Raw genomic sequence first — 61,778 nt, 5'->3', positions numbered from 1 at the left:
ATCGATCTATATACTATACAGAATCCGCAAATCTACGGGTTTAGCATATAGTCTACAATCAATTTAGAGAATGTATTATTAAGGCTTCACCAGTAAGGGTTAAAGATAAGCCTGAAGTATGATGCGAGTGGATACTGCTAAACAGGCTCGTAACCAGGAAGGGGCTATGGAGGCAGACCCGAAGATTTCGCCCCCGTCGACCAGAATACATTACTATGTGCTATACAAATAATAATAATAATAAATAAATAAATAAAATAAAATAAAATAGATATTTATAAAAGATAGTTTAAAGTTCATTTTAATCTCTTCAAGAAAATACGAGATGAAGAAATGTAAACAGCAAGAAGCAAATAATAGATGAGATAGAGATTGTAACCTACTTTACATAAATTCGTGAGAAAATATGCGTGAAAGACTATGCAATCGGAGTCTCCAAGATCCCCCACACTTTTTGCGATTTTAATATTTAAGTGAGGAAATTTGAATATAGAAATTACCTTTAAATAAAGTTAAATCGTAAAACTTTACTGACTTGACATAGTGTTGTACTAATGAAATAAGCAAAATTTGGACAAAAAACAAAATTATGTTCAAGAACTTATGACACAAAAATTCAATATTTATACAAGTCCGAAACAAGTATCTATTTAAATACATGAACGAGACGATTTTGTGTGTATTTCATAAAGAAATATTTCATTAACTATCTGGAAAATGACGTGAGCCATTTCCATTGAAATATTCCAAAAGAGTTAGTTTATTCTTAGGGGTGAGATTTTTTTTTTTTTTTTTTTTTTTGAGCCATATTCTCAAACTTATCTAACGAGCGATATTCTCAAACGTATCTGATTTTGTACCCGTATTTCGTTAATACCACTGAAAAAATTCGAAGAGAGTTAGTTTATTTTCGGGAATGAAATACTTTCGAACGATATTCTCAGAAACTTATCTGATTTTGTATCCATATTTCGTTAAAAATGCTGTAACGTGGCTTTAACTATTTCTTCGTAAAAAAAAAAAAAAAAAAAAAAAAAAAAAAAAAAAAAAAAAAAAAAATTATTCAGGTGATTTTTCTCAAAAACTGCTCAGTCAGTTTTGTTCATATTTGAGAAACAAAAATTAACAACCCTGTAGTATTGTTCTGATGCTACGTATTTCTTCGGAAAAAACAAGGGGTTGTGTACACTTGAAATGAAGTTCTAAAAGACAGTTCTATCAAGAACTGCTTAAGCAATTTTGTTCAAATTTCATAAATAAATATTTCACAATCAATCCTATAATGTGACGTAAGCAATTCCTCCAAAAGATAACACAATGAATAGTATGTTTCTGGGAATAAGTTTCTCACATAACTCCCGTCTGGAATCGAATCCGGACCTCCCGCACCAAAGGCATCCTAGTCTCCCTAGATACCTTTGACGTGGGAGACTCGATTTTGATTCCAGGCAGAATCTCATGTGGTTCGGATCGAACATTAATCTGTAGGCTTACGTGTCATATAGCGTCGCTACTGAAAGACATGCTAAACTCAAAAATCTAAATCTTGCTTTCGGACGATTTTCTCACTCCTTAGCCGATTTTGTTCATATATCATAAACAAATCTATAAGGTGGTATGAATCATTTCTTCTGGAAATATCTACAAGGTGTAGTTTTTCTTGAAGTGAGTTTTTCAGACAGTTTTCTAAAAAGAAATTTAAAAAAAAAAATTTGCTCATCTAGACTATATATATATATATAAATGAAAGTCACTATCTGTTTTAATAACTAACTCTTGAACCACAAGATAGATCTCGATCTAACTCAGGCTCGAGGTTCAGGCCCATTCTTTGCACAGAGATGGTTTTTATCATTTCATTTGACGGTGCAACTTAAGGGAGGGAGGGAGATATTTAAAAATGTTCAAAAATGACCGATATTAGTGTCAAATCCATAGTTTTCGGGATCGCTGAGACGAACAGTGACACTTTCGATGCCATCTAAATCCAAGTTCATCCCTTTATGTCGAAAATGAAACATATTCTCCCTGTGCAAAGAATGGGTATTCTGCTAGTATTTTATAAACAAACAGTAACAACCCTACAATATGGAATACATATGCCATTTCAAGTGAAAAATCAGCAAGTAGTAGTTTAATTTTGGGGGTAGTTTTCTGAAATATTCTAATTTTGTTAATATTTCGTAAATCGCAGTATAATTTAATTTAATAAATTGAAAGGAGTACAATGATTCGTATCTTTTGTTTCATCTCTCTTTAAATGTGAGTGGGCTGTGATGGCTCAGTGGTAGAATGTTCACCTCTGGTGCATGGGGTCCCTGGTTTGATCCCAGCTCGCGCCAGGTGAACTTTGTGGTGGACAAACACCATTTCATTTATTTCTCATCATCACCGTCTCTTCTTGAGCCTCTTCCTTAGCCTATTGTCGCAGCTCCAGTACGCGAGCGGAACGTACTTCATAATTTCAACTGTAGGACAGTATGCGAGCGGTCACACGTGAATAAACAACAAACATATTAAGTCTCTCTCAATCTTTAGCTGCAGACAGATCCATAAGAGGTAGCAAGTACTTCAAATAATCGAGACGAATTATCTTGCCCAGTTTATTTGTAGAAAGTAAAGTTACGGTTGAAGTCCGTCGGTGAATTTAGATTTACAAATGCCGAAAAAGAGATTTACCGACGGACTCCCAAGGTTTATAGTATGACGTGCGTCTACGAAGTTACATCAGTTTTTGCATACATATCACATTTATAGTAAATGCAAAAAACGTGACAAGTTTCTGCAGCTTAAGTCAGATCTTATGACTATTTTGTACTTTGGTCACCAATGTTAACTTTCCATATACATCTTTTTGTGCACCCAGCACTTCAGCTGCGTGCGCACATAGACTTAAGTATTTTCCCTTTTCGTACATATTTTTTGTTATATTAAAAAATGACACATTGATATTTAGTGCTTACGTCCTCCTCATGTGTAAGGCCAGGTGATCATTTTCTAACAAACATATCCAAAAATCTCTCTCATATCCTGTTGTAAATTACCCACCCTTGAAGTCTCTCCTACGACATCCAATGTTAATAGGAATTTTCCATTGAGAATATTCTATCATTGGGATTTAAGAACACACAAAACACACACATTAAACAGAAGAAATAAACGAAAAAGACACCCACCCACACACAAAAACACACACACACACACACACACACACATATATATATATATATATATATATATAGGGTGTTTAAAAAAGGCGCCCACGGATAAGCAATTGGTAACTTCCCAATTAAGAGGAGGAGGTCGGCCGTACTTTTAAGCATCCCATAGCATAATTAAATCTGATTAACCAACAACAAGAATCACATAATATTCAATTAAAGAAAAGAAAAAAGGAAAACACAACAATAGGAAGTACGGCTGTTACACTACCGTGGGACGTAAAACTTAAAGATTTCATTCATTTCTCTTTAAATGTGTATTTTAAATAGGTTTCTCGGATAACATTAAATATTAGAGAGTATTACCTTACTTAATCTAATCTAACTCCAGTTTAAGTCACTGAATTAGTAAGAGTACTATTAAGAGCCCTCCTTCCCTAGAGCCTCGCCAAGATTAAGAATATAACAGTTTATATGACAGTTTGATATTTGAATTATTTACAACAAACTTTTTAAAAAAATGAATCTAATTATAGGAAGTTTCTCAGTAATTACTCTTCACAGGAATTTTAGTTCTTCTGCTTGTTAATAAAGGTTTCTGAATTATTATTATTTACAAATTGAAACATTATGATCTCTCCATTGTATTTATTACTTGGTTAGTATCATACTTGTCACAAAGAAAATTTGTGGTTAGGTATAAGGGTAATCTTTCAGACGTATATAATATATATTCCGGTGTTCCGCAAGGATTAAATCTCGGACCACTTCTGTTCCTTAATGTTTATTAATGATATAACTGAAAATTTGGATTGTAAATGTTTGATGTAGTAGATGACCTCAAACTCTACAAAACTATTGTAAATTTGCATGATTGATTGGTGCTCCAAAATAATATTAATGAAATACTTCTTTGGTCTCAAAACAGTATACTACCTTTAAATTGTAACAAAATCTTTACAATGAATATTACGAATAAAACAAAACTATTTTTTTCACTTATAACATAAATGATACTCCAATTAGAATTGTAGATACTATTAAAGATTTAGGTATTTTTTTGACAGCAAATTGCTTTTCAAACAGCATCTTGAGAATATAACTTCCAAAGCAAGAAGGAATCTTGGAATTCTTAAATGGATGTCTAAAGATTTTAAGTCTGTTAAAACTTGCATTATTCTTTATTATTCCAATGTTAGAAGTCATCTTGAATATTGTTCAATCATATGGAATAGAAATATAGGCGATATATCTACTGCTCTGGAGACAATTCAAAATATTTTTCTCGCTTGCCTACGCTGGAAGTTTAAGTGTTATGAAGGTATGTCGTTGAATGAAGTTAGGAAGTCCTTAGGTATGTTAAGGTTGTCTGAAAGAAGGATTATTTTTCATCTTAAAATGCTACATTCAATTCTTCACGATAATTTGAATCTGTTATCAATAATAACTCTGTATACAACCAGTTATCATATAAGAAATCCGAAAATATTTAAACCCATTCAGTTTCTCAATGATGTTCCTTTGTATAAAATTTTATCAGTAGCCAATGATTTTGCTATTGTTATTGAAATTTTTGATCATAATTTTAATAATATACAAAGACAGTTATACAATCATTTCATTATCAGCTGAGAGTATTATTTTCTTTTATATAACAACATGTTTCTTTTATGCATGATTTTTTCCCCTTTTTCTGTGCATGTATAATTTGTGTTTTATGATGTATTATGTTTATTTTTATTATTTGCGTGTTATTTGTATGGAAATTGTAAGTGGGCAGTTCTGTCTGTAATTTCTAGAATGCAATAAAAATTATTATTATTATTATTATTATTATTATTATTATTATTATTATTATTATTATTATTATTATTATTATTATTATTATTATTAAGTATTCTCCTTTTTCGCAGGTCCGGGGACTAATGATATGTACCTTTGTTCTAATTTTAAGTTTGGGCCTAGAAATATTTTTTCCTCGTATCTCGATCTTCAGCTTTCTCTTTTAAATCCCAACATTTTCTTCTGTTGCTCAAATCATTGATCAGTTGTTTTTCTTCTTCCTACTTCTCGTTTTCCTCCTACCTTTCCTTCTATGGAGGTATAAAAAAGAATATTTCTCCCCAAGATATGTCCAATCCAGTTGGCCTTCCTGCAAAGAACCTATTTATTTATTTATTTATTTATTATTTTTCTATATATTACAAGTTTGAAGAGGAACACATTGATATTTTTTTCTAATTTTTGTACATTCTTTCTATTCTAGATACGTGATAAGACTGAACTTGAACTGAAACACGTAAAAATTTTACAATCCTTGGTGCAGCTACAGAATAGAGAGAACAATGATGAAGGGACTGTTTTAGATATTTTAGATAACAATAACCAGAATAATGAAAATAAATCAAAACCAAAGATAGGTAATAAGGAACTCCAGTACATAGTGAAGTTACTAGAAAACATTGAAGGTAAGATTAATTTGTGTGTGAACATTTATTTTTACTGTATTTGAAAAGCTCATGACATCTTACGTTGCGTGGAAAAGAAAATCTAATCTAATTGATGTAGGTACGATATGATTTCATATTGTGATATTGCTCTTAAAAAATTGAAAAAAGGAAGTTGGAGTCAAATTGTCGTTCATTGATTCCTTAGGATAAGTAAAGGAACATTTCTTTCTGTTTATTTGTGTATTTATTGACTGATATGATGTAATCAGCTTAGCGTCTTAGTACATGATACTGTATAAGACCTTTCTATTGTAAACTTGTACGCGACGATATATGTGTGTGGTCAACCTCGACACTTCAGTTGCATTCGTTGTTACTTCAGTCACAGTGAAATGAAATTATTTTTTTATTTAATGTCCCACGATTATGCCATTTATATTAAAGCAGATGGATGATTAATGAAAGTGAATGATGTGAAATTGAATTATTCTGCTGTCCCACTGGGAATCGAATCCAGGACCACCTTTAAAAATCTGTAAGTTTTACGTCTCACGGTTATGCCAGCTGGACTATGAATGAATATGGTGGAATAAAGAAAGTGGGAGAAAACGGGAGAACATCGAGAAAATCCACGCACACGATGTTTGTCCACTACAAAGCTCACTTGGCGTGAGCTGGGATCCAACCAAGGACCCCATATACCAGAGGTGAACGCTCTACCACTGAACCGCCGCAGCCCCAGGACCAACCCTTAGTTACGTAATATAGGTATATTTGTTGTTAGCTTTCAGAGCTGGTATGTTTAAAAACACCAAATGCCATCACTGAGGCTCGGATTTCAATGACATATTTTTATCCTGGTATCTTTTTGCATGTCTAATTATAAGAATGTTTTTGTCTCTTGAACATGAAAAGACTTCCTTTATTGGTCATATAAATGTATATTTGAATCATTTAAGTGTATATTTGGGCCTATTAGCTTTAGGCCATATTTAGGGTCGAAGTAATATAAAAGTATAAAAGTATATTTTACTTGTATTGTAGACGAATTTCATTTATTGCTCAGAAATATGTCAGTTTTGGCAGCGAGAAGAGGTCATTCAGCTTTTCACTTACAGTGGTTAGCAATGTAATGTTATCCATGCTTCAGAGCTTAAAGATACATATTACGAACATAATAATTGTGTAAACAAAAGAAATTGCTAGTTTCAAAAATTTATTAACGTTTACTATCCACGCCCCAATCATTGATACATGTACGTTTCGCGTATAGCTAATATGCAAACCTCAAAACATTTAACAGTTACGACTTGCATAAGCATCTAGGCAAAGTGTCTATATACTCTTAATCCAGTTACACATGCAAGCATTCGTTCATCAATGTACGTTTCACATGATCCTCTTTAATGTCTTTAGCAGAGTTTAATTAGGACCGTATTCGAAATGTGTAAACTTGAACTACCTTGAAGTAATAGCTTTTTTAAATAAAGCAATTTAAGAAATGATTAAGATGATTCTCCAAAACATAGGGACACTCCGATGAGTCCATGTTATTGATAGGAATGAGTCCTTTTTCTCTGTATACTCAGAGTAAATGGAAGTTGTACGAGTAATGATTAACCCTTTCTCTAATACTGCTTGTAGACGATCAAAGAAAACTTGAACAAGACTCTTGTTCAAGACCATTCAAGACTATTTGATGAAAAAGACGTCAGCACTGACGTCATTTTTGTCTTGAATTCAATAGTTTCGTTCAAGAGATTTCGTTTCGGTCTGTTCTAAACAATCCAATTCAAGAACATTCAATAGCCAATCAGCGTTCTAGTTGAGTGCATCAAAATACAAAACAACTATGATGGCGTAGTGAGAGAGCGGCAGTTGTTGAATAAATATCTTTTTTGGGGTTTAGAATGTTACCACTAATTATCTGATATTCAAAGTATTCGTGCTGGAACATATTGTTAGTATTTTTTGATAATATACACGATTTATGTAGTTACAGTGCTTGTGTGCCCGTAACTATTGCTAAACGTATATTATTGAAGACGTTGTTGTTGAAAATGTTAAACCTATTTGCATTCGATTAAGAAAGGATGCAAATAGAATTCCAGAACTAGGGAAACAGTCATTAATAGATACAGTGTGATCGGGCTACGTCACCAAAACAGAAGACCAGAGGGAAAGAGCAGTGGCACAAGCAAACTTTCGTGAGTGACCAACTGCAATTATAGCGTTTGATGCAAAACAAATAACTATCAATATTAACATCATTCATTTTTTTAACTAATAACTACTTACGTTCTTCCTTCTTTGGCAAACCCTTTAGCTTACTAAGGGGACACTGTCCCCTCGCGCCCTCCTCATTTCCGCCTCTGAAGGCAAGTGACCTTTAACTGGAATTAAAGAATTTAGTATAATCAAACCATTAAAATCCCAGTTCATTTTAAAGACAAGTGAAATACACAGTCGTAAAGAAAATACACCCATTTGATTTTTTTTCCAAGACTGGTCTTTAATTGGTATTTAAATATTTATTACGTTTTTATTATTACCAACTTATTCATTTAGAGCTTTGTACATAATCAAGGAACGAAATATTATTATTTCACACATTTGTATAGTAGGTCAAGACCTACTACGATGCCAAGTTTGATTCAGGTCGGATGAGTTCGGTAGATTTTTTTTTCCCGAAAATATGACCCAAAAGTTGACCTCCCATAATTCGGGAATCGAAAGACTGCACAACATAATTATTTCATACTCTTATATAGCAGGTCAAGTTCTACCACTATGCCAAATTTGATCCCGATCAGATGAGTTCAGTGTATGACTTCTGTTTTCGAAAGTATCTTTCAAAATTTGAGCGCCTGTAACTTAAAAACTAAAAGCCTGTACAATAAAGTATTTCGCACATTACATAGTAGGTCAAGGTCTATCCTCATGCCAAGTTTGATTTCCATCGGATAAGTTCGGTTGAGTCACATGATATATAATGTCATTTGTTTTTCAGGGAGTAATCAAATTAAGGTCGAAAAGAACAGAATACTTCCCCATGTAAAAGAATTTGACAAAGAAATAAATAAAAAATTAAAAAAATTAAAAAAAAATTAGATACTTAGCACTCTTAAGCAAATGAAAGTTTGTTTTGCTCCGAATCTTTATTGAACTGGTTTTATTGAAGTCAGTGATAATTTTAGCAGTGGCCTATGGGGAAAGTTATCTCTTAGAGCTGCGAAATTCATCCGCTCCAGTACATATCTCCAACCCTGCTCAACGTAGGTTATACCAGTACTTTAGCACTACTATATTCACTCCTCTTGTGTTGAAAATCCCGTCAGAAGGTGGATCTCAAATTACCACTGATTGATGTCTACTACTCTTAACTTCTAATATTCCCCAATACTCTAAAACAAATAATATTTACATTTTTCCAGCTGTGCAAAGAATCTATTATTCAATCTTGTATCTTAGTTCAATAGAGCGGGTTTATTGAAATTTACGCATATTTCATTTTCACATTTTAGGGGACAAGGAGCGATTAGCAGCAGCAAAGAAAATCTTTTCAACGCTTGGTGAATTAGACATGAACGAAAATCTTCAAACGGATGATGAAGGAAGTTCTGATGGTGACAAAGATTTAACGATTCAAAATGCCAAAGTCAAAGAATTACAACAAGAGGTGCAGGAACAGCGACTGAAGATTGAAGACTTGCAAGTACAGGTAAATATGTAGCATAAGCGTCATTTGAGGAAGGCACATGCGTTTTAAATAAATTTTTACTACGGAAACAATGTAGAATTCTCATGTCGATGACATCCCTCCCCCGGTCTTTTTTCAGCATTACAGCTCGATTTTAGATATAATCACAAAGTAGGTACGATCAGAGATGCTACTTTAAACTCAATTCACTCATGTTCACGCTATCAACTCGACAGCACGGTAACTCGACTGTACATTCACATTATCAACTTAGCATAACGCTTATATCAATTGGACTCATATTCACTCAACTTCACAGTCACAGTCAGTCATTTCACACACAACTTCATTTCGACATCACACACACACATCACCAGTCTGACATTATACTACTCAGCGTCACCTCTTTATAAAATCATTGGGACATGGTTCTTACTCGACCTTATTCACAACTCTATTTGGAACTCGCGTACACTCAACTTCACGCTCACTTTCTGAAATTAGTTCAGTCAGCGTGAGATCTGGGCTCGTAAGTTCTGACCTAATGAGTTCGGACACCAATGAATACGACACCCATCGATAGCCGCATACCTGCCGTTATCAAGGGTTTAAATAAGTTCACGAGTCACAGGGGTAAGGGCCCTTGGTGCCATTCCATGACGATAGTAACTCATCTGAATATGAATATGTGAAAGAGACTTTTCTTTCTTGCAAAGAAGATTCGTTTGGCGGAAGTATGTTGCTCTTGTTTTCTTGTTCCATTATTATTCTCTGTACTGAACGGGTGACAACTCTTGTTAACAAATAACAAGGAAGACTTCATTATTTACATATTCTTCTATTACATGAATTTTTGATTTTCTTTTGTCCCCAATGTTATGCTCTCATAACCGTCCTTAACATGCTCCTACCCTAAATATTGGTATTACAGTGCTTTTCTTTTTTTCTGGTGGTACGTAATACCGGCATATTTCTAATGAAGTTCTTAAAAAATCAAAATTTCTTTAACAATTTTAATCATTTTTGTCATAGAAATGTGAAAAAAAGTGTCTGGTTGAAGGGCGCGATTTGCTTCTACATACTAAGATTTTAGATTGCACGTATTGATCAGACAATCCTGGGCTGACTTTGATGAAACTGAAATTAGAAATTAATACGCAAATACCACTTAAGGTTGGTTGAAAGGGACAAGTTTTGCCGATAGATGGTACTACAGTTTTCGTATCTCTCCCATGTATTTTTTAACATTCACAAAAATAATCACGATTTCTCTTACAAATTTCCACAGACTTTAAATTTTTAGAGAAGGAACTTCATAACCTATTAAAGGGAACAATCCGTGCCGATTTTTTATGTAGAATATTCTTCATTATTGAAATGGCTTGATTGTTAAAATTGATATCCAGACCTTTAACAATGGAACTGTTTCAACAATGAAGAAAATTCTAAATAAAAAATCGGCATGGTTTGTTCCCTTTAATAGGTTATGAAGTTCCTTCTCTAAAAATTTAAAGTCTCTAGGTGGAAATTTGTAAGAGAAATTGTAAATTTTCGTGAAAGGTAAAAAATACATGGAAGAGATACGAAGACTGTAGTGCCATCTATCGGCAAAACTTGTCCCTTTACATTAACCTTAAGTGGAAGAGAATCAGTTCGTGATTTCCTTGGGTATCTTAAAGAAAATAAAGTGCTGGACACACTGCATTCTCTAAATAGCACTTCGGGTTCAATAGCTGTATCCTCCAGCGAAGTAAAAGAGGAATCACTCAGATGAATGTTACAGTAACTTCACCTAGAACATCTCCGCTTCATGGACAAGCTCTGCACCATTGTTAATCAGGATACTAGAACCGCACTCCGAGCAAATATTGTCATTCTGCAGTTGATACTAAAAAAGAAATGGTTAGAGACAATGAGGACATATCAGAGGATACGTTAAAGTGTAGAAATTGCTGTAATACAAATTCATGCTGATAACCGGCGCTTTTTCTGCAGAAAATAAGCACTGATACTACATAGAATAAAAGACGTCAAACAGAGATTTTGACTTCACGTTATCAGCAAGAGTTATAGAACATAGCTTGAGAAGTTCACAGGTTTTAAGCGAAGAACGCCTAGTTGAGTTTACGTACACGACGCAGATTAAGTAAAAGTGTAACATGTCTTTTACTCTTAGAATGATATAGGGTCTTACTGGGTAAGAAGCTTCTAGTAATTTGAACAAATCATTTATTGTTCATTTTGACCTTAATCTTTAGCATTTAGATTGTTCCTAGCAGATCGAGAGAAAGAAAACTTGAGACATAATTTAGCCTCTCTGATTATCATTTAGACTGGTGGCTTAACACCTGAGACCATCATTTAGGTTTTTCTCCCTCACCACTTAGTGTCCCTAAGATTTAGATTGGTTCGTTGATCATATACAACTTATCAACACCAGACCCTAAGATCATATTGAGGGTTATGTGAGACAAATAGAACGTTTTTTTTCTGCTTCCTGGTGCTATTCCTTGTCCTTTTGAGCCCGCTGGTTTCATTGGTTGGTGTGATAATGTTATCTTTGGAGGTTATACGAAGCTACATTTCTGTTCTCTGTTGCTTGTTTTGGTAAGGTCTTTGAGGGCAGTAGCTGCTGCCAGTCCTGTGTCCTCTAGTCTTGCAGATGACTCAAAAATTGCATCTTCAAAGTTTGTCACAAGCTTTAGTGTGTGCTTCTCCACAACTACAGCAAATCTACATCTCTATTGTGTGAGAATATTTTCAACATCGTATGCAGAGCGAGGGACGTGGGCCCTTCTGGATTTCTGGATATGACATTTTTTCTTTTAAGTATGCCCTCATGTTGAGTAGGCTGTCAAAATCTAGAAAACTGTCTGTGAAGACTCTGACTGGTCTAGTTGGACTATGGTCAAGCTATTTAGATTCTTTTAGGTTGGTGAAGTGCACGCATTGTCTTAGCAGCTGTCTTCACTTCCTGCGTTGAGAGGTTTTGCGGCACTTTTGTTACAATACAGGTGAATGTGGCTAATACTTGTGATTTGGGATCATGTGGCTCATCGTTTGCATATAAGTATGCAATCGAACCGAAGTCCGTGTGGTAGCACTTGTGTGGGAACATCTCCACATCTTCTTGGGTATGAAAATGGGTCTTTAACTGGTGTTTGTAGGGTGATATACTTGGGTTAGATAACTTGTGTGATATGGAGAAGTGACGACAGATTATCATTTTCCCTTAGGTATGGACTATATAGTTCATTACAGGGTTGTTTTGTTTAAAACAATGTTTAAAACGAATGATTAAAACTTGTTTTAAACAATTGATTTTGTTTAAAACAAATTTTGTATACGTTTTAAACATTTTGTTTTAAACACGTGTATTTTTTAAGGTTTGTTTTAAACATGATTATTTTTTTTTTTTTAATCTGCCAGGGGAAGAAAATTGTCAAAAATGCTCCCCATTCAGATGACTATTTTCTTCCAATGTGAATATTTTGATTCGTCGTGGTTACAGCAAGTTAATGTGGTGATCTACAATTTATTTTGTCTGTTTTTTTCCCCCCTTCTTTTAAACGTATATTGTATTATTTAATTGCTTCTCAGTTAACTTGCGAGAAAGTATCGTAGTCGAAGATTGGACTACCTGTAGAACTGATATTAAAAAATAAATAAAATAATTATCATGGAAACAAATTTTTGTGTTGTGTTCAGAAAACAAACAATGTTATTTGCTAAATTGCGGCTCTGAAATTAAAATATCGCAGGCATTCGTTAATATAGCACAGGTTGGTTCTCAGTCTACGTACCACGTGGAATGGTTTAACATGAGTTTTACGGGAAGAAGAAAGTACATCATTTGGAGCAAATTTATTAAAGTAACTCAAACTCCATCAGATAAGAAAACGACCATACGAGCTCGTTGCAAAACGTGTAAGAGAGAAATGGTTGGTTTAGTTCAAAGAATGAAGAATCATTATGAAAAATACAATGCGTGAAAAAACTGGAAACCCAAACAAATTGTAAAAGTGTTGATCCGAAAATTGTTTCTGATGATTCTAACGTCAGTGATGTGGTTGAAATACAACTGCGAACTTTAGGTAAGAATTAATTTTGTATCTTTTTCATTATATTATAAAAATTTTATTTCGCCCCCGTTCCTCACCTCAGTTCTACATTTTCTTAAAAACTTTACGCCTTGCATATCTTGTATGAAGGAACCAGGCGAGAAAGCGCAAAGTATGGCAGTCGCCCGCGTAACATCAGTGCCGAACGTCAATGTCTGGAACAATTTGATCTCAATTTATTCGTCTGTCTGTATGTATGCACCACGCTACAGGGCGAAATTTTCAGTCTTTTAACATTAAATTTTGAGGGATCACGAGAGGCACGAGAAGTCGGAATTTTCTGTTTAGATTTTGACTGCGATTCGACGTAAAATTTAAAAATTAATGGTTCGGATCTCACTTTAAAGAGAAAGCCTGTCTCATATAGCCTTGCTACTTATGTAAGACTGTAATCAATCAAACTAAAACTAATTTTATGCGTTTCGAACAAACTTAGGTTACAGGATAAATTTGACTCCAACTCAGTTTTATAAAATATATTTAGATATGGGGCGTTCCGAGTACAAGGGTTCCAAGTCCATTTTCAGCAAGGTTCACTTTTGCTCAGCAAACGCAGTGTCTTCGTAGCCAAGAGTACGAAATAAATGGAACAAAAACCACATGAAAGGGTGTGGACTAGAGTTTCATAGGATAGCTGCTAGACAAGGGCGTTGATGGAATGGGGGAGAGGGCTAATTTCCCTCTCCTTGCTCATAAATTTAAGATATCAACATTATATTGTGTACGCTGCAGCGTGGGAATGATTAGCAAGTCAAGCTCAGAATGCCATAGTCCATGATATATAATTACGTTAAATAAATGCAGGGTGTGTACAAAAGAATACACCAACGGAAAACGTCATATCTTCACAACCACGAATACGAGATGAAAGAAGGGGGCGCGGTGGCTCAGTAGTAGAGCGTTCAAATCCGGTGCTTGGGGTCCCTGGTTCGATCCCAGCTCGCGCCGTGTGGACTTTGTGGTGGACAAACACCGTGCTAGTGGGTTTTCTCGGGGTTCTCCCGTTTCTTCCCACTTTCTTCATTCCACCATTTTTTCACTCATCTCTCATCAACACTGTCTCCTTTAGCCTAACCGGCATAACCGCTAGTATTTTATATGATTGCCGCTAGAAAGGGGCGTTCGTTTAGAGGTCATCCGCACCCTACCCTGAATTTCAGATTTTGGGGGCAGTAATGCAGATTTGGAAACCCTTTGCTGAGCAAAGTCCAACATAAAAAGTTTGAAGACCTTACACCGAATAAATACGGATTTTGATCAGTTATAATACATTTCCATTGACCGTAAGGAGCTTAGGCCTATATTGTTCTCTTGTATATTTTTTGGCCCAAGGATTCCAAAGGTGGCTCTACTTTCGAGTTTTGAGCGTGCTTAAAATTCAGGAAATTGCACCTAAGCAATTTTCCAGTTTTAATCATTTGTATGTTATCCGTATTTATTCGGTGTAAGGACCTCAAGCTTGTTCTGTTGGACTTCGCTTATCAAAAGATTTCTAAAACTACCTTACTGCTCCCAAAATCTGAAATTCAGGGTAGGGATGGGGGCGGTTGCCCTCCTGTCCCACTGACACCTCTGTCTAGCGGTTACCATATGAAAGTATCATACGGCCTTTCATGTGGTTTTAGTTGCATTTGTTTTAGATGACTGCGAAGATATTATGTTTTGAAATAGAATTCATTTGCTGAGCAAAGCTGAATTTGATTGAAAATGGATGCGTTATGCTCTGAACGCCAAAATACCTTTCTTCAATAAATTTTGACCCAAAAAATCAATCAATTACATAGGCTTGCAGAAAATATTCTAAAGTTAGCACAACATGAAGTGTGCTTCAAACATTAATTTTCGAAAATTTATTATTTTAAAATAGTTTTATTAGCATCAGTGTTCTGAAATAGTAATCAAATTTTGCAACAAAAATCTGACCCGCCTCCACGAAACGCGAGCTTAACTTCTAAGGGCATACCTAGAAAACTTTCAGAAGCGGTAACTCCGAAATGATTTGCTTTAAGGCTAAAATAACCACTCAACCGTATTTCTGGTAAAATCCTAGCCTTATAACATGTAACACGATTCCCTTTGCATTTGAAATTTCGAATACCAAGCAGAGTTGTCCGCCATGATGCTTGATAGCACCATCTGATGTGTCAGACCACTTTCAAGTTTCATCATTCTCCCTCAACCCGTTCTCAACGCCCAAGGGTGGTGAGGACTTTTGTTTCACCATGGATATTGATAGATTGTGTGATATCTCCATAGTAGGTAGATTTTAAAATCTACCTAAAAAGCTTATTACAACCAAGAAAGTACTTAAGAGAGTCACTGGCAAGAGGCATATGAAATAAGTTGAGAATTACTAATCTATACTGAAATATTCAGTACCCAACACAATGCAGTCTTAGCGAGATTAAAATAAATAAAAAAGATCGGTTGCAAGAGCAAAAAAGACTTAACAAATACGTTATTACACTATTTTGAATTGTTTAAAATCATGATCTAAACTGTTCAAAATGATTAAGACATTTTTTTTCCTTGTGAGTTTTAAAACATGTTTAAAACATTTTGAACACCTTTTTCATGTTTTAAACGCATACTTTTTAAATTTTTTCCAACACTGGTTCATTATATGCACAATGTACTGTGGGTTCTTAGCTGATTTAGGAAGTTGTATTAATATAACGTTCTCTGGGTATAAGATGGGTTTGTTTTTTATTGTGTAATCAATCGGCTGTGTTCTACTTTTGTGAAAGTCTGTTTTGGGGCCACTGGTAGGTCCAGGGGTTCTCCTGTTGGGTTTTATAACTTCTTGTCATCTTGGTAGTCCACACATACGGTCGGGGTCACAGGCGAAATGTGTATACTCAACTGTATATGTTATTTCTCCTGTATTTGTCCTGCAAAGGGCCGATTCTGAGATGACAGCACGGACATGAACTTAGGTTTGTTCACGTGGAGATCGGTTACAGTTTCCTACTAGAGACTATCAGCATAGCGTGTATCGCGCGCGATACCTAAACTTCAACGTAGTATCGCGGGAGTCAAACCAGCAGGGAATTTCTTCCTCCTCAAGCGTTGAACTCAGCTTTCTATGCGTAGTTCAGCAGATTCAGCTAATAGACACTCATAGCTTTTTAATATCTCTATAAGTATTAAATAATAATTAAGATACTGAATTATACAGTATATAACCATTATGTAATCGCACTATAGTGGTTGCAAGCAGTCGTGAAGCTTGACCTAGATCTACCAATTCAAGCACCCAATAGAACGCGAGGGCGTGTCCCGGTTGTCAATCCCCATTGATGAAATTTTGGCATTGTCGTCTTTTGCGATGTACAGAAAACATCTAAGGGTACAGTGTTGTCGGATTGTCGCCAAGTTTTGCTTTATTAATTTTAGTTGTTGTTGTTTTATATTTTTGCTATTGTTATTGTGATTAATTCGAATAATTCTTAGTGTTCGTGTTATAATTCTTTTAAGTGCTGTTTTTTTTTTTTTTTTGTCGCTTTTCTTTGTGTCTTCTAAGTTAGGCAACATTGTTGATGCGCTTCTGTTGTTTCACATTTTTTTAAGTCTGCGTTCGGAAGACGCCCAGCCCTACGAATCATACCGAATTCCTTCGATACACCACACGTCAGGCAAAACTGTTCTCTGAATGGTGTAGAGCGCAGGCTTCACGAGTCGTTGCGAGCACTATAGTGCTGGTTACAGAGTTCCACAATCTTTTTCGAGGTACCTTTTATAAATTTGATGAGTGAAGAAAAACTAGAATCAACTTACCCAAGAGGACCTTTTCTGCCCTTAATGAAAGATATTTTTCCTACTACAGCGAGTCTTCCTTACTTAACGAATATAGAATCATCTTCGCAGACGCTCGGAACGCCGTGTTCTCTTTCTCGTCTCATGCAATAGATGATGTGTTGCCTTTGATGTGTCATCTTGAGTACGATTTCAGAAGAGATTTATTGAATATATTTTTCTTGATGTTGGTCCATTGTTCTAAAGCGAATAATTTGTGATTGGTTGACGGTAAGTTTTATCTTGGAATATAGTTAATCTGCCGTTTTCATGTGCAGGCAAGCGAAATATGAGAACACCGAGGTAACGACTTCCATAAAATGAGGTGAATCCATCATTTTGGGATGAAACAGTTGGTTGTCTAAATTGGTTTAGACCTCAGGAAAACTAATGAAGAAGCAACTTTGAGGAGTTCATTTGTGACTTAGCCTCTTACAAAGTAAAGCCAACTTATTATTAAGAAATGAAAATATATTTGTTGATTTGTTAACGTTAAATTATTACTTTTTCTAGATATTGAAAACATTTATCAGTATGCAATTTGCATCTTCTGAAATCTTGAATAGAATGCATTAAGTTACTTGAAGCAAGACTTTCAGCTGAAAAGGAAGATACAGTAAGAAGTATATTTCAGAAGTGGAAATTCGTATTGTGTTTGTGCTCTATCAAAGACAAACTTTTGGCAACTGTAGTGGGAGTTGAGTTTTTCTTCTCTTTGTCTTTTCTTTTTCATTTGTGCAAAAACTCCTTTCGCGATCTTCGTAAAGTGCGCGGGCGCATTAAGTTGCCAAACCAAGAGTTCTGGTCGATAAACTATTACAATGGTTGGAAGAATTTCCTGCTTTTAACTAAAGTCCAGGCTTATTCTTGAGTAGACTGCGGAATTAAGAGTGGGGGTGTGTATGAAAAAGAGAACTAAAAAGAAAAAAAAGCAATTTCTTTGTCTCGTTTAGGAATTGTATTAGTAGGAATTGTATTGTCTCCAATTACTTAAAGTAGCAAAAGTTGCATTTCTTATAAGAACGCACTGAAAACACTGTACAGAATATAAATTACGTAGTATTCCTGTATTGATGTATTTTCCCTGTTGACATATTGTTAATACAATACATTAGAGATACGCAACTGGTTTATGTGTACAATATGGATTATAGATTTACGATTTGAAGAGAATATATTAGTGCCTTGATTAAAGTTAGTAACCCAGATGCTAAGTGACTTTCATAGATGTTTATGAATATTTTTTATTAATGCGGTGCTTTTTTTATATGTGTGCGTGAAAGAAAAGGTGCCTGTACTCACTTTGAACTGTGTGTTATTGTAACAACTTCCTCCTTTCAACATATCGGCCTAAAATAAGGTTTTCTTACAGGGTGCGAATTACTGAGGGGGGGATTTCCCCCTCAATCACATTTCGTTTCCCCCCAAAGAAATCAGCTGAAGTATCCCCACCGGGATGCTCGCTTTCCCCCCCAAACTATTGCTTGGTATAACGCCAAATTTCACTGATTTTTGTCGTTTCTTGTAAGTTTAATCTTCTAGCTGTATTTCGAAATGAGCGATGTAAACTATTCGCTTTTGGTAATTTCTAATTTCCCCACTATTTTCATCGTTGTTTAGTTGATCTATATGGTTATGACTACGGTTGTTGTTTGCAATTGCATCTTCATACCCTTCAGTTCATCGTCGTTCGTGAATTTGAATATACTAATTGCGCACAACAGTCACATATGGATTTATAAATGCCCTTTACGGTTGGCCAAGAAGAAGTAAATAAATAACTTCTTCCACCATACTTAACAAAGGTCGGACATGTCATACTCACCCTCTACATTTGTATCGATTATCATCCCGTTTTTATTTTGGTCGTATTTCATTTTCCAGTATATTTCTTGTTAGCGCATGGTCCTCATTTCCTAGTAGTTTGCGTGTATACAACTCAAAAGTTGCGTTTAATTTGGGTAATTAGCATAGTAATCACTGCCTTTTACAGTTTATGAAAATGAACTTTTGAAACTGTACTCAAAATCTGAGATATACAGGATGTTCATTTATTATGTAGCCAAAATCCACTCACATCTAAACAATAATTAAAAAAAATCATACTAACATAGGGCTAAAACGCGTTGTCTCAACGTTACGGGATGCCGAAATCGTGAAAATTGTAACTGAGTCTGCCTAGCTTAAACTATGAGAGATATCAACGGCGGTTAAAGACATATTAGAGGAACTAGTACGCTGTCTATCTAAATAACCATGTTTTAGAGTTGAGACGTATCGGCGCAACGGATTTTATAGAGGGAGCTGCGGTATAGGTTCCGTTCTTCCAGCCCTCTCTCTAAAATCATATTCGCCCGTACAACCCAACTCTGAAACATGGTTATTTAGATAGACAGTGCACTAGTTTCTCTAATATTTGTTTAGCCGCCTTTAATATCTCTCATAGTTTTCGAGCTAGGCAGCCTCAAAGTTAAAATTTTCTCCATTTCGGCATTCCGTAACTTTGAATCAACGCGTTTTTCGCCCTATGTTTATATGGACTTTTTTTTATATTGTTAAGGGGTGAGGATTTCACCAGTGAATTTTGACTACACAATAAATGTACACCCTGTATATATTCTCTCGTGGCTATATGGGGATGCACTCCCTAGCAGACATGTTAGTGAAAGTGAGTAAGCATAATTGAAGATTTGCTTCAGCATTTGCTAAAACGATTGGTTCTCCATGTCATTATCTGTTTCTGTATAAGCATTTCAACTGGAGCGGGCTTTTTAAAGTTAACCGTTCGTTTTTCCATCTTTCTTTTCGATGTACAGTTTGCTGTCACGCCAATAATGTTGTCTGGAAAACTTCAGTGTAATGTTTATACTTTGTTTGAATAACATAGCACATAGTGAATAAACTCATTTGTAACCTAACACTAAAATAATTGTAAGTGTTGACTTCCTGAGCTCCGTCACGAAATCGATATTTGAAAAAAAAAAAAAAAAAAGCATGAAGAGCGCAGCTTTAGCGGGGAGTAGAAGCACAAGCTCGAAATTTGAATTGAGAGTTTTTAAATATTTGGCCTTCGATTTGACGATGTCAGAAATCGGGAACAGCAACAATCCATTTCTCGTATGATAGGCTAATACCTAGATAAAAAAAAAAAAGTCCGGTTTAACTATACTGATACTTTTAGTGGTTTTCATAATGCTGAAGTAGCTTTTCTTTTGCAAGTTGTGTATAAAATTTCAATATGAGTGGAAAATTTAGCACATGCTTGTGATCATGGCTATCGCTCGGGCCGAATTATTAAGTAAATAAACCTTAGAGAGTTACGGACACAAGAGTGAGTACAACATTTAAACACGTTCAGAAAGGTTAGGTATAGTGTGTGCATGTCAGACAATATATACGTACATAGTTATTGTCTAGATTTATTGAATTAATAAATCTCTTATTTATTACAGATGTCATATTTGTGTGTATGTGAGGGGGGGGACGGTAAGGTATTATTGTCTCATTTTGAATTATTGCATCTTTAGACTTTACGTCCTGTTGGCCTAATTTTATCCCCCCCAATATAAATGATCTAATTCGCACACTGTTTTCTTATCGTGTTCTCGTAATTAGAAGTAATTAGAAGTTAGTAATTGGTAATTAGAAGTTTCTTTTCGATTATTGAAAAATGCTTTTTCGTTTCGATTAATGTAATACATTAAACATAATCAACTCATTTATGTGTAATACAGATTGTACGTTTACAATATGAAGATAATATATTAGAATCCTGAAAGTTAGTAACCCAGATACTAAGTGACTTCCATAAATATTTACAAGTCTTTTTATTTCATGCATTTTTTAAATATTTTATTTTATTATTATTATTATTATTATTATTATTATTATTATTATTATTATTATTATTATTATTATTATTATTATTATTATTTTGTATATGTGGAAGAAAAGGCAGTGGTGCTATTCAGCCAGTTCCCACCGGTTCGCTAGAAATGGTTGCTAAAATGTTTCCAGTTCGCAGAATCTTTTTTATACTCAAACGTAACAGTACATTTTACTCAGTATACCCAGAAACAGTAAATTTGAGTTTAACTATCTTTTTTTTTTTTAAATTCTTAACTTCTTACTTTAAACTATTTTAACTTCTTTAAATTTTTAAATTCAACTACAGGGTTAAAAACATGATCTCTCAGAACAAGGTATAAGCATTTATTTCTTAATCTGAAATGCTCATGTGTTAGATAACAAAAATGAGGGCTGGGCTCACATGAATAGTAGTGAGAGTTATTTATATTTGAAACGCATACATACCGTTTACTTTTTGACAACCACCTATCTTGGATAATTCGTTTCCAAGATATTCGCAGTACTATCAAATTTCGTAGTAAAAAAATTTACTTTTGTCTACCTTGTATGGTTTGCTTCCTAAGAGCAAAGTATATCTATCCATTTATACTACTCTCTCTCTCTCTCTCTCTCTCTATATATATATATATATATATATATATATATATATATATAATATTATATCAGAAGAGAGAGAGAACCAAACAGATTGTTAAAAAATAAAATAATACCACTGAGGAAATGTGTCTGTACACAGCATGAACGTGTTAGTCTATATGACAACGTCCTTCTTTCAGCATATCGGCCGAAGATAAGATTTTCTTATCTAGTTCTCGTAAACTTGGGTAGAAAACACGTCTACGTCTTGTTTTGATTCTTAAAGAATTCTTTCTCGTTCCATCTCGATTCGCGGAAAGCGTTTCTCGTCTCGTCTCGTTTTATAAATTCGTGTACAAAAATGTATTGCCTGTTTTGCTTAATTTCATCTAGAAGTTATCAATTCTTCCACGTCACGAGGGTTCACGGAGAGTATGATATAAAAACATTTAAACCATATTGGTTCTATTGGAGTATATTGTGTGTAATGCCCTGCGTATTTTTAAACTTGATAAATGTTTTCATTATGTTCATATAATCAATTTATCAATTTATATTATACGACGAATCGTGTAACACAAAAACAGTATTTGAGATCTAAGCCTTGCGTGAACTATTGTTACTTACGAAACTCGAAAAATTGCTCGATTCGTTGGCAACGGTACTTTTTGCTTTTGGTATCAATGGCAAAACGACGACATCGGAGCAACCCTGAGTCTACAATACACACCTCCATTGTTAAAGTTTGTTAGAAGCGGTTCTAGTGCTGCCCTAATAAACACTATTGCACATTTTGTCCTAGAATCAGAGATTTCCTTGATGACGTTACTGTAAGATTCATTTGAGGATATTCCGAGCTGGAAGTTATTACAGTTGTGACCAAAGCGTGTTTTTAGAGGATATAGAATATCTGGGACTTTATTTTTCTGAAACTTCTCACAGAAACGACAAATTGCTTCTATTCCCTTTTAAACGGATTTTTTTTTCGGCTGCGAAGGGAAGAATCAAAATGTAAACAAGTGGATGAAATTAGCAGGTGCTACAAACTATTGACCATATTACATTTTAAATGCTTATAATATACCTTTCCAGGCTTCAAATTGATTTAAATTGAAAAGTTCATTTCATAAATACAAAACTAACATTTTTTAACTTGAAAAAAAGAAAACATGCCGCTAGTGTGTGTCGTTGCATATCGTCTGAAAAAGAACTGGATTACGTGGCTTTGAGTATGAAATGTACACGGTCGTTTGCCTATTAAATACTGAGTAAATCCAATAGTTGAATTGTGGTGCTAATACGTCTTTCCGGTTAGCAGAGATTATATTTAGACGTAGACGTTGATTTTATTATTTTATACTATTGTTGTGCAGGTAACACCAAAGTAGTACGATGCAACTCTCTTAAGAATTGATTAGTAAATGCAAGTCCCCGGTGAAATAAGAAAAATCTCTGGAGTTTGAAATCAGAAATTGCTAAATTTTGGATCCTGATCTCTGGACTTTCCTAAATATATAGATTTTAATTCTGATTGTTTTCTTGACCTGTTCAAATATATTTTTGACGATAAATTAGTACGAAGCAACGATATATTGATTCCAAGAGTGATAATACCTTTCAAAATAATCTTCCAAGAAAATGTTTAAAAGAGGAAAAAATAGTGCAAAGTGGTTGAGACTTAACTTTCTATTAAAAATTAGTTAGTAATTGGACTAATTAATGATTGATTTTAATGAAACAAATTTAGTGGGTAAGGTATAGCAGAAAGTATGTGAAGTGTTGGAACTCCACTTATTAGACCCTAACATTTATAACGTTTCTGTAATTATTCAAATATAGCTTCAATTGGCTTTCTCTAACTCCGGTGGAATAGTGGTCAAAAAATGACGAATTCGAATTCACCTAGTTTGTCTAGTGTTTAGGTTTCGTATAACAGAACTTCTATCGTGCTCAATCTCGAAAGAAATCGGGATTGCGGTTATTTACTGGAGGGTTGCTAGCTAGATGAGTAAAGCTCTTTCAATAGAAAATTATATATTTAGACCAAACATTACTTTTGTATCTTTCTCGACGAGATAACCTCAACTTTCGTCCCGTAGATAAACTACTTGCTGGACATTTTTGTGGACCATGACGATTCAGCCCAGCCTGGAAAATAGTTGTCGAACCATTCGAATATAGATTGCAAATAAAAGAACACAATTTTACTAGAAGTGGCCTGTCAGTGTTGGCCCAAGTGGATAAAATAGACCAAACATCAGCAGGCATAACGTTCTGAGTTCATTATGTTACAAATAAGGATTGGGTCTACAACCTTGTTAAATGCCCCACCATTGTAAGAATGATACTGCATCTTTTTAATATTGGCAATTATGATAGTTCATAAGTCTACTCCAACATGAAAATATCATATTGTTAACTCGTGCAATATGATCTTGCCATACCAAACGTACATTCACTTTCGATGTTAGGTGCTTTTCTGAGAAATTACCTACCACGCTTCTTGTATTCTTAGGCCATGAGACATTTACACTGCCTGTTGAAGGACATAAAGGAAAAAGTTATACACTAACTATATCTCATACATATTTGGTAGCCAGCGTGTCATGTAACCGTGCAAGACACGAAAGTAGCAGTACCTGTTGTTCCTTCCCGAAGTCTTGCATAATCCAGGATACATTGACAGTTCATTGCTCTTCCGAAATATTACGTCCAAATGTGTCTGTATAATATAAGACTGTAGAACTTCCTTGATATAGCGGTTACCGATGAGGTTGACCTGAATGCGTAGTAGCAGTTTAGAACGTGTGCTGTACGAATTGGCTCCTCACACTACCATATCTACCGTTCGGCCTCTACTAAGGTTCGACAATGCAGACTGGCAGGTGATGTCTAATCCTTATGCAACCATCACAATAGAACAGGTTGAAGCGGAATATGATTTGAAAGAATTATCGTGTGCCACTCAACAATAGTGTTTACACGCTCATTGTGGCCTGATGCATTTGTTTCTGGGTCAACGAAAGCCGATGCAAAACCGTGCGTGTCACTAGTCCAACGTACAGAAGACGCAGAAAAATTTGTTTGTTATTGAGCTCTGGCGTCGAGCTAACAGTGTGGACCAGAGATTGAGTGGATCAGTGATTCGTGGGTCAAATTTTGATTAGGTCTGTTGGTCGTGGATCATCACTTCGTGACCTACTGCAACCCACTGCCCACCGCGACCACCATGACCGACTGTGACCTACAATTCAGTGGCTCACTCTGACTCACCGACCCATTCCAATCAACCATTCATAATGACCCACTTGGTTCCATTTGCTAATGAAAAAGCCAGATCCCATTAATACACATGTTCAATCGTAAAGCTCAATTCTACAACAGGATTGCTTGATTTCTTAGCACAGTGAACGTTTTTCGCTTTCGTTTCTAAAATTTGATTTCTTTCTAAGCAGAGCCGCAGCTACAGGGTGTGTCAAAAAGTACAGTGAATAGTTGCACAGTGCCATCTATCGATATTGTATTAATTTCGACTAGTAAGATCAGTAGCCAAAACCTTTATTGCAGTCAGTGTCTAGTTTAAACGAGTTATGACGTTTTAGTTGACTTCCGAGGCCGAAAAGTGATGACGTGTTAAGTGTGTCTGTCGTGCGCCAATATCCACTTTGTTTTGTTCTAAGCTGAAAAAAAAAATATCCCAAAGAAGCTCACGAAGTGTCATAATTAGTGTATGACAATGAAGCGGTGACATTCAAGATCATTTACAAGTGGTATGAGCGATTCCAAGGCGGCAAGGAGTCGGTTGACAATGATGATGATGTCCTTCGACGTCAAAAACAGATGAAAAGTGCAAAAAGTGGCACAAATGATTTGTTCAAATAGGCGAATGACTATTGGAGAGCTTTCCGAAGAACTAAACATCTAGTATGGGGCTGTGAAAAGCCTTTTAACCGCAAGTTAAGCGGTAAAATTGTTTCCTTCTTCGCCACGAAAATGCTCCATGCTACACCTTGCTTTTGATCCGCTTGTTTTTGGCCAGAAAAAGTGTTCCTGTCTGTCCACATCCACCTTACCAGGTATAGTACCATGTGACTTCTGCCCCAAAAGCTAAAACCATGCTTAAAGGAAAACATTTTGACACCATTCCTGACATTGAGATGGCCACGACAGAGCAGCTGAACGCCCTTCCAGAAATGCTTCCAGTCGTAGATTCAACGTTGAGATAAGTGCATTGCTGGCCAAGGACAGTACTTTGAACGAGATTAAATCAAATTCCATGTAAGTTTATAACTTTATTTCTAATAAAATGACTTACCGTACTTTTTGATTACATCTCGTAAATGGAGAAGACAGAATATGTGACCCTGGCAGCGAATTGGTCAAGGCGTCAACGGAAGGAGTAAAAGATTAAAAGTTTCATGTAACACACCATGTGAAAGACTTCGTTGTTCACCACCGTAAGAAATCAGAGTTCCTTCTATCAGGAAATGTTAATTAACGTGTGCAGTGATTTATTTGTATAGTGATGCTATATTTACATAGTTCCTGTATAGTGATATATTTAATTTAAACCTCAATTTATCCCTCCACCTCAGCTCCTTAATTTTCAGTGTTCCACGAATAACACTAAGGCCCATCTCCTGAAGAAACCAAGGTGTAACGCTGGGGTTCCTGTATTGGAAGCCAAGTTTTGTAACGATAATGTTATTGTCTCGGGCGCTAAGTTTTGCAACGATTGAAAATTACTAATAATTAAAGGAAAGTTTCTGCTCGGGCTGCCAAATAGAATTACTGCGTGATATTACGAATAAGCAGGTCTTACGTATTCGGGCGACGAAGAATATGAAACGTATTGTTTTTGGAATTCGATTCCTTATCTCTAATTTGCATTTTTAATCTGAACTAGAACGAATAATTAAGATACTCACGAATGAGCCTAATATGCATCAGAAAAATGAATACCTGACCTTGTACTTGAAAAGTGAATGGTATTGATGAGCGACAACTCATCTGCCTATTACACAAATGAAATTAAAAAAAAAATGAATGAGAGTTTGGAGAATTGAAGTTGACTCCACGGGGCTCGAACTTCAGTTCTCCAAGGTAAAGATACAGTTTTGCTAAGATGGTTTGGAATAAAAAAAATTGATATATATACAACGAAAGATGACCTAATGTCTAATCGATCCTGTTTTCCCCATAACGGTGTCTCCAAGGCGCTAGGAAAACAGGTGCGTAGTTAATAGTTAAATGATTTAAATATGCGGAGCAAAAATCTCACAAGCTGCAAAGCTGAAAGAAAGATTTTTCGCTAATGGCTTGTTCAGTTGGCTACACTGACTATCACCTTGTCACCGAAGTGTGTGGAGATAGCAAAAATAGTTTAAAAGCAACAAACAAGGAAAGTTTAATTTAAAGTTTAAAAAAAAATGAGTTAATTTAGCTAAAAATTTCTGATGGTCAATGTAACCGTGCTTCAACTTTTTCTGTTCTTCTAGGTATGCTAATATCGGTTAAAGAAATAGACATATCTTTGAAATGATAACCACATAAATGCTTTGGTTCTAACGTCAAATAGACTTTTAATAAATTTAACGAGAAATAAGGTTATATCTACAAAAATCAACAAGAAAGTTAATTTGGATTTACAAAAAAAAAAAAAAAATGAATTAATTGACTTTACTGAAAATGAATCAGACTTTTGACTGTTTTGACCAAATAATATGATTTCTCTTAACACATTCTTCACTGTACAACGTAATATTCAAGTTATTTAATCTTGACGGTAAAATTTAGCAACAATCTATTTCTACTCAACTAAACTGACAATATTCTAAACTTTATAATTACCATGACGTAGTTATACAAACAAAAATTGTTATTAAACTGAATATTAATTAGCAAGATGATTTATTGTTTTCCTCCTAGACATAACCGACTATTAAGCAATTCGCCCACAGTTAATACCTCTTTTTATTAATAAAAGAAATGGAAATAAGTTTAAGAATCGGATTGCGGAATGAAAGAATTAATGGTTTAGGTTGCTTGCAAGACTTACTGGAGAAATAGTTTAGAAGCGATAGTATGCTTTTGAGAAAATTTAGTGCACTGTTTCTAATGAACTCTAATGAATTTTCAATTTTAAAAGATTTGCATAAACTAGACATAACTTTGTACACATACTATATCAGTTGAAAAAAATACAATTCAAAATAAAAATCGTTACACAACACTAACTACACAAATATTTCATATTCAAATACACTACACAGAAATATATATATAGTACTACCATTATTATAGTTTGGCCAATTGATCAAAATAATTATATTGTCGACACTTTTTGATTTTCTCACTGATTCCTTATTTTGCGAATAAACGTTTCTCCATAGCTATGGACCCTATCTGCGTTCGTTGCTCAGATAGGTACCTCCTAAGGGATTTACTCGAGTATCTTAAGTTTGTTTACCTTATTTACGAGACTCTAACGATATTACGGGATAAGAATGTTTATACTTATTTGTCTGAAACTTACTCAACATAGCACGTCTTTGGAAGCTTTATATTGACTGTTCCTTTTAAGAATGAGTATAATAAAAATTGACAAGTTACAATAAAATGGTATTAAGCCTGTTTACCGCTCTGACACATGTTTCCCTAACAACCTATACAATTATTAAAATTTGAAAAACTAGACTTTGACACTAAATCATAGTTTACTCAAGATAGAAATTACATTACATTCACACATCTTAAACGCGATTTATGTTTAAAAGAGAAATAATCCATACTTGATATAAATAAATATTGGATTGCATATAAATGTTTATAATGACGGCTTGAAGGATCTAAATATTGACACATGACGATTACAAATAAATGCATGATTGAAGATCAAATCAATGTATACAAATTTCACTAGTAAAATAATCAAAACTTTATGGTACTTATTCAAGAATGAAATTAATAGTTCCAATATCAGTGAATTAATTTTAGAAATACAACCAAGGCATTAGGCTATTCGTTTACTTCTTTTAAAAAGAATTTAAAAAAATGCTCTAAATGTTTACGGACAGTTCCGTATGAATAAACAATGTCCCGAAGTTTCTAGTAAAATGTGAGTATGGAGATCACGAATCACGGAAATGTTGGCCATAGTCCTTCTTCAATAAAGAAAATAACAGAATACTTTGTCCTACCTTAATAAGGCCTTCCGCTTATATTTCCACACTTCAGAAGAAAACTGCACTGTACTTAACTGACCGTCACAATGCTTCCTAATGTCCCTTCTCAGGACACACACAGACACACAGGAACCAAATTTTTTTTATCTACAATCCGCTGTCTTCTGGATTCAACTCCCGGAGAAGAGGTCCTCGTTTGTCTGAAGCGTCTGGGTCTTCCTGTGGCAAGGCATCTGTCTCGAGTGTAAGGGCTCGAACTCGTGTCTCTGTCCCTTTCAATCTCCATGTTGGAATGCAACGATGCTTCACTTATCAAATCCATCTGCACTTAAATTTCACTCGCACAGTTTATATATTAGCCATCCATCCATCACACTACTTTTCCTGTCTTTCCACTTAATGCAGGAAGTCAACGTATATAGATCGATCACAGACTCGCTTCAAAATCACAAATTACGTAGCGTTACCGTAAGATGATAAAAATAATGTCTACATGTTAATGTTTTAAATATTTATATAAATAATTTTGTAACGACTGTGTTGCTGTGGATAACGCGTGGTTTTAGTAGCTGGCTGCTAAGGGGTCTTTAGCTAGCCATTCTTATTAAATTAATCACTTAAGTGTGTATATATATATATATATATATATATATATATATATATATATATATATATATATATATATATATATATATATATATATATAATAATATATGTGTGTATATGTGAGTTGACGTATGCTTATGAGTCGCGTGTTGATGATGTTTTTACGCTGAAGAGTCGATTTAGAGTAACCTCTCTTCCGTGTAGGCGTTCTCCCAGCTTTTTTCTCTTTTTTCTAAAAAAAAATAGACGCTTCATTCTTCTCTTTGTGAATTTTGAATTTCGGATTCTGATTCGCCGCTTGAAGTTCGTGACACCATTTCCCAAAAATCGGTTGATAGCTTGGTTTTGGGTTCCTAGCGTCTGTTCTGGGCTAGTACGTGATGTTAAAGAGTTTCATAAGCACTTGCGAAGATTGTAGATAAAAAATTTTGGTTCCTGTGTGTCTGTGACGTGATATTTGCGATATCGAGGTACTTAGGTAGTGCGACAGTATGGCTGGAGTAACAATAGTAATTCCATTATCGTTGACTGGCGAGGTAGAAAGGTGGGTGGTCTATTAGTGCGGTTGACGTTTTATGTTTTTTTTTCTGAAAAGCAGAGAAACTTCTTTACCTGCGACAAATGAAAGAGGTTCGCTTGGCTGCTAAATGAAACAAAATAAAATTTTCTTTGACTTTTAAAATAAATTGAATTTACACATAAATATGTTTTAATTTGAATATATGAACAATTAATTGAGTGTGTGAGCGTAATTGTCACAAAGGCAGATAGAAACATGCAACCTTTCGTAACCTTCATGGAACATAAAAGACAACATTATACTGATAAGGAGAATCCCTCATGAGAGAGTTCAAAGGGGGTTACGGGGAGTAAGTACAAAATTTTAAATAGCAACCCCCATCGTAGTATGTCTTTTGAAAGGATAATCACATGTAGAGACCAGTTTTGGAAACTGCATGTCGCTAGCGTGTCCCTAGCCAACATAGCGGCCATTCGTAAAGTACTGTCGAAGTGTTCTACGCATGGTAAGGCCTGTCTCCTGAAGAAACAAAGGCAGATAGAAACATAAAACCTTTTGTAAGCTTCAAGGGACATAAAAGACAAAATTTCGCTGATAAAGAGAATCTCCCATGAGGGAGGTCAAAGGGGGTTAGGGGGTAATCAATTTTTTTTTAATGGAGTAACCCCAATTGTGTAGTACCTCGTTTGAACGCACGATTGAGCCACCGTTGTTATGGACTATTGACGATGCACAGTCGGCTCTGCCAACACTCGTATCTTTGTCTTCTCCGTCACAACACTAGGGTTTCGAGACTGGGGCATTGATCTCACTGCCCGTCGTAAAGAAATCGAGTAGGAAATGATGTGAAGAAGAAACACTAATCGGGTTGCGCACGTTTCGCTCATTGAACAACCGTGCAGTTGCACTGTAAGAACGATTCGTAGCTCCGAAGAGTAACACAATTTCAATTCTCTGTTAAAGATACCATATTAAATCTGCAATGTAGGAGGGTCAAACGCACCAGCACAAACACACGTGCCTTCAGATCTACTGCTCCGGGTTGTATTGTAGCGCACTTTTGGTCGGAAAACCATATCTGATAGTAGTGCACGAGTAAACAGAGTGACTTTGCTGAAAAATGAAATGAAATGAAATCTTTGAGAGTTTTACGTCCCACGGTTATGCCGGTTAGGCTAAAGGAGACGGTGATGATGAGTAATGAATGAAATGGTGGAAGGAAGAAAGAGGAAACGGGAGAACCCCGAGAAAACCCACGCACATGGTGTTTGTCTACCACAAAGTTCTCTTGGCGGGGGGGACTTTGCTCAAGTACGTGTGTCCACACCAAATAGTCACCACGAGCAACTTTCCTCATGAACTACATCTCCTCGCCCGACAGGATAGCAGTTTGACAGTAGCGCGTGCATTCAGTATACGTGCGTTCCAGGGTACCAGCCTGAGAGGGTTTATTTTTTCATTAATATGATGTCTCTCTCTTTCCTATCCGTTTCAGTTCAATTTTCGTGATTTGTATTCGCAATACTGTTACAGTGCTAAATGTATGGTATGTGTATTGTGCGTTCGTTCCGAACTAGGCCTACGTTAGACTTCAGAGTTGGTTGTGAACACGTGATTATCTTTCAAACGAGATACAACACGATGGAGATTGCTATTTAAACTTTTGGAGTTATCCCCGTAACCCCCTTTGGCTCCCGTAATGGGGGATTCTTCTTATAAGCGCAACGTTATCTTCTATGTTCCTTGAAGCTTACGAAAGGTTTCATGTTTCTATCTGTCTTGGTTTCTTCAGGAGACGGGCCTTAGTGTTATGCGTGGAACACACTTCGACAGTACTTTACGAATGGACGCTATGTTGGCGAGGGACACGCTAGCGACATGCAGTTTCCACAATTGGTCTCTACATGTGATTACCTTTCAAACGAGGTATCACACGATGGGGGTTGCTATTTAAAATAACCCCCTTTGAACTCCCTCATGGGGGATTCTTTTTATCAGTATAATGTTGTCTTTTATGTCCCTTGAAGGTTACAAAAGGTTTCATGTTTCTATTTGCCTTGGTTTCTTCAGGACACGGGCCTTAGTGTTATTCGTGGAACGCACTGTATATATAAAAGGGTATTTAATAATAATAATAATAATAATAATAATAATAATAATAATAATAATAATATAATAATAATAATGTGAGTTCACTGTAGTGTCCTGTTCCTGACACGTAGCCGTTCCTCTATCGCAAAAGCGACACAGCTAGTGCGAAACTACAAAACAAAACAAAAATACAAAAATATACTCCTTAAAATGCATTTAAGAAAATATTTAGAAACAGTATTTAAGTCCGTAATGATATTGATATATATGCACCTGCAAATGTAAATAATCAAACCTGTGTTAAAGTGGAACCACAGGATATACGTTATTTCGAAAATTACACTATGTATTTTCACATTGAAATATATATTAATTCTCTTACCAAAATCAGTGCAGTCACAACCTGATTCAGCATAAAATAAAATTCTCTTGTATAAAATATTAGTGTTTATTTAGCAGAAATTACGAAAAAGGATGAAAAACAAGCAACACAGATATAATGTTAAGAAAAAAATAGCATAACAGATGTTAGATTGTTCATTCTGTTTACACGTATAATTTAGTAGGATAATTCAAACATGTACATGGTAGTATAGAGGACAAAATCTAATGCGCCGAATTTGACATTTTATGACACAAACTTAATGGTAGTGAGAAACTGCTACTTTCAACTTCCCTTAGCAATCATACAACACAGTAAATACATAGAAACACAATAAGTATTAAATCTCATACCATAATTAGTGATAAGCACAAGAGTCTTGGTCTTGCAGCTTTTGCAAGAGTCTTCCATGCAAGACCAAGACCAACAATCCCGATGTAAGACCAAGACCAAGACAAAGGGACGCAAGATCAATACCAAAATCATACCTGCAAGACCAAGACCAAAACCAAGAGTCTTGCACAAGTACGGGTCTACTTGAATTTTCTTATAGAGTATAAAAAAGAAGGGGATGGATTTCTTGGCTTCAGTAAAAATGCTACTGGAGTAAATGTGTTCCCAGTAGTTTATGTAATCCGTGTGAGTCGATCTGCCCCTGTAGCATACAGCTACAGTATGTCGTTTTCTGAATTAGTTTTTAGCGTTTTCGCAGATATTGCTAGTTTTCAAGCCACACAGGTGTCATCTTGCGCCATTTAAGCTTTTTTGGTGGACAAACACAGAGAGCGTGGATTTTCTCGGCGTTTTTCCGTTTCCTCCTACTATCTTCATTTCACCATTTCAGTAATTTCTCATCATCACCGTCTCCCTTAGCCTTGGTGCATAATTGTGGGACGTTAAGCTGTGTACTTCATTTCAAAGCATATTAGTGGTGGTGTTCTTCCAAAACTAAAGAGAAATGTAGTATTGAACATCGGTAATTCCGTACACCATAGTGTCGACTACATGGGTATGGCCTTGGCTGCGAAACTCAAGCATCTGTTGGAAATTTTTAATGTGTGTTCATAAAATTAATATCGAAATAACATTTTCATGACATTGACAAAAACATAGTGCATATGACCTCAAGCTTGGTTGAATAATTGTTTATCAATATAACTTTTAGCCTCCTTAGGTACCGTATACGGCACATCGAGGATTCAGCGATATAACATTATACTACAACAATAAATCTATTTTAACAAAAGAGACACTGACCAAAGCTTAAAACCAACTTTAATTTAAATTATAATTTGTAACTGTTTCGGATATCTAGCATATCCTTTTTCAGACACTATAGAAAATAAAATCTAAATAATCTTTTGTTAAAGTAATCAATCCAAAGCCATGAATAGTCTTACTAATAAATCTATATTATAAAATTAAGTGACTATATTTGTCTCTCCTAATCTCTTGAACCACTCGACCTATCTCGATCAAATTTTCAACATAGATTACGTTTGGGCTTGGGAGTATTTTAATAATTTCGCTTTGACAGTAAACTTAGGGGAGGGTAGAAGGGGGAGTTATAAAATAATAAATAAAACTTAACTCTTGAACCAAACGACCAATCTCGATTACATTTTTAACATAGATGAGGTTCAAACCTAGAATGTTATTTGTCAATTCACTTTGATGGAGCAACGTACGGGAGGAGGGGGAGGGGAGACTTACAAAAATCAATATAAATAAAAATAAAAGTGCTAAGTTTGTGACTTAACTCTTGAACCATCCAACCGATCTCAATCAAATTTTTAACGTATCGGGTTATGGACTGGATTTTTTTTTTCACTTTCACTTTGATGGTAGAACCTAAGGGAGGGGGCGATATATATAAAATTAAATAAAATTTAATAAGTCTTGAAACACCCGACTGATCTCGATCAAATTTTCAACATAGATGAAGTTCAGACTTTGGTGCTTCAGACTTGGTGGGGGAGGAGAGAGATATTTAAAGATGATCAAAAATGACTGATATTAAAGTGTAATCTATAGTTTTGGGGGTCGCTGAGACAAACAGTGACACTTCCGATGCTTTTTAAATCCAAATTCAGCCCCATAGCTTGGTGGAAGGGCGGGAAGATACCTAAAAATGATCGAAAATGACGAATATTAGTGTTGAATCCATAATTTTCAAGGCCGGTGAGTTGAATACTGATACTTCCGATACCGTTTACGACCAAATTAATTCCCGTAACTTGGGGGAGGGGAAGATACATAATAATGATTTAAAAATTACCAAATATTAGGGTTGAACCCATAGTTTTCGGCGTCTCTAAGGTGAACAGTGATACTTCCGATCTCATTTAAATGCAAATTCAACACCGCTACTTGGGGGAGAGGGAGGACGGAGACATATAAAAATTATCGAAAATGGCCATTATCAATGTCGAACTCACGATTTTCGAGGTCTTTGAGATGAACAATAACACTTTCGATGCCCTGCCTCGCAACATGGGGAAGGAGGTATATAAATTTATTAAAAATGACCGATATTAGTGCCGAACCCATAGTTTTTGGGGTCTCGGAGACGAACAGTGACACTTCTGATGTCGTTTAAATCCAAATTCAGCACTGCAACTTGGGGAGGAGGAGGGGAGAGATATATAAAACTCATCGAAAATGACCGAAATCAGAGAGCGCTTTACTAATAGTAAAAAGTGACTAACGAAACATTATTATTATTATTATTATTATTATTATTATTATTTAGTTTAACCGAACGAAGTGGGTAATTGATGCTAGTAATCCATATTCACAAGTGAGACTTCAAATAACTTGGAGTTTGATGCCGTTATTTTGTATTTCTAATACAGTGCAAAAATATATATATAAATTGAGTTTACACCAAAGACATAGACAGTTGAGTCGTTTTCAGTTTTCACTCAAATTATTCTAAAATATTAAGAGGTTTGATTATAATCATTATTATTTTAATTTTTCTCCCCTTTTTTGGTCAATATTGTTGAACATATTATGGCATCATTATCATCATCATAGCTATTCTGCTATTAATGGCAGGTTACTTGCTGCAACTGAGAAGCTTCGACGTACGGTGGTTGTCAGCTAGTCTCTTCGTCGTGACGTAGCAATTTTGTTTTAATACTTTCCTTCAGCTACCGTCTCATTCGCTCCCTCCCTCCCTCTCTTTCCTTCCACCATACCCTCTTGCGCGTCCGTCATAATACAGTTCCTCCTCAACCAATATCCCAACCAGTTCCTCTTCCTCCTCATAACAATATCTAAAATTCTTCTTTTTTCCCCACTGCTAATATTTCTAACACCTCATTCGTTTCCCGTTCAATACAGCTAATTCTCTCCTTTTTTTTTCTCCATGCCCATGTTTCTAAAGTGCAACTTTTTCATCGCTTTTGCGTAATGTCAATGTTTCTGTCCCATAGAGTACATATTGGAATCAGTAAAACAAAATCTCAGTATTTAATTGGAAGTTTGTTTAATACAAGGATTAGCTAATCGTGGTTGAAAAGAAAAATCTGACACCTTTAAAGTATAAAAATAATTTTGCAGTTCATGGTATTTCAATAATCTGTGCCGTCTTGATTTTCTTTCTTGCGTCTCAGGGGTAGCCTTCCCAGTTTGGGAACCAGTAAAGTGTTGGATCTGTTAAAATAAATATATATATATATATATATATATATATATATATATATATATATATATATATATATATATATATATATATATATATATATATATATATATAAACAGATTACGAAACGTTATGATTTATCTTATAAGTACACTATCATCATACTTACACGAAGGTAAACTATATTACATTTAGAAACATACATTGTATTTCCGTTACTATTGGCACATTGTAGAGTTTATTATCCCTTATATCCAGAGTAAAATTTACCTATGAAAAGCGTAAGATTTCTTAAATGCAAGACTTGCAAGACCAAGACCACCCCGGTCTTGGTCTTGCATTTGCTCATCACTAACGATAATAAAGGAAATGTTAACGTTGACCCTGTGGAACCAAGAAAACAAAGAACCTCCCTAAAGTATTCAGGATTCAAAAAAAGTGCTTGAAGACATAATACAACATATATATGATACCACCCCTACATGAAAGCATACTAATACATATATATCATACTAAACACGCGTACAGAAGCTAAACAAATGGTCATTCATAGCTTTGTCTCCTATCGTATTTTTGTTACGGCCATATTCTACAGATTGTCACTCAAGTGTTAGTACTGAAAATATGAGAAACTTATGACCTCGGATATAAAATTTTCTGAGTTATCAAAAATACGCTGTTTTTTTTTTTTTTTTTTTTTTTAAATATGTCTTATCGTTTTGTACTTAACCTAAAGTATGGCGAAAGCTGTCATGCGTGATAAATAGTGGATACAATTTAAAAAAAAAAATGAAGTTGGAAGCACTCGCTGAGAAACTGCGCAACACACCCTGTTGACAGGGGCGTCATTTCAGACTTCGCTTGAGGGGGGCCAATAGCATCACTGACATAAGTTTTGCACTAGTATGTTAGTAGAGAATCTATTAAAGTATATGTATGCCTCAAACTCTTGGGGGGGCAATTGCCCCCTCCTGCCCTCCCTAAATAACGCCCCTGCCTGTGCACAATGTTGTCTTGTCCAACTGATCAACTAAGGTCCCCATGGGGAATTGCCGCCGATGTCCGCCTCCGCAGCAAAAGGGCCGGACACCCGCGACTGTCTGACTCGCAGGAAATATGCTACGAAAGTAGCCGTGCCTGGCACCGGCAAAAGGAAGACGCGAAAATGAAAATTTGTTGACTAAAAGAAAAGAAAAGAAAGGGAAGTTGAATCTTGATTGTTGCTTTAAAATATGAATTGTAGCCTGTCCAATGACCACGTAGATTTTCTCAAGTAGAGGCCTAAAAGGCGCAACACGTAACTAAATGCCGCTATCTGCGGTGAAACGTCGAGAGTTGGAAGCGGGCCATCCTCTACGACAAAAAATAGAAATGACTGTATAATCTCTGAAAATGATGTGAAATTTGAAACTATAAGAAAAAATCATCTGTATTGAGGCAATTTTATTAATAGCATATGTGAATTTACAGTCGGACAAAGGCGTTGTGTCGGAAGTGGGACGTTGGCGCAAAGAAAAGAGTGGGCCTAGAGGTGGTCTGACAGTGTACTGCTAGGAATCAGTATAGAAAGTAATTTACATCTTCTCCAACAAACGGATTCTATTGAAACAAATGTATTGAAATGTAGACAGTATTCTTACATATGTTACCTTGTTTTCATATCTGCAATAATAGCCAAGTTGCCTATGGGCTCCGACTTTCGACTCACACTGTGCTGGGAACAAATAATGAGTGGAAAACAGCAGGCCAGGCTGCGGCATAGCAGTTGGAAAGACGGGGTAAAATCGACCGGCCTCTGGTAGATTTCGGGTCGGAAAGACTACATTCCAACGGTTGATTTATCTTATCAAAGCGGCGACGTAGCAGTAGGCAGTATGGCGTTTCGAAGGCTGGTTTAGGGTAGAGAACCCCATGTGCGAAGTGCCGCCAACTATCATCGGTCCGATGTCGCCTTTTGATGGATAGCGTCGAAGTCAAGGAAAATTGACGGTTCGAAGCGGAAATCTACCGAAGCGGAAGTGAAGCGGCTGCCGTCGTCGTAAAGTTAGATGGTAGTTGTAGTTTTTCCGCTTGGCGATGTTATAGAGACTTTTCGACGAATGATCACTGAATGATTGTGACAACTTGGTAACGTCCACTGAGCTAGGATATGACCAACAGGTGGCAGCACTGTACTGATGTAAGTATTGTCAGACATTTTGTACGCTCACAAAACTATTTTTCGTGACTGACTACGGCAGAACGTGTTACGTTATGTTACTTAAAAAATGTCAAATATACTGCCTAAAGCTTTGCTTATTGCAGACAATAAACTCCAAAAGTAAAATTCTCACTAACAATTACGGTTTACTTCTGATATGCTTAGAAGGCGATGTCTTTGGTGTTATGTTAACATAGAAGTACCACGCTGGAGTGGTAGTTATTTTGTATTTCAACTATGTATTGGTAGAGAGGTTTCAGGACTGAAGTATCAATACGTTGTAGCTAACATTGAGAGTAGAGGATTAAGAGCTGCAGTGAAGGGCGGTACTGGCGATTACGAAGCGGCCATGTTGGAGAGTTAATGGCGGCACAAGCTGTGCAGAGGAGGAGAAACGGCCATGGCGGTTAAATTGCGGCATTCGTGTAATTTTTTGCGGCAAACCGCCGCGGTTAGCGGTCGATCTGACTACGTCTTGCACATGGGGAAGTAGCCGGCCCAGCGGCTAAGTCGTCGCGAAAACGACCGCGGCACCAAGGACCTCATTTTCTTCGGCAGCGAGTCGGATCTGTATTCGGTCTGCCGCGACGTCGCGTCTTTGCCGACATAGAGTCGGCAAAGGAGCGGGAAAGCGTTGGAGTCGCGGCTACCTGCCGCCTCTGATCCGAGCCGGCAGAAAGATGTTTTTTTCTGTACATAGTCGTGTATGATCCGCCGCGTGCGGGTGCCGACTCCCTACTGACGTCCCGCCTCCGTCGACGGTGGCCCTCCCGCTTTTTGACCGCGATTTTTTCATACCAAGTTCTTCAAGTACGATGTAAGGCAGACGCTCCACACTAATCTCTCTGTAATAAGTGACAGATCAGTTCGCCTGTCTGCAAGGATCATGTCGTGCACACGATCCACAGTTTCCACTGTTACCACTGTTTGGGTCTTCCACACCTCCTCATTTTCGGCGCCTACCCCTCCTGAATTCAGTCACCCACGATTTCAATGTGCTATATGAAGCACAGTCATTGACCATTGTCTGTGTCAATTCATCAAAACTTTCCTTAGCTTCCATATTCTTTCAGAATAGGTATTTGATGAACTACCACTGCTCACATTTGTTAGAAGTCAGATGTGCTGCGACATGGTAACTTCAAACCTGCAACAAAAGAGAAATATTTGAAATACATTTACGATTTTTCACAAAACATCCTCTAAAATATAGTTATATAACATACTGTAACTATTTTGAAATATGAGTTCATTCACTGTGTTAGGCCGGAAACTTATCTAACCCCCCTCGCATGAATGTAAGGTGAATTCAAGTGAGCTCTCTTGTCTTAGTGTTCTGCCTACGAGCCTGTTATAATAGCTGGTGCTTATTCCTAAATAAATTTATAATGAGTGAAATTTTAAACTATTGAGCGTTAGACTGACTTTAAAATACATATTAATGTAATTTAGTTGTTACATTTTCGTTTTTATAGTTTTATTTTGTATTATTGTGAATACTTTTTGACCAGTATCTGAAAACGTTTTCTGTTTAAAAACACTTGTAAAAGGTTCCTGCATAGTAGTTTACCAACGTAAAAAAATGCAATTTATAAAATAACGCAATCTTTCAGTTCAAATATGTAAAAAGAAAAAAAAATCATCTAGAATGAATTAAAATTATTTTCGTAAAAACACATTTCACCTCATTAATTGAAATACATGTTCATATTGGTGTCTTAAAATTTCTGCAGGGGCCTGAAACTCTCCACCATTCTCGTCCAAACATTCTTGCAATCATCTGAATCCGAGAATTTCGTCCTGACAGAGCTCATACTGAATGATACAAATCATATAACTTAACCTTGAACTTGAGGTCGTCCAGGATGGTCGACTTTAGTGCGTATACTTATGTAGTGAATATTACCTATAATAATCACGTGGCATAAACTTTGAGAACTTTGTTGGTCAAATTGTGAGTCCCATATGGCCAATCCATCTTTCCCCAAAATGAAAAAATCAAATGAAATGAAATCTTTGAGTTTTACGTCCCGCGGTTATGCCGGTTAGGCTAAAGGAGACGGTGATGATGAGTAATGGATGAAATGGTGGAATGAAGAAAGTGGGAGGAAACGGTTGAACCCCGAGAAAACCCATGCACACGGTGTTTGTCCACCACAAAGCTCACTTGGCGGGGGCTGGAATCGAACCCAGGACCCCAAGCTCTACCACTGAGGCACCGCGGCCCCTCCCCAAAATGATCATCAAAGAATTACCGAATATTAAGGGCAAAGGTCGGGAGACACCGCATATCTGAAAGTAGACTCAATGATGTGTAGCGTTTGAAGTTCCGGGAGAAGGAATATTTGCAGCATGTTAAGCAGTGATGTAATACTAGAATTTTTGGTAGGTATACGCTAAATCGTTTTCAACCGCTAAACCGTATGTAGCGCATACCCACTCATACACCCCCCCCCACACACACACTCACTCTCTCTCTCTCTCTCTCTCTCTCTCTCTCTCTCTCTCTATATATATATATATATATATATATATATATATATATATATATATATATATATATATATATATCGTTCTTTCTTAAATTAATTGTGAGAATACGCTGGACTTTAAAATTATTAAATGGGTATACGCCGTATACTCACGTATACGTCACATTACATTCCTGTTCCGTCGCGAAGAAAAATAAACCATTGAAGTAGTACACTGAAACGGCGAACCATACATTCATTGACTTTTGAACCATCTTGTTCATGGGTCTTGGGATCGTGCGTATTATGTTGTGCTGATTATTTTTTCCGGACTTATGGCCACATAAGAGGAAACAATGGAAGACGTAGCATCAACCAGTTAATGTGATAAGCATTAATTCACAAAATTCATTTTTGATATCAAAGCCTTTCTCAGATTGGAGTTTGGTTTTACTTTTTTTTTTTTTTTTTTTTGGCTACAATAGACTTCGCCACACAGAGTTTCGGAGACTGTCGTTTAAGTGATTTAATTGGGCTCCTCTTTACATTCTCCTGCTTGCACTGCATCCATCTTCTCAATTTGCTCTGAATCTCTTACTTCATGGTAAAGCTGCTATAGTTCTGCCACCTTGAACTTACTACATGTCTTAATGAATTTTTCTATAGAATGTTTCTTCTTCGCAACAGAACAAAATTTTTAACTCCCTCAACCATAACACACTGCGGGTTCTTCTGAATTGATGCTATCTTCGAATCACGTGATAATGTGCCCACACATGATTCCCTTACTAAAAGTGTGGACAGAATATTATTATTTTAAAGATTTCTCTGAAATATATCTCTTACTTTGAAAGTTCCAGATTTTTAGGTACCTCAAGAATTTTAGTAAATATTAGTTTTCAGTACTTGCTTTAGCTCCTAACCGATCAGGGGCTTCAGATACTTAGAGTACTGCGTTGAATCCCATCATATTGTATTGTATTTATAGTTTATGTACTTGCTATTATTTAAAGTATTTTCGTTACCAGTTACTATATATAGCTTTTTATTCCAGTTAGAAAACAATGAAAAGGATTACGAAGTTTGTAAGCAAACCAGGGATATGATGTCGGTTCTACTGGTGAATGCAGCTCAGTCTATTTCGTCATTTACTGAAGAGTTAAGGTAAGTTTAGCTTTTTCTTGTTCTCACCGTATAGAAAGCTTTGATTTGCATTACATTCTATGGTGGCTTGTTATGTAAATTAGATTGAAAATAAAAGCTGTTTAAAACTGTTTCTTCAACCATGTAGTGTGAAAACAATATATATTATATATCTCCGAGTGTTAGGGTAGATATTTATCCTTATAGGGTCCAAATGGAAGAATCGCGTTGCGGGATTAGATATAGTGCGTGTGATAGAGGATGTGTATGTGCGAAGTTATAGCGGCTGAACGCCATAAGAAACGGAGGGGGAGGAGGTCAAAGTTGGTGTGAGAAGGGCTATTAAACTACCGTCATAACCAAAACTGACGTTAATAGCTTTAAGTTTATAAAAATAACTTACATTAAAATCTAATACCAAAAGTAGAATATTTGAAGCTTACATATGTTCTCAACAGAAAGCGAAATGTAAGTTGTTTTACATATCTATATATATATATATATATATATATATATATATATATATATATATAGATAGATAGATAGATAGATAGTTTTTATGTTTCTTGGTTTATACGGTCTAATATTTTTTGTTGTCAGTTCGACTGTAGGCAACCAGTAAATATACACATGTATAACTTTTAGGCACTTGATGAGGTTGTTAAGCAACCAAATTGGCAGTAGTGATGTGTTGGGTTACGTAACTTATACTTGCTGGTAATCAAGGAATTCCCGGTTTGAAAACCGATCAAGCTAACTAGCCTTGGATTGACAATAGGACTCTTGATGTAGTAAATGTTGCAAGGACACATTTTTAGTTCTAGAATCTACTACAGGAAAGCAAAGACGTACTTGAATAAGTCACAGAAAGCAAAATAAATAAATAAATAAAATGAAAGCTAAAATTTCCGCTTATTTCTTTTCAAGATAGCCGGCAGATATAATATAGACACCATCCCAAATCGGCTTTTTAAAACACTTTATATACAACGTATAATACATAGTAGAGGGTGCACATCTCTGGAGCGAGAGGTCGGTACTCCCCGATTTCATCCCAGCTATAAGAGTTTGAGGATAATATCTGTCCGTGGGTTCTGCTGTTTTCTCGCACATTTTTATTCCGTAAATTAATTCATTCATTTTAATTAGCCAGTCTTCTTTAGACTTGATATGACCGAAACCTCGACCCTTTGTTTAATTTAATTTAGAAAAAGTAAAGGGATTCACAGATTCTTAACTTGATTCCAATTCCAATATTGCACGAAATTTAACTCGGCGATTCCATAGCTTTCCTTGCATGGAAGACATCTAATGGTCGTTTCAAGCTCTATTCTGTTTCCTAAAGTAGTTGTCTTACGACGCGTTTGTAGTAACGAATTGATTTTTCATTTAAAATAAGTGATTGAGTTCTTCTCTAAATACATAAGTTCATTTAACGATATTAAAACACACAAGATGGTAATCATTTCCGCATGATGATCTGTGTAATTGTTTGTGTTGATAATGTTCTTTTCGTATAGAGAGAGAGTAGGAAGGAGGTTATATGTTAAAAAGTGTTATTGTTTCTGTCGCATAAAAGAACACTTTGAAATGGAATCTATGATGTTTTTATCCTCAACAGTAAAGCAAGCATCACGCTTGATACAGACTCGTTATTTTACGCAAGATTGTTTCCATAGCAACTCGTACGATATTTTGGTTTTTGTGACGTCAGAGATCTGGATTTAGAATGAGAAGAGACTTGATAGTCGAACGTTAAGATCTGAATAAAATGGTAGAATTCATCACTTTGATAGTAATCGAGAAATTTGCACTTAATACATAGGTTATATCATCTTTCTAATTATATGCAGTAGCAGTTATTTTATGAATTTTCACTTTGCAGCCATTCTTAAGAATTTCCATGTAACACATACCTAGTTCGTAATTAGTCGAGATGCAGAATAAAAGAAAAAGCCTTCTTGTCATTGCAATGGTGGTTCCTACAGTACATACACACGCTCTTAATATACACGTGTGTTTTCTTCACAATTAAAAAAAGAAGAAGAAGAAGAAAAGCATAGTGAGCAGACATAGATGAATGGTTAATGTTTGTGCTTCTTATTCGACAAGTGTTGAGTTTGAAACCCATTGTTGGCTATTCTGACCAAGGTCTACACTGAATCTCAGTAAGGTTGTAATTAGTCGAGATAGAGCCAGAGACAGTATTTAAAGATACAACTATATCTCCCCGAAATTCCTTCCATTCTCAAATTGTTAATACATGAATTTCTAATGTAAAGTGGTATTATGTCTGTATCTGCAACTTTATCAATATTAATGAACAAAATTAATTATATTTTCCTTATCACGTATATTAATTGCATTTGTCTACTGGATATGTTACACCCAATGCGCACTCGACAGCAGCTTCTGTGAGCAGCTTGTTCAAAGCTTCGAGCTACTGTCGGGAAGGTGATTCTACGAGAAACGTCACTTTTTGGCCTCGGTTGTCTCGGCACGATACGGGGGAAGAGCTTTCTGCTACAGGGAGAAAGCCATTGCACTCACACTTTCTCTCTCCACGGAATTTGAACTAAGTACGTACTGTACTTATTTCACATTAGTATTACGGAAATTGGTAAAAATAAATAATTTAAAGTTAGAGGTCGCGGTGTCTCAATAGTAGAGCGTTCACCTCTGGTGTGTGGGGTCCCCGGTTCGATCCCAGCTCGCGCCAAGTGAACTTTGTGGTGGACGAACACCGTGTGCGTGAGTTTCCTCGGGGTTCTCCCGTTTCCTCCCACTTTCTTCATTCCATTTCAACCATTTCTCATCATCATCATCATCATCTCATTTAGCCTAGCCGGCATAACTGTGGGCCATAAAATTTAGATTTCATTTAAAGTTACTGGTATAAAATAGAAATCTTGAAATTATGTACAATTTGTTAAAAAAAAAAAAAAAAAAAAAAAACATTAACCATCTAACTCTCCTTAAAGCTCTGTATATACCGTAACTGGAATCAAACAAAAGTATGAAAATCTTTGGACAATCGAGGGTTTTCTTTAAGCCAACGTTTCCTACAAAGCTACGGTTGGAAGGATATGTTCTTCAAAAGGGAAAAAGTTGGCAGTTTTCTTTAAATACAAGATTGTATTTTCTGGAAATACTTTGTTCACAAATTAGATGTAGTCACATGATTAATTTGACCAATTATATGTTACATATTTCAGATGAACGCAAAGGTGTTCAGAAGCATATTTTATTGCTGAATTTGCGCCCTTGAGATATTTTTGGGGGGATACAGAATGTTTCATTGAAGATGACACAGTCAAACTAATTACACCTCAGTGATGATTTAAAGAATGTTAACTGTGATGGAGAACTTAGCGTGAATAACTATTTAAAGTAATTAATTGTCGTAGGAAAGAATGCATTCTCTTTTGATTGAAAGTACAATATTGTAGGAGGATGCGTAAGCGGATACATGCTGATTCTGTTTAAAAAGGAGACACAAGCTATTAAGCGAAGTAGTCTTTTATGTATTTGACATGCCAATTGTATAATAATTAATTTTTTCGGGGAAAGGGTTACAATCTGCTCAAGCAATTTCGTACAGTTTTGGGGTGCAGTGATAAAATTGGGGAGATAATGTCGAATCACTATGGAGGTTATAGACATTGCTGAATCAACGTGTCACTCATTCTGCAGCCAAGACAAATCACGCTGTTCTGTAAGATTGTGTGTTTTCATGTTGCGGTTATCTATGATTAATATAGAACGGGATGTACACTCATGTCCAAAATTATTGTCGCATATCTATAACTGTCTTCTTGCAAGAATATAATTTGGTAATGATTTTGCAGGGTACTTTTAATACTGATGCTATGTATATAAGGGAAATGTATATTTGTGGTAAATTTCATAGGAAAAGAATTATAAATACGATAATTAGAATGAGTAAAACAAAATGTTGCTAAATGGACAAGAAAAAAATATTTTCGATTTATTGCTCTTATTTACTGCTCTTTTGACATGAAATTTGGCACTTTACATATCTTTGCAGATTATACACATACTAACATTGTAAGAAATACCGGGCAAATTCTTTATTAAATTATATTCCTAATTTATAGACATGCGACAATAATTTTGGACATGAGTGTACGTAAGAGGTAAAGGGATGTCACACACTACGTTAAAACATTTATTAAATTTTTGTCCGTGATTGTACATTTAGTTTATTACTCTTCAATATGACTTGCAACGAACAGTGAAAGGAATCTTTGGATATTTCAAAATTCATATTATAGTTACTTTAAAATTCTTTATCTAAAAAAATGTCTTTATTTAAAAAATTCGGAAATCAAAGAAAAGTACTAACATTTCTCGGAGTAGTTATTCAGTGAAATAGTCCGTGTTCTAGTCTGTGCTGTGTTCCCTATTGCCATTGAATATGTTTTTTAAGTTAATTATCATGTCATAAAATCAGATGGTGAATTGGGCGAAAGTATACTCTCTCAAACTTGTAGACTATCTCATATACACTGACAAGTTTTCTGAATAGCACTTACTAGAAAAGTACATAGGAAAAGCATTCTTCTTTGTTTTCTATAAGATCTTGAAAAAAGTTAAAAATGGTAGAAAACCTGATGAGCACATATAATAAAGCTGTTGAGGACGCATTCCCCCCCCCCCCTGCGAATGTGTCAAAAGACCATCCTCTTTCCACGTTCTTGAAGACGCGTAAAATCTATACAACAATAGTAAATGCTTTTCGGTTTAAGATGTTCCATCTAGTTAGTTATTACTTGCTCATCTAAAAATGCACTTATTATTGTACCCAGCTTGATTTTGTTTTCATTGTTACCAAGCAATAAAGTAACATTTAGTTCACGCTGAGTCGAAAATTATTGCAAACTAGCTGAAATGTCCCGTCTTCGAACGGGAAGAATAAGTTTATGGAAAATGTTTTAACCTTCTAACTTAGAATACGTATTACACTGGAAGTGTAATGATAATATCGCCTCCCTTCCAGACCCGTCCTTCACCTTCATGGTGGTGGAGGACAAATTTGGACTATACTTTATAGGGAGCATCACTGTTTATTTCAGCAAGCCCCAAATTTATGGATTGTTCATTATTATGTCATTTTCCATTCACTCCTACCCCGCACCCTCTTGAACTCCTTCCCTTCTTAGGATACCCATTACAGTGAAAGTGTAATGATAAAAATTTGTATGTAATGTTACCACCTTTCGACTCTTGTCTCCCACTCCCGTTCCGATGGAACATGAATTTCAACTTCGGAATCGGGTGTGTTACTATTCATTTCAGCGATCCGGAACGTGCCATCCCGATCAAGGATGAATTTGTGCCTAAACAGCATCGATAGTGTCACTTTTCATATCAGAGATCACAAAAAAAAAAAAAAAAAAAAAAAACTATGGATTGAACACTAATATCGGTCGTTTTCGATTACATGTCACCACTCAACTTTTTGTGCAAATTATGGCCCTCGCTGTCCCCTTAGAATAAGCATTTTAATCAATTTAATAATATAACAGCCTTGGAAAGCCTGCAGTTGGAAATCATACCAAGTATTTTTTAGATGGTTTAGTTGTTTCTGCGAGATGCAATCAGACAAAAATTCACGTTCGCTTTATATATATATTAGATTGTTAAATCTTTTCTATTATTCAAGTCTCTGTACAGCAACAGCGTATTCGCGGTAAGTTAAATAACTTTTAAACACTAACTTGAAATATAGAAGACTACAGAACAATATTGAAGAAAAAATGTGAGATAATATGAAACCTAAAAAGTTGATTTTAACACCGTAAGACCATAAAGTTAATGTTCAAAACTTAAATGGGCAATTTTTAGCCGTGGGATCCTCGCATTGCGAGTTTATTACGCGACTGCTCTTAGTTCTGAAATTTGATTTACCTTCCAAAGCTTCAGTTCAGGCAACCTCGGAGCCATCCAAATTATTGGTGAAAGCTTGGTTCAGCACCATATTTTCAAGAATGTTAAATTTACAGTTAGATACCAAATCGACCGAAAGTATTGCAAGCTCTTTTGTAACCGTGAAGGCACTATCCGTCGATGATTCGCAAGACCTCCATCGCAGTATTTTTTTAAAAATCCGAACTTGTTTTCGAAAGAATTTGTGGGATTAAAACAGATAAATCCTTTTGTACAAGTCTTTGGTTACTATTATTTTCTTCCGAAAATATTTCTCTAAAGATGGACAAACAGTCTTTTTTTTTTTCTCTTACCTTCGCAAGAGGTGCGAATAAAATCTCGTTCGTTACGATCGTTTGTCTACATAGTAATTTTCTCCTGTATAAGTGTCATCTAACTTACAATTATTGTTCCTTCCTTCCAGTGTATAATTCCATTAAAAGGTTCTTGACCAGTGGCAGGACCAGCAAAATATAGTATACAAGTATTACCGATAATGGAAATGTAACAGTTAAAATTTTCTCATCAAGTTTTCCATAAGGACTGACACGGCTTTTGTGTTAATATGTATTTTGACAATTGATTTTATTATTTTTTTATTTTGTAGAAACTGTGAAGACTTAGAATGTTTTATCTTAAGAAAAGACTAAAAATCATTCTATATTATTTAACTAAAATGAATAATAAGTGTATGAAAGGTGACAGTATAAACGACTTCGTGTGTAATGTTGCCCGCGAGACGAGAAGTGTATTTTCAAATTTGAAGTGAGACTAAAAGCATGTCAGTTCTCATCTTATTTTAGAGACAAGAAATTTCTCAAGTCTCGTGGACAACACTAGTTCAAACTGAATCTTAGATCTCGAACACTGTATTTTTTTATTATATGATTCATAGTTTTTCTTTTTAAAAACATGCTATAAATTGATAGTGATTGTACGAATTCAATGAGGGGAGTAATATATAATGCAAATCATTACACAATATATTTCAAAAAATAATTATGGTTTAAATATTGTTACATTACATACTCCGTGGACATCTCGTGTCGCAGAAAGATACTGATAATTTCTAGATAAAACTAGAAGAAAACCAGAGTATAAATTTACAAAACGATATGAAATCTGATAATCAAGAATCGATAGAAGACAAAAATTTGACACAAATTTACGAAACGAGGAAACTTATTTTCTCGCCTCGTCTCATCTCATCTTGTGGGAAACACTACTCATGTTCGTCGATTGAGTATTTCGAATAAAAGTTTAATTACAGGTCTCGCCGTATCGCTGTTTGAAATTTGATACTAAAATTTGAATGATTGCACTCCAACCCAAGAGTAGTCCACATTTCGGTTCTACTCTCCGGGTAGCTCTTCCTTTCTATCTGACGATCTCTGTTCACTATTCACAGTAACTGTCAGCCTTTTCTAAAGTACATGTGAATATTTATTTCTCCTTATGTACTCTTCACATGTATATAAAGGGTAAAGAATAATCTTATTTTTCTAAATAAATCTCTTCATAGTTAACACATGTGTATTTTACCTCATATATAAAATTTAATAAAAAGATTTGAAAAATGCTTGACAATGATAAACTGTTTCACACGTATCATATCAGATTATCATAATTAAATTGTTCAGAGAGCTTCGAAGACAGAGTTGAACATTATATGCCCCAGTTGAGAGCAGGATTTGAGAAAATATTCCATTGTTTCATAGTAGTTTTTGAATTCTAGGTTTTTCTACTCTCCAATTAAATATACACTAATTATTTGCTGAGCGAAACCATTATATTTTCATTAAAAATTAAATACGTGTTACATTTTCAACAACTAACTTTTTGGCTTCATCAGTGTCTGATGAAGCCAAAAAGTGTGTTGGTGAAACTAACACGTATTTAACTTTTTTATGAAAATATAGTGGTTTTGCTCAGCAAATAATTAGTATACATTCAATTATATACAAAGCAAAGCTTCTACTCTCCAAATTTTATTTAATGGCGTAGGCTTTACTTGGAATAACTATTAAATGCATTGCAGCTTGCTTGCAAAATTTTGTGTAAATTTTTGGAACAACAAAATATTGTCGTCTACATAGCAAAATGTCAGTGACGAAAGGGTCTGATTTAGGGAGGTGCACCGATGCACGTGCACTCCCCTTCGTTGTAAGTATACACTATCTAAAATGAGAAGCTAGCAGTGAAAATAGCAACACTTCCGAAATTTTCTGCCGTCATGTTTCCGTTTGGGCCTTAAAAGTAAGCAGAGCTTTGCAAAAGCAATAGTTTGTTGATTTTCCTGGAGGTTGAAACAAAAGGATTCACCAAGCAAAACAATATTCCTTATTCACCAGAGATGCCTAAAGTCATTAAGAAAAATCAAATTTTATTCAAATGTATTATCAGTTATTGGTGCACTTCCCCTAGAAAATTCTGTATCCGACCTTTATATATATATATATATATATATATATATATATATATATATATATATATATATATATATATATATAATATAGTGAAACCTCTCTAAAGCGGACAGCCGTGGGGAATCAAAAATTGTCCGCTAGAGAGAGGTGTCCGCCTTAAAGAGGTTTCAATATTTTCATACGTTAATTAGTAAACAAGGTAATATGTAATTAGAAAAAATTTTTTTTTTACATGAATCATGTATTTACGAATATTACAAAAATGTTACTGTACCTGCATTATTCTTCCCCATCCAATATTCTATGTTCGAGGCACAAAATGGAAATAACATGTTTTAGTTCTCTGCACTTTACACTTATCACTACTTCCTACGTTTTCAGTACGTCACTTTAATTTGTTGGTTAATTGCAGTCCAGAAGTGTCCTTTTTGAGACAATATGCATACCTGCGGGCAAAAAACACTAAAATTTTCTTCTGGATGGTTAGAGATTCCAACGAAACACTTGCATAACGTCTCATCCCAAACAGCGGGCATCTGTGAATCACTTTTGTGTCTAAAACAGCTTGAGTGGGAGTGGGATGCAAGCAAAGGACATAAGAGCGTTGTTAAACAGAGACAGTTCGTCTGCGTTGCGGAGCGGACGGTTGAAGGGGCAAAATGTTGTCTCAATGCTTTTTTGGTCACACATGTATGAATTACTAAAAATGTATTTTTAGTACATTTTTCAACTTGCTTCTAGAGAAAGTGTCCGCAATACGGAGGTAAATAATACCTACAGAAGACAGAAAAGACTGTCCGTGTCCATACTAGAGAGTGTCCGCTTTGGAGAGGTTTGCCAATATGTTTTTTCGTATTACAATGTTTGGGGATTACAACATATGTCCGTTACGGGAGGTGTCCGCTTTATAGAGGTGTCCGTTAGTAGTGGTTTCACTGTATATATATACACACTAGCCTTTGGCTAGCTGGGGGCTCCGCCCCCAGGATGTCCTCCTATCTCGCCTAACGATTTATCAGTCACTGACGTGTCCAAGATAAGAATGTCCGCCATTTTAGGCGAGATAGGAATTCCTATCTTGCCTAATCCCATCTCGCCTAAAATGGCGGTAAGATGCAAGGAGGGAATTACTGCACTAAAGAGGGAATTCGTATACTAGTATTTAAGCACCAACACTAAGAAATTGTGAAATACATGCACATTTAAGAAAAGAAATATTCTATGTCTTAATCTTTCGTACATTAGAAAATCAATAAGCTAGTTCTAGTAGATTTCAATCAATATTGGAAATCTCTGTTTCCTATTCTGTTAACTTCCCACCGCGTATACTCCGCAAGTAAGTCACAGCGATGTTCAGAACAATCTCATAAAGAGTATCTACTACTTTCACAAATCAGCAGCACAATTTATTAAAAGTTTACAGGGTGTTTCAAATGAGAGCTGATTCCTGATACTAACACGGAATGTACTTGAACCTGAACCCACAAAGTGGGGGTGATGTATATATTTCCTGAAAGCTTGGGTCAAGGTAAGGTCAAAACCGGTTTCTAAAATTGGGGAAGTCTCAAGCATTCCGCTTGAGGGCAGCACGTTACTCATTTTTATTAACACCTTTAAGCGTGTCTTGAAATCCGTTACAACCCCGAAAATCTGAAACGGTGGGACAGATATGGAAACAGAAAAACATGTCTTTCATCATTTCAAAAGTATAATGTATCAAAGTATCAGCTTAATCTGTTGTGCTCCAGATGTCTTTCTAGAGCATTTGAGTACAAATTCGCTACACTTAATACTCAGAACGTCACTGTTGGCCAGCATCCGTACCTGGCGATTATGCAACCACACACAACGGGCATGAAGGTGTCCGCCATTTTGTATTTGTTCCAGATATCGACTTAATACAAACGAATTATGGTTACCTGGTAGAAACCCTATCAATTCATATTCATTTAGACCAATTTTCATTTGGCAGATTATCAGGGACTCCCTACGTTCCTTTGGGGAATCCCTTGCGCGTGCATGGTAGGATTGTGAAACATGCGAAGTTCAATACAGCAGGTATGACTTCTTCAGTATTTTTTTTACCCGCCCCCTTTACGTTGGATAGTTTCCGAACTATTGGCGTCCGAAAGTCATTTTCCCACGGTTTCTGCACCTTGTAGATCCGAAACTATGTCCGATAGCCGAAAGTTCAAGAGAACTTTTTTTTCTTGACTCAGTGGCAGGAGTCACCTCCCAAGAGTTGTGACACGTATTTTGCAACAGCCTATATATACTTTCCAGTTATATGCTTTCCGAGACAGTTTTCACGATGAGATGGGAATGGGACAGTCTCAATCCTTGTCTTCCCGATTCTAAAATACAGAAATAAGGTAATATAATTATTTAACTAATATTTATGAAATTATTGGTTTTCTCGCAACAGGTGACCTACCGTCTGTTTAGTGACGTACAGCCCATTAACCATAATCAAAACCTAAACTGATTCTAAAGTAAGATGAAAAATATTACATAAACATATTTTAAGAGTTTATACATAAATAAATATACTTCAAGAGTTTTTACGTATTTTTTGTATATATCCATCACATTGGAAAGTTGACCAACTGATGACTTACCGTATATGTCGAAATCAAAGACTAAATATTCAATTGGAATGTTGATGAAATTATTGTGCAACATAAGTGATTTGTCTGACAGTGATTGACATATTTGGCTTACTTTTGCATTTCTGTTCTATATTCTTCATGAAATGCTATGTATACTAAAGGAGATCGTGATGAGAAGGATAAAATGGTGGAATGACGAAGGTGAAAGAAACGAGAGAACCCCAAACAACGTACATGCACGGTGTTCGTCCACCACAAAGCCCACGTAGCAAAAGGTGGGATCGAACCAGGGTTCTTCATGCTACTCCATTTGCTTTTACACTCTTTCGAATAAGAAGTTCCATCATTTCACCACCACATTTACTGATAGAATACTTGCACCGATGTTAAACCTTGATCACGACGATACTGTAATGCAGATTGCACAGTTCCAATTGTACTCTACAATTCAGCGTTTATTATTTTCATTGCACTACTCTAGTTACCAAATAATACATTTCACTTTCACAGACACATCTGACTTGTCCCTATTGCTAAGCAAGAGGGCAAGGACAATGTTGCGAGTCACCCTAATAAACAATGCCAAAACAGGGGAAGTTACACCAATAATACGTAAATCAAAATGATCCATGTTCATAGTGAAATTATAAACACATGGTGCGAGAATATAAAATTGTTAGTGTGATGGAGTTAACAGGAAGTGTTAAGCACCGAAACCAGAAATTTCAATTCTTCGAAAGCCCTGTAATGATTTTGTTTCAGAGTAGTTGGTAATTAAAGATTGACATGTTTTCCGAAATTTCTTCTTTGGAATTTGCTTACATTTTAACGTTATAGAAGCAAGCACAACACATCGAATATTCTTACAATATGAGAACAGTTACGTAACCTTTAGAACTTTTTGGTTAGTACGTGACGCTTCCCCTTCGTAAACTCTTCAATTTCTATGCTGTCCTAGTTTGTCAAGTGTCATACATACTTTCTGTAGATTCGATCCCAAGTTGTAGTTCAGATGGAGATACATTGAATATTTATATCCTTTAGACTATATGACACAGCATTAAAACATCTTTGCTCGCGTTTTCGTTTTCTTGCTAAACTTTCTCCTTCCCTCTTGTTGAAACTACTGCTGTAGATCATCTTAAAGAATTACCGCTCATGCCAATGGTAAAAATACCTACGATTTAATACATTCTTAATTGCTCTTTTTATACTAATTTGACAATGCAGAATCTAATGGAACTATTGTTTAACATATCCATCAATGAGGTCACGAGAAAAATACCCTTAGAGTTGGAATAAATCTTTGCTTATATCTTGAATACTTCTCATCATAAAGAAGAAATTCCTCGAATACATCATACCACAAACATTACTTAAGTCATAAATATTTTTTTCTTGATAAAGTTTCGTGTTCCGTACTAGAATAATTTATTCAATAGTATATGCATATGAACACGTGTTTATATAATTGTGCTGTCACAATTTTTTCAAGCTTTTTTGTATTTATTTTTGCTAATTACTTCTAATTTATCATGTATGTCTCATTTAAGAGAAACTAATTTATGCAGGAACTGTGTTTATCTGTCCGACACTAGGTAGACCCTATTTTGAGGAAGAAATTAACCTGCTTTCAATATTATCTGAGGTACATTCTAAGCAAAGGGTCTTTCCTAGTAAGGTAGTGAAATCGGCCCTTGATTCAAATTGGGTCGCTATTGATCCAAAAGGTTAGCCTTGACCTACAACTGCCTCAATTTTTTTTACCCCTTTCCCAATCCCCTTACCTACTGATCGTATCAAACATGCTCAAAATTGAATATATATTTTTTTTAATTTTCGTGGGTGTGGTCGAAATTTTTTTCGGAAGTTCCACAGATTGTAGATGTAAATGTGCATTTTTCTCAAAACCACCGATGGTATTTTCTGTATTTTTTGCGCGTTGAAAATTTCAAAAAAATGTAGAATAAAATTTTGGGGGGAAACACGTCGCTGATTTTTTTTTTTTTTTTTTTTTGTTAAAAAATTTGTTATACCTTAGGTACAACATATATTTTTTCGGGGCCTAAAAGTGATGGCAACATTGTCGGAAAGAAATAAAACTGAAAACAAACTTGTTTTTCGCACAGTTTTACCACCATTTTAGGGCCCTCAAAGTGAGGGACCCTTCAAACAATCTTTTGCCAAAGTTCACAATTTTCATTTCTCTTGCGTCCCCTCTTTCGTCGTTCTTCGGCTGCTTCGATTGTGTCAATGTCGAAATAGAAACACCAAATATATCTCCGTAACAGTGCTCCCACTTCAACCGACTCTTGCACAACAAAGTTACACAGCTCGTGGTAGAGAGCGCTACCGATAGAGCGCACCACTGTGTGTGACCAGTGAAGCAAGCACTCATAGATACGAGGAGCCGACGAGAGGTGTGTGTAACTTCGTTGTGCAATAGTCTGTTGCAGTGGAAGCGCTGTTACGAAGATATATTTGGTGTTTCTATTCCGAAACGGACACAATCGAAGCAGCCGAAGAACGACAGAATCGGAAGGGACGCAAGAGAAAGGAAAATTGTGAACTCTGGCAAAGGATTGTTTCAAGGGGCCCTCAGTGAGAAAACTGAGCGAAAAACACGTTTGTTTTCAGTTTTATGTCTTTTTGACAATGTTGCCATTACTTTCAGGCCCCGAAAAAATATGTTGTACCTAAGGGTATAACAAATTTTTTAACCAGAAAATTAGCGAAATGTCCCCCCAAAATTTTTCCTACAATTTTTTTTTTGAAATTTTCAACACGCAAAATAATAAATAAAATACGCATCAATGGTTTTGAAAAAAAAATTCACATTTACATCTAGATAGTATCTACAATGTGAAGCTTTCAAAATATTTCGACCACTCCCACCAAAATTTAAAAATATTAAATTTTGAGCATGTATGATACGATAATTCGGTAAGGGGACAGTTTTTTTTTTTTTTTTAAAGGTAGTCCTAGGTCAAGGGTAACCTTTTGGATCGATAGCGACCCAATTTGGATTAAGGGCCGATTTCACTATCTTACTATGAAAGATCCTTTATTTTCAATCTTTGAGGTCATTTATTGCATAAACCTACGTTAATGGATGGGTTTAACAACAGTTCCATTGGACTCCTCTTCTTCAAGGTACAAATATATACCTGGCCAATCCAGCGAGTCAAATAGCATTGGATTGAAATGAAATATAATAAAATCTTTCAGTTTAACGTCCAATGTTATGCCCTTCTTAGGCTAAGGGAGACGGGTGATGAAGAGAAGTAAATGAAGGAGTAATTGATGGAATAGAAGTGTGGGAGTACCGTGAGAAAACCTACGGACAGAATGTTGTCCACCACTTACACGGAGATCGAACTAGGAATCCTACGCACCAGAAGTAAGCCCCCTACTATTGAGCCACCTTGCCTTCCAGCATTGAGTCGAGAAACATCAAGTTTTCTCATCAAAAGTTAACAAATACTGTAATTCTATTGGCCACTGATTGACGGCTTCATCAATTAAATTCATGTATTCGGTTTTGTGCAATTCCAGACGGGAGTTCATGTGGTTCGGATTCCACGTAAATCAGTAGGTCCACGTGTCGTATAGCCTCGCTGCTGAAAGGGACGCTAAACTAAAAAAAAATCAATCAATCGGTTTTGTGAGAGAAATATACAACAAATCAGTGACGTAGGGAAGGGGGGCCCAGAGGGGCCGGCCCCCCTCCAAAGCGGTCCGACAATGTACTTTGGTACTTTGATGTTTGTAATTTTTTATATATTTTTATGTTTATATATTTTTTGTTTGTAATTTTTCTATGTGTACCTATAACAGCACTTGCCCCCCCCCCCAACACACATCCTGGCTACGCTACTGCAACAAATATTGTGCTATTGTAATCCTCTCAGCTAAGAATCAATTTGTCATATACCTTTATGTGAGTAATTTTCTCACTCAATAGTCTTGCTAGTTTTTAGCCTCGATATAAAATAATAATCCTAAATTTGATACAAACTTATAAGATGATTTACAATATGGTCGCTATTGTTGCCGCTCGTATTTTTTAAATTAGAAAGAAAACGATCGCGATTGTCTCGATTTTTCACATCGCTATTTTCACTGGGCGCAGTTATAATGTATATTCGCAGAACTTTATCCTCACAACTCGGTCGTCCAGTCCGTTGATTTGGTAACCTTACGTTGAGTTCCCTCTTGACATTCTGGTGCCAATATGGAGGTGCGTTCTTCTGGAAAAATTTCCATGTTCTCTTCTAGCTGCAGAAGAAGCCATGTCTACAACATGTGGAGGTAGGGAAGTCAGTTGACGGTGTCCTCATCTAAAAGCTTAGTTTTATTAAGTCAGTTGTATTTAGTGATGAGGTTAACTTCTGACTTTCGGGAAAAATAAACAAATAAAATATGAGAATCTAGGCTTAGGAAAATCCCCATAGTTATAAAGAATATATCCGTGATTCTTCCAAAGTGAACGTGCTTGTGCATTCACGTGAAAAAAAAAAAAAAGGCATGTCCGTATTTCTTTCCAGAAGGCTTTGCATCGCAACGCAGAATTGAAGCCTTATCTTTATTAGTAGGTTTATGTGCCCGCAACAATGTCAATCGGTATAGATGAAATTCCATTTTTTTTTTTTCTCAGAACCTTCCACACTGTTGTTTGCTTCAAGTTCAATTTTTTGCTTGCACGAACCGTTGATTCCTGTGGACTTCCGACGAAAGTCGCATGCACATGATCAACTATTCCTGGCCGGCCTGTTGATTTCGTCTTGCAGATACATTCACTTTCTTTAAATGGTACAAGTATTGTACACTCATGTCCAAAATGATTGTCGCATATCTATAACTCTCTTCTTTAAAGTATGTAATTTGATATTGATTTTGCAGGATACTTTTAATACTGATACTATGTGTATAATCGGGAAATGTATATTTGTGGTAAATTTCATAGGAAAACAATTATAAATATGAAAATTAGAATGAGTAAAACAAAATATTGCAAAATGGACAAGAAATTTTTAATTTCGTTTTATTGTTCTTATTTTCTGCTCTTTTGACATGAACTTTGCCACGTACATGTCTTTACCTATTATGCACATACTGACATTATAAGAAATACCGGACGAATTCGTTATCAAATTACATTCCTACAACAACATATTTATAGACATGCGACAGTAATTTTGGACATGAGTGTACACTTCCAAATTGAATGCCCGTTTGGTAGATCTAATTCGAATTTCGCTCTGAACTTCGTTGAACACTTACTGCAGACTATTTTACATAAAACTCGAGAATACAAAGTGTTCCCCTGTCTTCGTTTCCTCCATCATGATTTACTGTTGTCCTAGCGTCGGAATGAGTAATTGAACATCAGCTTTATCAGCTACTAAAACTTCTGGAGTTTACTTTCATTTAACATAAATTGCATTTCATAAACGTGAGTTATTTGAGGATTATTTACAATACCCATATATAATATTTAAAAAGGCTTTTTTCAATATCCGTTAAACCACCAGTTCAGAACTACGTGAGATGATGGAAGTGGATAAACTAAATATATTCATTGGAGAGGAGATCGCACATCTCCCATGCCACAAGGCAGACTGTGTCGTTTAATGACTGTGAAGTAGCGAACGTGAAAATATCGAGTGTAATCGAAATACCCGCCAAGTATGAACTGCATGATGTAATTCGATTTCTCTAGCCAGCTGCTGACTTCCGTGAAATTCCAAGATCAGTCAGTTCAGATATTGACTACAATCGAAGTGACCGCCAAGTGTGAGCTGTATTATATAATTCGATTTTCCAAGCAACTGTTAAATTTCCTGAAATTCCAAGATCAGACAGTTCAGAAACCATGTTCTACCAGTTTCACGAACCACATGATTCTACCCCTCATCAAATAGTCTTCCGTCACAAATTTCCAACTTCGGCTACTTTCGTCTTAATGACGGTAAGTCTTTACTCAAACTCTCTATAGCACTGATGCACATAGCAGTAACTTATAGTTTCCGTCGTATTTCTTAATCATTCGACGATGAACGTTGAGCCTGTATTGTGGTAAATGGTATTCGCAATAAGACACACTTCGATGGCACTAGATGTTTCCACGCTTACTGTCCCGTAGTCATTGAATATGAGGGTCTGTCTTTTGGTATGAGGGATGCGCAACCTCCAATAATTAGATTTAGTTTATCCGCGTTTCACAATCTCACGGGGTTATCCTTTGATGGCTTAACGGAGGTTAGAAAAATACTCCCCTGTATATATAATATAGTGTGATGTAATGAAGAAACGGGACCAAGACTAAAAGTATTGGGCACGAGGAGCAAGCCATTTTCCTAATATTAGTAAGAACTTCAGGTGTCAACCTTCAGAAGAGCGTCCACTGCTTTATCTTAGCCCCATTTCTTCATTCTACCCCATCAAAAGAAATTTCCTCCTTTCTAGATTTTATAAAACCATCGTTTTTCAGTTTTTCTACTGTTATTATTTGTTTTCTTACTGGATACGAGCACAACTTTTTAAAGCAGGTAGATAACAAGAATTTTTGAACAAAACTGTATATCCTAAACAGAATTTTCATCAAACGAATACTGGAAAGTCGATAATAAGTAATTCCATTTCTTTATCTCAGCACAATGAGAAAGACTTTACAGTAGTTAGAAACTACAAGTCTCATATAATCTTAATTTCTACTGTATAAGATGTTTGAAAATCTTATATTTATTAACTTCTTTGATTAATTAAGTTATAAACTTAACCATCCCCTGAGTGTGCGCAAATGGGCACCAGATGTAGACAGTTCGTATGTTCATTTAGCTCCGCATGCTAGCTATAAAGTGATTCACTGGGAGCGATAAAGCGTAAGTTGGAATTACTGTATTTACTGTATTTTCTCTCTCCTCATGCTCATAGTTTATTTTCAGGCTAGTAATTAGTTGCTATCTGCGTTAGGTAAAAATTAGTGTATTTTCAAGGAAGTGTTGACTAATGGAAGTGAGAAGTTGCCCAATAAATCTGTATATTCTTTTATTTATTTTAAAGGTGCTTCATTTTAAACTATTAGGTCAATCTCTACTACTTACAATAGTTGTTACAAGGCCATGTTTTAGATGTGTATATGGAGGGGGGATGTATTAGGGATAAGATCTTCTTACAGAGTTCTCAGGTTTACGTCGTCTACTTTCTATATTAAGGTTTGCTTTTATTATTCTTTCTTTTTTTAAAAGGTAAGTCTCCCATCTAATTTATTTCCCTGATGCTGCTTTGGTAAAAGGTTTTTTGTTTGCTTTACGATCTTATATTCTAGTATCCGCACAACAATAGTATGGTAGCATTCAGGGGTGCCCATCCCACCCAAAGCTGATGGCGCACTCCCCCCCAAAACTAATAATCTCTTCCCTCCTCAAAACTCAAGTCCTCTAAAAACAATTGCCCAGTGTAGCAGTAGTTTTTATAGTACTAGTAATTGTTATTTTTGTTGTTGTTTTTATTTCCTGTAGTAATATTATAGAATGCTTGTAGTAGTAGTAATTATAAAAATAGCATTACTTTTATTAGTACTCTTGGTAGTGTACTATGTGTGTGAATGTGTGATTACATTTTCCAGGATCTGCGAAAAACGAACAACTGCCTAGCTGGCTTCACTCTGTACAATACATGGAGCTGAATACGTATATAGAATACTACTGGAGCGACCTCTCACGGAGAATCTCTATTGTACACAGTGATGCCCCTTTTGAGCTGGTTTTCAGTTTACCACAGGCCCTGGAAAATGTAATCAAACAAAAAAAAACTATACAAAATATTATCATTAATTCATTTATTATACATCATGTAGCAATTGAACAGCATTACTTACTAAGTGTCGTACATGGTATAAATAAGAAATAAATAAATGCTCCCAGCAGAAGATGGGTAAATTACCTACACAAAGCGATAAACCGACCAGCTCATCCTTTCATATAGCAACTTGCGCGGTACTTCATTCATAGAGTTTCTAAGCAGGAGGTAGGGGGACTCATTCTCGAAATTAACAAAAAAAATCGCATCGTGTTCCAATGTTATTCTGACGACAGCAAAATTACTTACTCGACATTAGAGTAAAATTCTTCCCCAATTTTTTTATTCCCCCCAATTTTTTTCTCGATGGCACAACTTGCGCCATTCATCCCTCTTGTGGGCGGCCCTTCTCTCTTAAAACAAACCAACCTTTCCTTTCATACGGCTACTTGCGCGGTACTTCATTCATAGAGTATCGAAGCAGGGGATACGAGGGTTCACCTCGGAACATTTTTGAAAATTAGCTTCTCAAAATCGTGTTCTAATGCTATTCCGACAGTAAAATTGCTAGTTCGAAAGTAGAGTAAAATCCCCCCCAAAATTTTTCTCAATGGCGCAGCTTGCGCCATACATCCCCCCTGTGGGCGGCCCTGGTAGCATTTCAGTAATAGAGCGTTCGTTTCATGTTACGGATTTCCACAGATACACCTTATCCACGGATTTCTTCCGCGTATAATAATAACTAACAGAAATGTCCTTTCTTTGCAGAGGAAGAATAATACACATGTAAAATATTTGAAGGAGACGTATATATAAATATTATCCATACACGTATTCATAGGATACTTATTAACGCAAATTCGATTTCACAGATGTTACAGAAACTACTAAATCATCCATAACTTTTCTGCACGCTGAGTGAAATCGTTTCGTTCCACCAGAAACTGTATATTCATTCAAAATTTTAAGCAAAATCTTAAGTACATACTCATCCTTCTGAATTCATTTTTTTTTTTTTTTGATGCACCTTTAATAAGCCCTGTTAAGGTTGAATCTATGTTAAATCACTTTC

General features: G+C 35.7%; 1 protein-coding gene across 1 annotated transcript; it reads left to right on the top strand.

Moving 5' to 3' along the window:
* Positions 1-5,427: 5,427 nt before the first annotated feature.
* Positions 5,428-41,944, top strand: LOC145676837 (uncharacterized; the record flags this gene model as incomplete). Its single annotated transcript, XM_081747623.1, has 3 exons — positions 5,428-5,629; positions 9,136-9,332; positions 41,831-41,944. Coding segments are annotated over 3 exons (513 nt in total), but the record flags the coding sequence as incomplete, so codon positions are not given.
* Positions 41,945-61,778: the final 19,834 nt, after the last annotated feature.

The sequence above is a fragment of the Thermobia domestica genome, unplaced genomic scaffold (assembly GCF_964235325.1).
Source record: "Thermobia domestica unplaced genomic scaffold, izTheDome1.hap1.1 HAP1_SCAFFOLD_414, whole genome shotgun sequence".
Classification (NCBI taxonomy): domain Eukaryota; kingdom Metazoa; phylum Arthropoda; class Insecta; order Zygentoma; family Lepismatidae; genus Thermobia; species Thermobia domestica.
This window is presented reverse-complemented; position numbering and strand designations above follow the sequence as displayed.